At 48.9% G+C, this 70,104-nt stretch overlaps 1 protein-coding gene and 1 non-coding gene across 3 annotated transcripts; both read left to right on the top strand.

Moving 5' to 3' along the window:
• Window positions 1-7,778: 7,778 nt before the first annotated feature.
• On the top strand, window positions 7,779-7,885 carry LOC123930340. The gene has a single exon (XR_006816056.1). It is a non-coding gene; the product is annotated as a U6 spliceosomal RNA (small nuclear RNA).
• A 15,981-nt stretch (window positions 7,886-23,866) lies between these two features.
• Window positions 23,867-64,540, top strand: IGF2BP1 (insulin like growth factor 2 mRNA binding protein 1). Of its 2 annotated transcripts, XM_045985797.1 has the most exons (15): window positions 23,867-24,041; window positions 25,245-25,305; window positions 49,322-49,370; window positions 49,899-49,950; window positions 52,783-52,846; window positions 55,076-55,357; window positions 56,439-56,573; window positions 57,439-57,561; window positions 58,314-58,449; window positions 59,932-60,054; window positions 60,409-60,528; window positions 61,338-61,412; window positions 62,459-62,590; window positions 62,846-62,959; window positions 64,448-64,540. In XM_045985797.1, exons 1-15 carry the CDS (start codon window positions 23,867-23,869, stop codon window positions 64,538-64,540), a joined length of 1,734 nt encoding a protein of 577 aa, XP_045841753.1. The 2 variants fall into 2 exon arrangements, with proteins under 2 accessions (XP_045841753.1, XP_045841754.1); XM_045985798.1 differs by lacking the exons at window positions 55,076-55,357; window positions 56,439-56,573.
• The last annotated feature ends 5,564 nt before the right edge of the window (window positions 64,541-70,104 follow it).

The raw sequence follows: 70,104 nt of genomic DNA, 5'->3' as shown, positions 1-70,104 counted from the left end.
TGGTTCCTAACATTTTTGCCCACATCCAGCCTCGGCCTCAGGCAAGATAAACACTTTTCAGGGGGATCTCCGAGAAAGAATATATTTGGTCAAGAGGATTGTGCTAACTTTATATGGTGACGGATGGTAACTACACGTATGGTGGTCTGCATTTTGTAATGTATACAGTTGTCAAATCACAATGCTACATCCCCCCCCCCAGCAAATATAATACATCAACCACACTTCAATTAAAATAAAGAAATAAAATTCCCCATTAAAAACACGGAAGATACTATTTACAACTTCTCTTGGCCATGTGCTATATGGAATCAGTTTGGAAGTCCCCTCTCAGTTCTAACCCCAATCCCTCTTGCTGTTTTCAAAGGCCATATTTTGTCTGCTTTGGTTCATCAAGAAAAGAGCTCAGCCCTTAGGAATTGTGACCTAATCAATGGGAAGAGCACTGTGGGGCAGTGTTAGAACGGCGAGCAGTGGCCGCAGGGGCTCTCACTTCCAGAGAGGCAAGAGCAAGTGGTGCATTTAGGGTGAAAGGCCAAAGGGCAGGGCCTCCCAGGGAAAACAGCCTTCCTGACCCCTTCTCTGTCCCGTGGGAGTGCCTCCTAAGGGACAGAGGTGAGGAGTGACAAGGGAGGGCTTCCCCTTCATTTTCCCTGCAGGGGGACAGCTTCCTGGGTCCCTAGTGAGGCCCCCCACCACATACCCAAGCCTGCGGTGGGCAGGGGGAGGGTCTCCTGCAACCTCAGCAACCACACTTTTCTTGAAGGAGATTAGCCTGTGGGGCGGAAGAGGAGGATTCAAACCCCAGCTCCGCCCACCAGCCACTCCCGGGTGAGGTTTGGTCTTGGGCAAAGCCCTAATCCAGTCTGAGCTTTTAGTTTGCCCATCTCTGAATTGGAGGTAAGGAAATACAATCTGGGGGCAGCCCTGCCATGCTTGGTCTCAGGGTAGTGAGTTCAAGCCCCACACTGGTATGGAGTCTACCTAAAGAACAAAGAAAGAGCGTCCTCTTCCCCCTCCCACCCCCCACAAAAGAAAACCAGAATCAGTCCTCCCTACCTCATAGGGAAGTGTGGCATTAATATCTTGTTAACGTGAAGGCATCCTGCCAGTGTTGGCGGGTGGTTTTCTCTAGAATGATCTCCTCCTATCATATGATCTCCCTGATATGAGGACATGGAGAAGCAACATGGGGGGGTAGGGGGATAGGAGAAGAATAAATGAAACAAGATGGGATCGGGAGGGAGACAAACCATAAATGACTCTTAATCTCACAAAACAAACTGGGGGTTGCTGGGAGGAGGTGGGATTGGGAGAGGGGGAGCGGGCTATGGACATTGGGGAGGGGAGGCGAACCATAAGAGACTATGGACTCTGAAAAACAACCTGAGGGTTTTGAAGGGTCAGGGGTGGGAGGTTGGGGGAACAGGTGGTGGGTAATGGGGAGGGCACGTTTTGCATGGAGCACTGGGTGTTGTGCAAAAAGAATGAATACTGTTACGCTGAAAAAATAAATAAAATGGAAAAAAAAAAAAAAAAAAGAATGATCTCCTCCATCTCACTCTATGGCGAGCAGGCAGACGAAAAAACAAAGCCAGGCCAGGAGACTCGGTGGCTGTTAGTTAAGCCGCTAAGTGTCTGCCTTAGGTTCAGGTCCTGATCTCCGGGTCCTGGGACAGAACCCCAAGGGCCAAGCTACCTGCTTAGCGGTGAATCTGATTCTCCCTTGCCTCTGCCCCTCCCCCTACTCCTGTTTGGTTCAGGCCCACGCACTCTCTCAAATTAAAACCAAACAGACAAACAAAACAACAACCCAGGCTGACTCTGCCCCTCACCTAGCACGGGGAAGGCTTATGAAATTCCCTGTTGGGGTGAGCGCCGTGTAGACTGACCCGCTGGTGCTACTAGCCAAGTGGGTGATTTAGAGCAACCCGCTCTTCCTGTGCTGTGGTTCCCATTTCTGTAAAGTGGGAGTATAAAGTTCCTACCTCGAAGAACTGACTTGGGGGGGGGGGGGGCGCCTGGGTGGCTCAGTTGGTTAATCTGCTGCCTTTGGCTCAGGTTATGATCTCAGGATCCTGGGATTGAGCCCTGAATCAGGGTCCCTGGTCAGCACGGACTCTGCTTCCCCCTCTCCTTAATCCCTTTGCCCCTCCCCGTGTTCATGGTCATGCTTTCTCTCTCTCTCTCTTTCTCTCTGTCTCAGATAAAGACAGAATTGGTTTGGGGGCGCCTGGGTGGCTCAGTGGGTTGAGCCGCTGCCTTCGGCTCGGGTCATGATCTCAGGGTCCTGGGATCAAGTCCCGCATCGGGCTCTCTGCTCAGCGGAGAGCCTGCTTCCCTTCCTCTCTCTCTGCCTGCCTCTCTTGTGATTTCTCTCTGTCAAATAAATAAAATCTTTAAAAAAAAAAAAAAGACAGAATTGGTTTGGGAAACAAGTATACTGAGCAGATACATTGTGTTTCGTCGTGTCTTGATACAGTACTGATATGTGGCTGGGTAAGGAATCACTCGGAACTTCAGCAGTGCAAAGCAACAGAACATTCGCTATCTCACACCATTTTCTAGGACTGGGAACCTGGTAGGGGCTTAGCGGGGTGCTTCTAGCTCAGGGTCTTCAGGAAGCTGAAGTCAGCTGTCAGCTGAGTTGTAATCTCAGAAGCCGGGGCTGCAGATCACCGTCGGAGCTCGTTCCACCGACTGTAGGCTGAAGGCTTCAGTTCCTCACCACATGGACCTCTCCACGCTTCTTCCCTTGGAGCAAAGTCATGCACCTAAGATGAGAGTCTAAGGGAGGGGCGCGTGGGTGGCTCAGTCACTGGGCATCTGCCTTCAGCTCTGGGTCACGAGCTCAGAGTCCTAAAATGGAGCCCCTGCTCAGCGGGAAGCCTGCTTCTCCCTCTCCCGCTCCCTCCGCTTGTGTTGCCTCTGTCACTGTATCTCTCTCTGTCAAATAAATAAATAAATAGAAAAAGAAAAAAAAAGAAAAGAAAGTCTAAGTGAAATTCACAAATGACGTACAATCCTTCAGCTTTGTGCTGCTGGTCACATAGACCAGCCCTGATATGATGTGGGAGGGACTATGTAAGGCTGTGAATACCAGGAGGCAGTGATCATGGGGGTCCCCCTTAGAGGTTGGCTTGCATATATCTAATCCACCCTAAAAAATATTAACTATTATTGTTATTATTACAAAAGGCCCCAGATTCATGAAACATTTCTGTTCATCGCCATGAACTCTGGCCATTTAATACCTGCTTATATTTATCTCAGTCCCCTTCTCTCTGCAAGAGTGAGAACTGAGATGATTTTGTACACAGAACATATAAACAAGATATTTCTCTAATATTCCACAAAGAACAGCAGAATACAGATATCGAAATGAGTTGTATTCCAAGACAGACCTTGCCAGTCAGGCAGAAAATACTGCATGGGATATACTTATACTATAAAATGTTTTTAGGGGCATCTGGGTGGCTCAGTCAGTTAAGTGTCTGACTCAAGTCATGATCTGGACCCAGTCCCCCACTCCGGTGTCAGACTCCAAGCTCAGCAAAGTCCGCTTGTCCCCTCTAGCCCCTTGCCCCTCCCCTGCCTTGCCCCTCCCTCTCTCATTCTCTCTCATAAATAAAATCCTTTTATTTATTTATTTATTTGTCAGAGAGATCGAGAGCACACAAGCAGGCAGAGTGGCAGGTAGAGGCAGAGAGAGAAGCAGGCTCCCCGCTGAGCAGGGAGCCCCATGTGGGACATGATTCCAGGACACTGGGATCATGACCTGAGCCGAGCAGAAGGCAGCAGTTTAATCAACTGAGCCATCCAGGAGTCCCCATAAATAAAATCTTTAAAAAAATATATTTTTAACCTGTTTATCTGAAATTCAAATTTAACTGCACACATTGTACTGTTATTTGTCAAATCTAGCACCCTGGCCTGAAAAGCTTTGTAAAATCCCATGGCATGGGGCGCCTGGGTGGCTCAGTGGGTTAAAGTCTCTGCCTTAGGCTCAGGTCATGATCCCAGGGTCCTGGAATTGATCCCTGCATTTGGCTCCTTGCTCAGTGGGGAGTCTGCTTCTCTCTCTGCTTGCCAGCTCCTGCCGCTTGTGCTCTCTCTTTAAAAAAAAAAAAAAAATTAATTAATTTAAAAAATAAATAAATGAAATCCCATGGCTTGGGGTGCCTGGCTGGCTCAGTCAGTAGGGCATGCGACTCTTGATCTCAGGGCTGTGAGTTTGAGCCCCACTTTGGGTGTGGTACAAATAAAATCCCAGTGCCTCAGTGGTATTCCCAGAGACTCCGATGTCATTAGCCTGGAGATTTTTCAAAGCTTTCATTTAAAATAATTTTTTTAAAGATTTTATTTATTTATTTGACAGATGGAGATCACAAGTAGGCAGAGAAGCAGGCAGAGAGAGGAGGAAGCAGGCTCCCTGCTGAGCAGAGAGACAGCCTTGCCTCGGGGCTCCATCCCAGGATGCTGGGATCATGACCTGAGCCGAAGGCAGAGACTTTAACCACTGAGCCACCCAGGCGCCCTCATTTAAAATAATTTAAACTTACAGAGAACTTACAAAAGAATTCCAGTATACCCACAGAGACGCCAACTTTTAGCATTTTGCCACTTTGTTCTATCTTTCCATTACTTATCTTATAAACATATGAAAGTCAATTACATACATTATGTTCCTTTACCACTTCACATTTCCATGCATATTTCTGTGTGTGTGTGCAGAAAGGTGGTTTTATTAAAGCACAGGGACAGGACCAATGGGCAGAAAGAGCTGCTGCCCATTGTATATTTCCTAAGAACAGGGATATTCACACACATAACCACTATAAATACAATGATAAAATTCAAGAAGTTTAACATTGATATAAAGCATATAGTCCGTATTACAAGTATTTCAATTGTCCCAGTAATGTCTTTTGGGATATTTCCCTTTCTTTATCAGATTCAGTCCAGGATCATGTATTGTGTTTGTCATGTCTCCTATTGTCCTTTAACAGTTTCTCTCTTAGCCTTCCTTTGTCGTTCATGATACTGACATTTTTTAAAAAAAGAGATTTTGTGGGGCACCTGGGTGGCTCAGTGGGTTAAAGCCTCTGCCTTTGGCTCAGGTCATGATCTCAGGGTCCTGTGATCGAGCCCCGCATCAGGCTCTCTGCTCAGCAGGGAGCCTGCTTCCTCCTCTCTCTCTGCCTGCTCTCTGCCTACTTGTGATCTCTGTCTGTCAAATAAATAAATAAAATCTTAAAAAAAGAGAGATTTTGTTTATTTATTTGAGAGAGAGACAGAGAGGGCATGGGGGAGGTGGGGGGAGAACAGAGGGAGAGAAAGACGCAGACTCCCTCCTTAACAGGGAGCCCACCTACCAGGCTCAATCCCAGGACCCCGAGATCATGACCTGAGCCAAAGGCAGATGCTAAGCCGACCGAGTCACCCAAGTGCCCCTACACTGACATTTCTGAGGGTCCAGGCCAGTTAAGTTATCGAATGTTTCTTAATTTGGCTTTGTCTGCTTTTTCTCCCATCTTAAATCAGGTGATACATGGTGGCCAGAATACTATAAAAATTAGTCTGTCCTTTTCAAGGTATTGCATTTAGAGGAACAAGGTGTCTACCTGTCCATGACTGATGATAATTTTGACCACGCAAAATTTTGTTCAATTTCCCCACAGTATTGTTACTATTTTTCTCCTTATAATTAATAAGCAACTGACAGGGAGACACTTTAAGATAATGTAAATATGGGGCACCTGGGTGGCTCAGTGGGTTAAAGCCTCTCTACTTGTGATCTGTGTCTGTCAAATAAATAAATAAAATCTTTTAAAAAAAAGATAATGTAAATATCCCTTTCTGAATCAGACTTCCCCCACCCTCAGATTTATTTAACAACTATTGGTCCTTTTTTTTTTTTTAAGATTTTATTTATTTATTTGAGAGAGAGAGAGGGAGAGAAAGAATGAGCAGGAGAATGGGGGAGAGGCAGAGGGAGAGGGAGAAGCAGACTCCCGGCAGATCAGGGACCCCAATGTGGGGCTCAGTCCCAGGACCCCGAGATCACAACCTGAGCCACCCAGGTGCCTCACACCCATTGATTCTTGCTTGAACCCATCTTTACTACAGTGATGGAAAATGGTTATTTTCCGGTTCACCACTCCCTCCACAGTATTGGGGTTTCTAAAACAGCATTATCAAGGTATAACTGACACATAATTAATGGCACATATTGAATGTAAAGTGTACAGTTTCATGTTTAATATTCGTCTTCTCCCATTAAACCATCAATACTGTCAAAGGAGTGAATATTGGGGACCTGGCCGGCTCAGTTGATAGAGTATGCAACTCTTGATCTTGGGGCAGTGAGTTTGAGCCCCATGTTGGGCATAGAGCTTACTTTAAAAATACTGGGGCACCTGGGTGACTCAGTAGATTGAACAACTGACTTTTTTTTTTTAATAAAGATTTTAATTTATTTATTTGACAGACAGAAATTACAAAGAGGCAGAGAGACTGGCAGAGAGAGGGGAGGGAAGCAGGCTCCCTGCTGAGCAGAGAGCCGGATGCGGCAATCGATTCCAGGACCCTGGGATCATGACCTGAGCCGAAGGCAGAGGCTTTAACCCACTGAGCCACCCAGGTACCCCTGAACTACTGACTCTTTTTTTTTTTTTTAAGATTTTATTTATTTATTAGACACACAGAGAGAGATCACAAGTAGGCAGAGAGGCAGACAGAGAAAGAGGGGGAAGCAGGCCCCCCGCTGAGCAGAGAGCTGGATGCGGGGCTCAATCCTAGGACCCTGGGATCATGATCTGAGCCGAAAGCAGAGGCTTAACCCACTGAGCCACCCAGATGCCCCTGAATGACTGACTCTTGATCTCCACTCAAGTCTTGATCTCAAGGTCATCATTTCAAGCTCCATGCCTACTTAAAAATTTTTTTAAAAATAAAGTAAGTGAACATACCCACCATCGCCTGAAATTTCCTTGAGCCCTTTCTCTCCTACTCAACTCTTCCAGCTGCTGACTTGCTTTCTGTTACTATAGATTAGTTTGTATTTTCTAAACTTTTATATAAATAGAATCATATAATATGTATTCTGTTTTGTCTGGTTTCTTTCATTCAGCGTACTGATTTTTTTTTAAGATTTTATTTATTTATTTGACAGACAGAGAGAGATCACAAGTAGGCAGAGAGGCAGGCAGAGAGAGGAGGAAGCAGGCTCCCTGCCGAGCAGAGAGCCCGATGCGGGGCTCGATCCCAGGACTGTAGGATCATGACCTGAGCCGAAGGCAGAGGCTTTAACCCACTGAGCCACTCAGGCGCCCCTCAGCATACTGATTTTGAGTTTCAGTTGTAGCGTGATCAATAGTGTACTCTTTTTCATTGCTGAGTAATATTCTTCATCTTATGGCTATGTTACACTTGGGTTATCATCTACCTGTTGATGGACATTTAGGTCATTTCAGGTTTGGGGCTATTACAAATAAAGCCGCTGTGAACATTTGTGGAGAAGTTGTTTTATGGACATATGCTTTCCTTTTTCTTGAGTAAATACCGGGGATTGGGATATGTTTAATGTTTTTTTTTTTTTAAAGATTTTATTTATTTATTTATTTGACAGAGAGATTACAAGTTGGCAGAGAAGCAGGCAGAGACATGGGGAAGCAGGCTCCCTGCTGAGCAGAGAGCCCGATGTGCGCCCCCCAGGAGCCCCTAAACAGACATTTCACAGGTCAAATGTTACAACCACTTCAGAAAACGGCTTGGCAGTGCTTGCGTCAGCTGCACATGTATTAAAACTGGAATGATATAGAAGAGATTAGCAAGGTTCCGGAATGAAGGTGAGACACAAATTCCTGAAGCGTTCTGTATTTTTGATGTAATTGACATTTGATAAAGTGGACTCGTGAACACGAACAGCGGGCGTTCACTCTTGCACTGAACAAAGTCTCTGACATATAATTAAAAGTTTTTATTGAGCTCCAGGGTAAAAAAAAGAAAACAGTTTGGCAGCTTCTTAAAAAGTTAAACATAGGGGCGCCTGGGTGGCTCAGTGGGTTAAAGTCTCTGCCTTTAGCTCAGGTCTTGATTTCAGGGTCTTGGGATTGAGCCCCGCATCAGGCTCTCTGCTCATCTGGGAGCCTGCCTCCCCCCCTCTCTCTGCCTGCCTCTCTGCCTACTTGTGATCTCTGTCTGTCAAATAAATAAATAAAATCTTGAAATGTCTGTTTACATTTTTTTACCCATTTTGGGGGGAGAGGGTTATTTGTGCTCTTGATACTGAGTTTTGAGAGTTCTTTACCTATTTTGGATACAAGTCCTTATACAAAATGTTTTTCTCCCAGTTTGTGTGGCTCGTCTTTTCATTCCCTTAACGGTTACCTCCTAGAGGCAAGAGGAGTTTTTGTTTGTTTGTTTGGTTTTTAAAAAGTCCAATTTAGGGGCACCTGGGTGGCTCAGTGGATTAAGCCGCTACCTTCCGCTCAGGTCATGATCTCAGGGTCCTGGGATCGAGCCCCGCATCGGGCTCTCTGCTCCGCAGGGAGCCTGCTTCCTCCTCTCTCTCTGCCTGCCTCTCTGTCTACTTGTGATCTCTCTCTGTCAAATAAATAAATAAAATCTTTAAAAAAAAAAAAGTCCAATTTATCAATTTGGCTTTTTGAATTTTGCTTTTGGTAGCATATCTAGGATATCTTTGCATAACTCAGGGTCACAAAGGTTTTCTCCTAGGAGCCTTGTAGTTTTTGTCTTTACAGTTAGTTATATGACCTAAATGGTTCAAGTATATGATTGAGTTCATTTTTATATACAGGATGGGATGTGGAAGGAAATGTATTTTTGCATACAAATATCCAATTGTTCCAGCACTATTTGTTGGAAAGATTATCCTTTATCTGTTGAGTTGTCTTTACATCTCTGCATACAATAAATTGTGGTAGTGGTGCCTGGGTAGCTCAGTTCGTTGAACATCTAACTCTTGATTTTGGCTCAGATTATGATTTCAGGGTGCTGGGATTGAGCCCTGTGCTGGGCTCTGCGCTGAGCAAGGAGTCTGATTGAAGATTCTCTCACTCCCTCCCCCTCTGCCCGTCCCCCTGCTATCTCTCACTCAAGTAAATAAGTAAATAAATAAATCTTTTTTTTTTAAAGATTTATTTATTTGACAGAGAGAGATCATGAGTAAGCAGAGAGGCAGGCAGAGAGAGAAGAAGGGAAGCAGGCTCCCCGCTGAGCAGAGAGCCCGATGTGGGGCTCGATCCCAGGACCCTGAGATCATGACCTGAGCTGAAGGCAGAGGCTTAACCCACTGAGCCACCCAGGTGCCCCAGTAAATAAATAAATCTTAAAGAAAAAATTGTGGGGTGGCTCAGTGGGTTAAGCCTCTGCCTTCAGCTGGGGTCACGATCCTAAGGGTCCTGGGATTGAGCCCCATATCTGGCTACTTGCTCGGCGGGGGAGCCTGCTTCTTCCTCTCCCTCTGCCTGCCGCTCCCCCTGCTTGTGCTCTCTCTCTGTCAAATCATAAATAAATAAAATCTTTCTAAAAAAACTTTTAAAAAGTAAAAAAATAAATTGTGATATATGTGTGGGTTACACTAAGATTTTTATTTATTTTTTTAAGACGATTTTATTTATTTGACAGAGAGTGAGAACACATCAGGGGGAACAGCAGAGGGAGAGGGAGAGGCAGGCTCTCCACCAAGCAGGGAGCTCAACAAGCTCATCCAAGGATCCCAGGATCATGACTTAAGCCATAGGCAGATGCTTAAAAGACTGAGCCACCCTAGTGCCCCTAGGATTTGTATTTATTTATTTATTTATTTATTTTTAAAAGGTTTTATTTATTTGACAGAAAGAGATCACAAGCAGGCAGAGAGGCAGGCAGAGAGAGAGAAAAAGGAAGCAGGCTCCCTGCTGAGCGGAGAGCCCAATGCGGGGCTTGATCCCAGGATCCTGAGATCATGACCTGAGCCGAAGGCAGAGGCTTAACCCACTGAACCACCCAGGCACCCCTGTATTTATTTATTAAAAAAAAATTTTTTTAAAGATTTTATTGTAGGGGTGCCTGGGTAGCTCAGTTGTTAGGCATCTGCTTTTGGCTGGGCTCATGATCCCAATGGATTCCTGGGTTGGGCTCCCTGCTCAGCGGGGAGCCTGCTTCTCCCTCTCCCTCTGCTTGCTGCTTCCGCTGCTTGTGCTCTCTCTCTCTGTGTCAAATAAATACAATAAAATCTCTTTTAAAAAAGTAATTATTGGAGGGCGCCTGGGTGACTCAGTGGGTTAAAGCCTCTGCCTTTGGCTCCGGTCATGATCCCAGGATCCTAGGATAGAGCCCCGCATCAGACTCTCTGCTCAGTGGGGAGCCTGCTTTCTCCTTCCTCTCTGCCTACCTCTCCACCTACTTGAGATCTCTCCCTCTCTCTCTCAAATAAATAAATGAAATCTTAAAAAAAAAAAAAGTCAGAAATACTTAAAAAAAAAGTACTTATTGGGGCGTCTGGGTGGCTCAGTGAGTTAAGCCTCTGCCTTCGGCTCTGGTCATGATCTCAGGGTCCTGGGATCAAGCCCTGCATCTGGCTCTTTGCTCAGCAGGGAGCTTGCTTCCTTTTCTCTCTCTCTGCCTGACTCTCTGCCTACTTGTGATCTCTATCTGTCAAATAAATAAATAAAATCTTTAAAAAAAAAAATGCTCCCTTCAATTAAAAAAAAAAAAAAAGTACTTATTGGGTAACCTGGGTGGCTCAGATGGTTAAGCAACTGCTTTTGGCCCCGGTCATGATCCTGGAGTCCAGAGATCGAGCCCTGTGTTGGGCTCCCGGCTCAGTGGGAGGTCTGCTTCTCCCTCTGACCCTCTCTCCTCTCATACTCTCTCTCTCTCATTCTCTCTCTCAAATAAATAAATAAAATATTTTTTAAAAGTATTTTACTGTATTTATTTTTTTAGGATTTTTGTTTTTAAGTAATCTCTACACCTAATATGGGACTTACAACCCTGAGATCAAGAGTCAACATGCTCTGACTGAGTTAGCCAGGTGTTCCCAAAATATTTCATTTTATTATTTGTTTAAGATTTTTATTTATTTATTTATTTGATGGAGAGAGAGACAGTGAGAGAGGGAACAAAAGCAGGGGGAATGGGAGAGGGAAGAAGCAGGCTTCCCACTGAGCAGGGAGCCTGATGCTGGGCTGGATCCCAGGAACCTTGGGATCATGACCTGAGCTGAAGGCAGACGCTTAACAATTGAACTGCCCACGTGCCCCAATATTTCCTTTTATTTTTATTTTTTTAATATATATATATATATTTTAGATTTATTTATTTATTTATCTGACAGACAGAGATCACAAGTAGGCAGAGAGGCAGGCAGAGAGAGAGAGAGGGGGCGGGGGAAGCAGGCTCCCCGCGGAGCAGAGAGCCTGATGTGGGGCTCGATCCCAGAACCCTGGAATCATGACCCGAGCCGGAGGCAGAGGCTTTAAACCACTGAGCCACCCAGGTGCCCCTATTTTTATTTTTTAAAAGATCTTATTTATTTATTAGAGAGTGAGCAAGAGTGCAGGTGTGAGCCGGGGCAGGGGGTGGGGGAGGGGAGGAGAAGCAGAAGGAGAAGGATGTGAGCAGGACAAGTACACTTCCTGCTAAGCATGGAGCCTGACACGGGGCTCAATCCCACAACCCTGAGATCATCACCTGAGCCAAAACCAAGAGTCTGATGCCCAACTGACTGAGCCACCCGGGTGCCCCTAAAATATTTTATTTTATTTTTAAAGATTTTACTTATTTTTTTTTTGACAGACAGAGATCATAAGTAGGCAGAGAGGCAGGTAGAGAGAGAGAGGAGGAAGCAGGCTCCCAGCTGAGCAGATTGTCGGATGCAGGGCTCGATCCCAGGATCCTGGGATCATGACCTGGGCTGAAGGCAGAGGCTTTAACCCACTGAGCCACCCAGGCACCCCTAAAATATTTTATTTTTAAGTAATCTCTACACCTAACAAGGGACTCGAACTTACAACCCAAGATAAAGAGCTGGACGCTCTGGGACCAAGCCAGGCGCTCCATGCCCGAGGATTTTTAAATGCGCTCATATAAGGGCAAGAGCAAGGACACAGGATCCAGAACAACTAGGTTGGGATCCTGGTTTTGCTGCATGTCTGTAGCAGAGTTGACCTATAAAGTAGAAACCATGAAGCCACCCTGTTGGGAATTTACCACATTTTACAACATCCTCTCTCTCTTCTTTTCTCTTTAGCTCTTCTCCCGGGCACAGTGCAGGAACTGGGAAAGCTGGTCCTAAGGAATGTTTCTCAAACCCTAGGCTCGCCAGATCCAGGATCTAAGAAGGAAGGAAAGAAGGTGTAATGAGCACAGTGGTATCCTTAAACTGTTTTCAGTCAGTTAGGATATCTCATGCAAATCAGACATTTGCTCCAGGCAAGGCTGTATGGACAAATTCCAGTTCCAAGTCCCTTTACTTTCGGTGGAAATAGTTTAACTTCTTGCCACTTGTATAGAGAAGCTCTGATAACCACTCAGTCTATAAACAATTTATTACCTGGTCATTGGAATTTTTTGATAGACAATTTTCAAAACATTGGGCTCATGGAAAAATAATAAAGGAGATCTTAGTTGATGAACATAATGGAAACCGCTCACTTAGAGAAAGGAAACAACATGGGTCCTGCCCTGAGGTTTTCAGTATGCTGAGAGGCGTGATCTCACAAGAAACTCCCAGACCGATGAGGCAGAAATGGGCTTCAGCCTCAGAGGTTTCCAGTGAATGAAACAAACATGCTCGTGCATTGGGAGTTGAAAGGAACAGTGTATCTGCAAAAGATCCAGGACAGACTGGGCAGGTGTGAATCTGGGTGCTTGGTTCCTGTTTACCATGCCGGTCCTGAGTTTCAGTAGGCACCATCTCAGTTTATTATGAATACATGTATAATTAATCAGACCTTTAGCTAAAGTCAAGCCACATCCGTGATTGATCAGGGTGAGTTTCAGTTAACCCTCAACCTTGGCTGCTAATGGAAGGAGATTTCTGGCTGCATCAAGAAGACTGGATGATCCAAAACTATTCCCCGTTTGGTTTGTGAAAGTGTTCTGGGGGGATTCGTTTGAATATCCATTTGACTTTTTTTTTTAAGTGTGTTATAAAAACGTAATAGTCTTAGAAATCCTGAAAAAATACAGCAGAGTCAAGAGAGAGAAACAGGGAGAGAGAAAAGAGAGGGAGGGAGAAACAGACAGGAGTAGAGAGAAATCCACTAATCCTAAAACCAGAGTTACTATCAACAGTGTTTTCCAGACTTTTTAGTATTTCAATTAATTTTTATTATGAAATATTTATATTAACAAAGTAATGTAAACTGTACATGTACAGTTTCAAAGAATGATAAAGCACTTGTATAGCTACCACTCAGTTTGAGAACTAGAACATCCATCCCCAGTATCTTTGAAGTGCCCTGTGAGTTCCTCCTCGATCATCCCTATGCTACTTCCCAGAATTAACACATTCTGGAATTTTGTTTATCATGTTCATTCTTTTCTTTTCCTTTCTTTTCTTTTCTGTTCACTTTGCTTTTCTCTTTTTTCATTTCTTTTCTTTCTTTTTTTCTGCAAAAAGGTTTATCGTTTCCATTTGGTCCACAGCTTGGGAGAAGGCTCCAAAGTGGTTAAAAAGCTGCCCAGCAGTTAGTTGCAGAGCTCTTCATTTTCTTTAAAGTTCAACCTTTTCTGGATGCATCCCTAAACAACACAATGTTAGTTTTGGATATTCTAGAACTTCTGTAAATGGAACCATTATGTGCATATTCTTCAGTCTCTGGGTCTTTGTTTTTGTTTATTGATCAGAGTTGTGATTCACTCACATTGTTACACATCGCAGAAGTTCCTTTATTATGATTGCCCCCAAATTCCACTGTATGACTATACTCAGCTTTTTTATATATATAGTAACGACTTTATTTATTTATTTAACACAGAGATCACAAGGAGGCAAAGAGGCAGGAAGAGAGAGAGAGCGAGAAGCAGGCTCCCTGCTGAGCAGAGAGCCCGATTCGGGGCTCGATCCCAGAACTCTGGGATCATGACCCGACCTGAAGGAAGAGGCTTAACCCACTGAGCCACCCAGGTGTCCATATACTCAGCTTTGTTTATCCATTCTTGGAGATGTACATTTGTAGGGTTTCTAGGTTTTGTTAGTGTAAGCAATGCTGCTATGAAATGTTCTTGTACACATTCTAGGTATCCATATGCAAGAGTTTTTCTAAGGTAATTTCTAGTCTTTAATGTACACGTAGCTTCTGTCGTTGCTAAGATGGTTCCAATCATGCAGACTATATGAGCACAAATACTAAATTTTGTGTTGTGACATGCATTTTTAAAAAATAAACTTCCCCTAAATTTTTCTAAACCCCGTTCAGACTTAATTTTTTAAAAAGATCTTTACCTATTTACTTACTTTCGTGAGAGAGAGAGCATGCAGGTGCACACGAGAGCAAGCGCGCACATGCGCGCATGCACAAGCAGGGTGAGGATGCAGGGGGAGGGAGAAGTGGGGAGCCCGATGTGGGGCTCTTTCCCAGGACCCCGGGATCATGACCTGAGCCAAAGGCAGACACTTAACCAACTAAACCTTGGACATAATTTTTAATGGCTGCATAATATTTTACCAACTGGCTATGTTTGAAGTTATTTGAAGATTTCCCTATTGGTAAGCATTTCAATTGCTAACAGTTTTTTTTCCTTAACAGTGACCAATACTATGTTTGTTTGTTTGTTTTTTAAAAGATTTTATTTATTTATTTGACAGAGATCACAAGTAAGCAGAGAGGCAGGCAGAGAGAGAGGAGGAAGCAGGCTCCCTGCTGAGCAGAGAGCCCGATGTGGGGCTCCGTCCCAGGACCCTGGGATCATGACCTGAGCCGAAGGCAGAGGCTTAACCCACTGAGACACCCAGGCACCCCTTTCTGTTATTCTTGATACTTTGAAAAGGCTAAAATTTTTGTCTTTAAAAATCATGGTATTAAAAAAAAAATCTTGGTAAAGGTCAGGCTCCCTGCTCAGGGAGGAGTCCTGCTTCTCCCTCTGCCCCTCCCCCTCACTTGCCAGAGTGCTCGCTCTCTTTCTTTCTTTCTTTTTTTTTTTAAGATTTTATTTATTTATTTGACAGAGATCACAAGTAGGCAGAGAGGCAGGCAGAGAGAGGAGGAAGCAGGCTCCCCGCTGAGCAGAGAGCCCGATGTGGGGCTCCATCCCAGGACCCTGGGAACATGACCTGAGCTGAAGGCAGAGGCTTTAACCCACTGAGCCACCCAGGTGCCCCTCTCCCCTCTCTCTTTCTTTCTAATAAGTAAATAAGATCTTTCAAAAAAAAAAAAAAAAGATAAAATATACATAACATAGGTGTGCCTGGGTGGCTTGGTTGGTTGACCCACCAACTCTTGGATTTTGTTCTCTTTCTCCCTCTCCCTCTCCCCGTCCAGTTTGTTCTCTCTCTCTCAGATAAATAAATGTTTAAAAATACATACATAAAATTGTTAATTTTAGCCATTTTTAAGTGTCTTAAGATTCAGTAGCATTGAGTACATTTACACTGCTGTGTAACCATCCCAGTACCATCTCCAGAACTTTCCTCATCTCAAGTTGAAACTCCATACACTAACTCCCCACCTCACACATTCCTCCCAAGCCCTGGTAACCATTATTCTACTTTCTGCCTCTATGAATCTGACTATTTTAGGTATCTCATACATATTTATCCTTTGTGCCTGGCTTATTTTACTTAGCCTCGTGTTTTCAAGGTTCATCTATATTATAGCAGGTATTAGAGTTTCCTTCTTTTTTAAGGTTGAATAAAATGTTCTATATACAGGATTTTAGTTAGAAAAATTACTCAAAAGTACAACTTCTGAGTCAAACAATACCAATTTTTAAAGGGTTTTGTTGCCTTAAAATTGTTATCCCACACAGGCATATGGAATGTTTTATTTCACTATATTCTTGCTAGTAATGAGTATTATAAATTAAAAACAAAACGAAGCACTTTGCTATTTTCATGACCTGCTTAAATTTGGCTTTAATTTAGACTGCTATAAAAATTGGTTTGCCTTCTCTTTAGTGTTCACAGCTGTATTGATAGGTAGGTATTCAGTAAACATTTCTTATGGGAAGTGGCTGTAGCAGACATCCTGGGAGTCGCTGAGCTGGAGGGCTGTCTAGGGATGACACTTGCGCTTTGGATGACATGCAAAATAATAAATCTTTACATGGTTAATGAAGTGTTGGCTATATTCCCAGAGAGAAGACCCTAAGAGACCTGTTGGGAGGAAACGCTTGTGGACTGAACCTTGAGATGGTCTTCCTGGTTGGTTGGCATCAAGGGAGATAAGGATGGCAAAGGGTTATGCCAACTAACACTGATGGTTGACATTGACTGTCTGAAGCCTTGAGAACTCCAAGGCTACTTAACCAGACACAAGGTGAAGAGATTGCTCATCCACGGACATCTTTAATAGGACAGTCATGGATACAAGACTAGGGAGAGACAAGCTGAAAGATATCCTTTGGTTGCTGTTCTTGATGTAAGACCTATCAGCCTTCAGAATGACGGAATTTATGTGTATTTAATCTGATGATTGTAGAGTATTATATTTACAAAAATAGAAATGGGGAAAAAAGAAAGAAAGAGAAGGAAAAAGAAAGAGGAAGGAAGGAAGGAAAAAGGGAAAAAGAAAAAGCACCGCAGGCTGAACACAGCATTTTATTTGATCACACTGACCATGTCTTTCCAGATAGTATCAAAAGATACTTACTATATATTTTTGGACACCTGTCAGCACTGTGTTGGGACTCCTTGGGTGATAAACAGGCTGTGCCCTCAAGGATTTGATACACAAAATTCTAATAACACAATGTTATAAGCAGTGTAAGATACAGAAAAATGATACAAAGAAGTAAAAGTGTCTAGTGAATGTTTAGACAATAAATGCTGGGAGAACAGGGAGCTTTGTCCTCTGAATGACATGGATGTTCACCTAAAAAATGTAACAAGCTTTTTGTTTTGGTGTACAAAATTACTCAAGCATCTCTGTAGCCTTCCACTTCACCAGAAATAACAGTCTGAATGACAGCAAGGTAGTGATAGAGGGAGAGGAAAAAGGAAAAGGGAAGGAGTGAAGAAAAGTATAGAAAGTTGGGATAGGTTTATTGATTAAAAAGAGGAAAGACATGGGTTGAGGGGCAGAGGAGCCAGGGAATAATAAAAAGGGGAAGAGAAGTAACAAAGAAAAAAGAAAAATTAAAAAGAGGGTAAAGGTAAAGGGGGAGGAGGAGAGGAATTGACAGTGTCGGGAGTAGGAAGAAAAATGGAGGAACAAAGAGGGGGGAGAGAGGGGAGGGGCGGGGGGAGGGGCGGGGAGGAAGAGGAAGATAGGGAAGGACTTCATGACCCTCATTTCAAAGCAGTTTAGAGATAACTCTAATATTTGTTTTCTACACTCTTTGTAAACACATTTTAGAAGTGAAAAGAAAAACATAAAAATATATTCAACAGTTTAGCATATAAATGCTTACCAAATACTTTCAGGTTATGTTTAAGAATGGAAGTTAAGTTGTGTTGATAATTCTTAAAAAGTTGAGAGTGTTTCTGGGAGAGGTGTGTGGACCAAAAACTCTTTCTAGATCGTTAACCCATGAAAATCAGAAATCATTTAAAAACTATATCTCAATTTAGTCAAACAACCAAAATAACATACTGTTAGGCTGGGTCCCTTTTCTTTGTAAAACTTGTTTGTTTCACAAAGACAGAGGAAGTGTTTTTTAATGAGTATTTTGGTAATGAGATATTAGTGAAATAGTATGTGCATACAATTTTTAAAACTAAATATAAAAAATCATAGCAGCATTTCCTCTTAAGCACTTTGAAATATTTGAGAGAGCTCCTGGTTGGGGGTGGGGGGGGATCCTAACTAGCAACAGGAGTAACACCAATTAATCTTATTATCAGGAATAAAATTTTAAACAAGCAAACAAAAACAACTTGCTTTCTAGATAGAAACATTCTTTTAGTCTTAAAAAGCATAGATGTTTTGTAGTTAAAACTGAATAAATTCCCTGCAGTTTGCTATTGTAACTGATGCATTTTGAATTAAAATCATTTGCATACTTAGAAACTATGTGGATGTCAAGTATCAAATTGTCTTATTACTATTTCCACTTTAAATAATATTGAGGTGTGGGTTCTCTCTCTTTTGTTGATTTTTACAATTTGTTTTATTTTGAAAAATAACATTTCCTTTTCTTGAATTCTACACTCTTCCCCCAAATTAACCTGGGACTTATTTTGCATTTTGTGCCAAGTAGGGACTACACAAAATTGTTCATTATCTTTTAACCAAATGATTTTAGAGTCAAAAAAAAAATGCAAAAAGGCAGTAGTCATGTAGTGTGAGGAATGTTACTGACCATTTCTTGTACATGTGTCCATAGGGCTACTATGGTGTAGTTTAAATTACTCAAACTGAATTTGGAAACATCCATTTTTTAAAAGTTAACAAAATAAACGATTCCCTTCCTTATCTAAAGGTTTCTACATTGCCAACCTGAGCCCAAACAAAACACTGAGCAGTTTTGTCACACAAGCTGTGTGACCCATAGAAAAACAGATGATTGTTCTTAAAGTTCTTTTTTTCTCTTTGAATCTTTTCTATCTCTGGAATAAACACATTTCTTTTTTAAGGTCTTAAACATGGAACACTTTTCCATAATAATCTGAAGGAGGAAATTTTCCTTTTCTGCTTACAATTCCCTTACATTTTATGAGTTATCTTAAACACATAATTATCCTTATTTATTTGACAGGAGAAAATACTTCATGTGCTTTTAAATTGGGACTAATTTACACTTTTTCAAAGTTTATGGGCATTTAAAAGAACCACACCAAGGCTTCAAGTTGCTAGAAGAAACAAAATATCCCAAAGGCAGTAACAAGGGAAAAACAAGCAAACAACAGCAAAATAAATAAAACCCAAGCAAACAAAAAACAAATTCCTCCAAGAACTGGGAAGTCTCAGTAGTCCTATGTCAGTAAATGTGAAATCTTTCTTTTCCTATATTTCATAGAAACCGTAATTCTACTTCAAAAGTGATTATGATTCATTAGAAAATAAAACACAGAAATGTTCTATTTTAATATATTTCCCTCCTAAGTGCTTTCCAATTTTTTGTGTCCTCTCTTTTGTAAAATGTGCTGAACTTTTAAAATAGAAAGTCATGGATAAATCTAAGATTAAACAAGAAGAATATATTATGGGGATTTATTCAAATGAGCTAATTTAAGAGAAGAAAAAGTTATATGTCCCCAAATATCTATTCAGCATTACTTACAAAAGTTTAAAAGAATTTTGATGTAAATTCTACATCTAAAAATAATGATTAATGATTAACTCACATGTACTGGACTGAATGTTATATGTTGGTGAAAAATGATAGTTATGAAAATTTTGAGGCAGCAATGGGAACTACTTCTGGTAAACAACAAGTGAAAAATGGAGATTTACAAATAAGATGACAAAATCTCAAACTATTATCAATGGACAAATATTGGGAAGAAATATTTAAAAATAAAATTAAAATTGTATGATAAGGGAATTGCTGATTTTCTCATGTCATATTTCCTTTTTGCTAAAAAAAAAGTGGTTTTCTTGCCTTTTGGGTTTTTTTTTTCTCTCTAAATTTGTATGTCCACACTGAAGGAAAATAGATCAGAATCCCATCTTTAAAATGGAGTCAAGTTTCAGTGTTTCTAGATACAGAGAATTGAATCCTGTTAACTAGACCAAACACTTCTCCACAGGAAAAATGAAGAGGAAGGAGGGAGAGGAAGAGGAGAACAAACAAAACAAAACAAAACAACAACAACAAAATCCCACTGATAATAAATAAGTGGAATAAAATAATAAAAATAATGTTGTTAGAGAAAATAATTTATCCTGCAGCTGTTTTAAATTCTTACAAACTAAGCTTGATACTACACTGATGATTAATCTTTCTCAAAGAAGCTGTGTAGAAAAAAAAAAGGAAAACAAATACAATGTTTATTAGTTGTCTTATAACAAAAGAAAGAAAGGACAGAAAGGGGGAATGATAAATTGTGGCATTCCAAGTTGGCCCATTCCTATCCCTACCCTAGGAATGTGAGTCTTGACAAGAAATAACCCTACTCTCAGGTTAATTTTAGTGCTGGGCTCACTCAGAGGGGAGATGAAGCACCAGTCAGCATCATTCAGTGCCCCCAACCCCAGCCTAAAATAGCCAGATCAGTGAGGCAAAACTGATTTGGGGGCTAAAAAGGTCTGCATCTCACCCCAGCTGTCTCCGCTCTCTTGTGTTCTTGCAGCCTCTGACTATACACAGAAGCCCTCGGTGGGGGTAGGGGGGAGGATTAGAATTCACCAAAACATCTGATTTTTAAAAAGAACTAATCAGTTTCAATTTAGCAATAGTTGGTAAATTTTTATTTTCACAAATGTGTATTTTCTCCCCTGCTGTCATTGAAACTAGTTTCAACTAACATTTAGACTTCTATTGTATTTTTTAAATGGAAAACAAATCTAAAAGTGAACTGAATTCAATGATTACTTTTACAATTTTTGTTTCCCTTTGAATCTAGGATAGGAAAAGGTGGGCTGCATTTTACAGGAGTTTAGAGGTCTGCATGGAAGTTTTTGTGGGGTGTAACTTGCTTTTGTTTTAGGAATAAAGAGATAGAGTAGTGGGCATGCTCCCCAGGGAGAAACCCTGAGAGGTGCTTCTATTAATTCTTAGAGATTTAAATTAAATGAAGGAAACAACACTTAAAGTTTCTGGGAACTGTAGTGCCCTGCCTAGAACCCTCTTTCTTGTTCCCCAATATAAGAGAAAAGATTTCAGGAGATTGGGGCTCCTTTTTAAGGAAGAGGCCAAGGAATACAACAGCCTTTCTGAGACCATCTTTGAGCCCTTTCAAAAGTCCACACACATCACCAAGAAAAGTCCCCGGGCAACAGACACACATTCTGGCAAGATTTTTTTTTTTTCTTACCCCCGGACTCTCAATTTTTCTCTGAATTTTCTTTGCCCTGCAGTTTGTATTAGCTGGTTTTTCATTTTAAAAATGTTTATTGAATGCCTACTATGTGGCAGACAGCGTTTCCAGCTCGTTGGTTTGTGAGAAAATTATGGTCAAAGAGCTGACTAAATATTGAGTCAGAAAGGGGGGGGGGAGGGCCGAAGGAAATGTGGGGAGGGGGTAGGATACAGATGTCGCCCACTTTCTTGCCTAGAAAACATTCTTTTTCTACTCAGCTACTAACAGCTCTTGGTATTTTCTGTCGCCCCATGCAAAGAAAAAAAATCACAAACCCCAAATCCGACAAACACGTGGCTGGCTAGAACAAAACGCGGATTTGGAGAGTGGGTTTTGAAGGTGGTGGAGATGGAGAAACCGAGTTGGAAGCCCTCCCCCCACGCCCAAGCCCCGTTTCTTTGCAGCGCGCGGGGAAAACCGGGAGGGGGACAAAGGTGCGGCGTGTGGTCTTTTAACTCCCGACTTTTTGAACGGTAATAAAATCGTCTGGCAGAAGAGCGGGGCGCCCAAGTCGGGAGTCGCTCACTGACTCTGCAAACAAAAAATAATAACAAGAAAAAAAAAAAAAATCCAAGGCATTCGTATCAGTGCAGCCAACACGTGTTGCGGAGTCGGCCCGGGCCGCAGGCGACTGAGACAATGGGGTCGGGGACGGGGAAAGGGAGAGTGACCCCCTTCCTCACCTGCCCTCGCAGCACGCGTGCCCCCGACAGAATTTTCTCCCACCCGCAGAACCCGGTGGAAAACACGAGCTTCCGCCCAGTTCAGGGAGAGTCTGGCATTACTGGGGGTCCACCCCCTCTTTCCCCGGCCCCCGGGCCGGGGGGGGGGCCTCCGGGGTCCCCGGGCCGCCCTCCCCGCCACCACGCCCCGCCCCGGGCGCTATCCCAGCCCCCTCCGCTGGAAACTCGTTGCCCTCGCCCGCCACTCGGCGCGGGATCCCGGTTGCGCGTGGACCGCGCGTCCCGCTCTCCGCCGCCTATCCTGGACTCCGAAACGCGCGGCGAACTGCCCCCTCCCCCACCGCCGAGACGGGGGTGCGACCGCCCACGTGTCGCCCCTTGCCCAGTCGGGTCCGTCCCTCAGGCTCCCGGGGCCGGAGAATCCGCAGCGAGTTGGTCAAAGGCGAGGAAAAGGACCAGGGCGGATCCGCTTTCCCCCTCCCCAGGAACGGGCGGGGGAGGGGCCGCCGCCCCCTCCTCGAAGCTCCCGCCCCTCGCTTCCCCGAGCGCAGAGCGGAAATTACCCCCTCCCCCCGCGGGTCTGACCTGGGGACGTGGGCGGGGCTTCAGCACTCGGCCCCCCGCCCCCGGCCCCTCTCCCGCCTTCCCGCCCGGATCCGAACGCTGCACCCCAAAGTTCCGAGACCCGAACCCGGCGCTGGGAAAGCTGCGGTCGCGGGCCTGGGTGGGGCGGCCGGAGGGGACTCCACCTGTCCGCCCCCGCGTCAGGGAGGGAGAAGGGGAGCGTTCGGATCCCCACCCAGTCACTCCCTCCCTGAGACCTCCCCCTTCGGTTCGCTCGGGTCCGCTCACGCTACCACTCCTCTTCCTCCTCTCCACCCCTCCCTCTCTCCTGGGGTCAGCTTGGGCCGGAGCCGCGAGTTCCGCCCCCCCCCAACCTAGGACCCGGAGACGGTCTAGTTCGGCGGCCGAAGCCGGGTGCGAGCCACCCTTCTCCCGTGGGAATCCCGAAACATGATTTCCTGCGGATCTCTCGTTCCCAGCCACGGTCCCCCGTGTTCCTAGCTTCCCGGTCCCGCGCTCGCAGGGTCCCCGGGTCCTGGATTGCCGTAGGCGGGGGAGTCTCCTAGGACTGGGGCCGGGAAGGCCGAGACCCCTCACTTAAAAATCTAGAAGAAAAGCGCCTTTCTTTTAAAATCACCGGCTCGCGCGACCCCCGCCAGAAGACCCCAGAGTCCTCGGCTTCTCTTTGTCTATCTCGGCCGTCCCCCTCCTGTCAGTCGCTAGCAGTTAACCGGGGTAGGGTGGGCAAACTCTCCCCCCCAGACACCGCACGAATAAAAACCGTACGTTTTACCCATAAAGAGGTGGGAGATTCTGGGCCCGACCACCCTCCCCCAGCCGGGGCCGGGGTAGGGGGATGGGTGGGGGCGGGGCGCCTCCCTAGGGGCCAGATTCTTGCCAAGGGGGAGGGGGCAAGGAGAGCTTCGGGAACGCACCCCCCCACCGCCCTGTCCCCCCCGGGGGTGAGTTTTATGTCTTTTCCCCCCACACCCCCAGGCTGGAGACGGGTGGGCTGGGCCGGGCCGGAGGGCCGATGGGCCCAGAGGCGTCGGGGGTCTTCCCGAGCAGGGTGGGTGGGGGCTTTCACCACGTGGCTTCGCCTTTTTTTTTTTTTTTTTTTTTTCCGCTCCATTTTTTTTCAAGTCGATTTTATTTAGAGGCGGCGCCAGGGCGGCCGCGGAGAAACGTGACACACCAGCCCGCTCGGAGGGGTTTCGGACAGAAGGGAAGGAGCCGCGCCGCGTCGTCCGCCTCCCAACGCGCCGCGGGCACTTCTCCCGGGCCTCCCCGAACTCTCCCGCGACCTCTGCGCGCCCTCAGGCCGCCCTCCCCGCCGCGGGCTCCGGACAACTTCAGGGGTGGGGTGCGAAGAAAGTTTGCGGCTGCTGCCTCCGGCCTCCCGCCTCTCGGCCTAGGAGGCTCGCCGCCCGCGCCCGCCCGCTCGGCCTTGCCAGGGACCGCGTCCCGCCCCGAGACCGCCACCATGAACAAGCTGTACATCGGCAACCTCAACGAGAGCGTGACCCCCGCGGACTTGGAGAAAGTGTTTGCGGAGCACAAGATCTCCTACAGCGGCCAGTTCTTGGTCAAATCCGGCTACGCCTTCGTGGACTGCCCCGACGAGCACTGGGCGATGAAGGCCATCGAAACTTTCTCCGGTAAGAGTGCACCCACCTCCCCGGAAAAGCCACAACGAAATCCCCGAACAACGGAGACCCGCTCCTCTTCTCTCCTTGCCCGCCAACTCGTCGCGCCCCGGCCTGCGGGGCTTTTGGCCTCGGCATCGACCCTCCGCCCAGCTCCTTCGACGCCCCCTCCATTCCCCCCCACTCGCCCCTCGTGTGGAAATATCCCGGACCCCTCACCTCTTCCTCCCAGCCCCAGAGCAGAAGGTGGAGGCTTTAGTAAGGCCGCCCCTACCCCCCACCGACGGGGCGGGGGCCCCATTGGCAGTGTGTGGGGATCCCTACTCAGGCGGCCCCAGTCTGGGGCCTTATTTCCACGCCCGCCCCTCCCTATCGGAGGCTGGACCCCCTCCTCCTCGCCCCCCCCCCCCCAGCGCGAACACCCCCAGCTCCCCTTCCTCCGCCCTAGGCCTTTCCTGGCGGGGAAGAGGTCCCCGCTCCGTCCCCGATGTCCCGGGTGCCCAGGGGGGACTGCAGACTTCGGGCAGGGCTGGAGAGGAAGGGGGTCCCGCCTCCCGCCCAGGGCCTGGGCTTGAGCCATTTTGATTTGAAAGTGGGGCGTGAGCGGGGTGGCGCGGCGGCGGCGGCGGCGCCGGGTCGCCATGCTGCTTCCCGAGACGCCCAGGCTGGGCCGAGAGGCGCGCGCCGCGGCTGCCGGGGACCCTCCCCGCGGGGTCCGGCTCCGCTCCCCCAGGGCCTCTGCTCGCCACCCGCCCGACAGGTGAGCGCCCCGCCGCCCCGAGCCCTGCTGCGCGGCTAGGCGGAAAACTTAAGTTTCATCTTGCACCCCTCCCCCGCAACACACTTTGGGAGCAACGGGGAGCCCTTTCTCTCCCGGCCCCAGCTCCCCACCTCTGGGAGTCGAGTAGGCAGCCCACACACCAGACGCTCTGGTCGCCCCATTCCCAGATCGGGCTCCCGGAGCGATCCACTACCCCACTAGCCTCAGTGAGAGAACGGAACAAAACGAAAATTAACAAAACACAATAACGAATTTATAGATTCCACCATTCCCAGAGCGACCGTTTCGCGTCTGGCCACGGAACCCACTGCCTGGATTCCTAGGCAGATCTCCGATCCCACTAACTCCTGAATTGCCCTCTTCGCCCTCTTCCCACCCCACACTCGTTCCAGTTCTTACATTGCCTCTTTCTTTTCTTTTCTTTTAATCTTTAGGGAAAGTCGAATTGCAAGGAAAACGCCTAGAGATTGAACACTCGGTCCCCAAAAAACAAAGGTAGGAAAGGGCTCTTTGAGAAGGGAGGCAACCTGGGGGTGCTTAGAGGCTGTGTGAAGGGGTCCATAGTGTCTCCAGTGGAAGAAACCCATTACTGGCCTTCCCACCCCCAACTCCGGATGTTGGGGGCAGGGAGAGAAGATTGGCTAAGATCTTGTAATGGGTGGTTTACAGCTTGTAAAAAATAAGCCGGGACTGGGGTGGGCTGAGAGATGGTATTTGGAGAAGGAAGGGAAAAATCAATAGAAGAGAAACCTTGTGGAGTTTGTTCAAGGTGTGTGTGGGGCCATTTTTGTGGGGAAGCTAAAATCTTTGAAGAGTTCCAACTCCTGGACATTTCTGCAACTTCTAGCAGGGCTCCTTTTCTCCCCCCACCCATTCTTTAGCATAATTCTTAAGTGGATGTGGGGGGGGGGTGTCCCCTTCCACTTCCTTGGGGAAGTGGAATGAGTTCCTGCCTCCAAAAGAATTCTCTTAGGCTTGTGCTTTATGGATATTTCTGCAACAGGCAAGGGCATCCCCCCCCCCCCACCAGTCCCTCACAATACAGTCTTCTCTTCCCAACTGGATTTTGCAAAGAATATGCTTTGGCGGTGCTATCCTTTCCAGCCCCCCCACCCCCAGCCCTCACTCCTTCGGTCCATTGTTACAAGGGGACCATCTGGGGTGAGAGCTTTGTGTTCAGGCTGTGAGCTGGGGCTCTTTGGAGGGTCTAGAACTCCCTGGATGAATAGTGAGAGTGAGAGAGAGAGAGAGAGAGAGTGTGTGTGTGTGTGTGTCCCCCAATACCTTTCTATTCTTAATTAAGCAAAGTGGGGTACCTCTATCATGTTATCCCCAAATCTGATTCATGGTGGATTTCAGATCTTTCATTGAACTCTGGCTGGGAAGTATAGGGGCAGAGCTTTTCCGCTTTCTCAAATCTGACTTTAACCATATTGACAGTGTAGAATTTTCCCTCCTGTTGCAGCCCCCAGGAACTCTTTGATCTTCTTGTTCCTCCCTCCCCTCCCTAGGTGTGTTCTCCCCCTCATCTCTACTGGAAACTTGCTGCATTTAGAATAATCCTGGCCTTTTCTGGGTAGGAAGGTGGAGGTGGGTGGGTCTGTATGGTTATTTTATTTTATTTTGTTGAGCCTGTGAAGTTTAACTATAAAGTTTAAGTGAGATAAAAATCGGTTCAGTGAGTTCATCTTAAGATGTTTTAAGTAACTTAGAACTATTGTATCTGTAGATGATCGATATGGCTTGTAACTATGTTTATAGAGCCTATGATTTAACATCAAGTACTTCAAATACTCGTATTGGAAAGTCAATTAGAGTTAGGAGTAAAGAGGCAATAAAATCGGAAGGAAGAAAAAAAGTCTTATTTATTATTTGGAAACATTTCCTGGAGATGGGACTCAGGGAAACACACTGACACCAGTAGATTTATTGAGGAGATTGTGGATATTTGAATGGAAAGCTGAGTGTTTGAAACATGTTGATGAGAAATGTCCAGAATAACTGGAATTCTGACATCTGTGGGATTTTTTTTTTCCTTTTGCTCTTATGGATGGTTTAAATTTTAAAGGGAATGAAGTGAAAGCAAGAGAAATAGCAAAATGTGATGAAATGGGACCCAAAACATTTATATTTTAATTTCCATGGTGTTCTGTATTTATGGATCTTTCCCCCTAAGCCATCTGCTTGCTTTCAAGTCATTTTCAGGCTCCTTCTTGTTCCCTCCAAAATGCATTACTTAGGGCGCTTTTGAGTTGGGAAGGGGGTGGGATAGATGAGAAGAGGGGGGTACAAAATCCTCCTTTCCACATCCGTATTAAATTCCACCTTTTATGTGTGTTCCCCCTCCCTAAAACAATTTTTTTGCACACACTGAGTCAGTTGTGTGTGTTTGTGGGGTGGTTAAGAAGGCACTTCATTTTTCTAGACTGAATCAATTTTTGAAGTTTTAGGATTTAAAAAAAGTTTGTTTTCATGAAGTAAGCTTGCTCTATCATTTTGTGTTCTTTGAAGGAAGCATTTTGTGGTATGTGTTTTTTAGTCTGTCTGAAAACTATTTTTTCACTTGGTCTGTTACTGGCTTTTTTCAATCTCATGGATGTATAGAACAGGAACTAGTTAATTAACTATGACTGATATATTTTGAGCAAAATGAACGACTGTGCATATGTATTGTGTATGTATATACCCTTGTTTTCACTGTTTAAAAAAATAGAAAACAAGTAACTTCTTGATACACTCAGTTCCACATGAGTTATGACTTTAAACATTTCTAAGAGATTCTTAAAAATCTAACAACCTAAGTGTTCCTGTTTTTTTGTTTGGTTGTATTTTGGGGTGGGGGAGGCAAACAAAAGGTAATTTTAATAGCGGTTACCTTAGCATCCTCTGATTTTGAAGTATTCATTTATTTTGTTCTAACTTTGTATCTCTCTTTGATATAATTTGTACCTTTTTGGGAATCCAAGAGACTGAGCATTATGCATTTAAGCTGAAAACATTAATTTGAAATTTTAAAATGTATGATACTAAATTTCTCCCACCTTCCCAAACCCTCTCTTAGACAGTGTTGGAATTTGGGCCAGCAGTTTCAGCTTTTTGTTGAGAACTTGTATATATTCACTGTCAATATTAGGACAATGGAGAAAAGCCAAAAGCATTTTTAAAAACAGTTGTGGAAGGGGTTTGTACATGTGTTTTATTTTGAGAGGCACAAGAGTAGTTAAGGTAAGGGGGGGGTCCCATTTTAGACTTGTTTGTTTTAAGAATTGACTTGCTTTTTAAAGGAATTAAACTTTTGTTTCATTCGCCACTGTGTGTACCTTTTTCTAGAGGAATGTGACCTAAAGATAGCATACTTACTGTCAACTGCTGTCATCAAAGTAAAAGGTGTTGCTGTTAAGGAAAAAATGCAAGAGAATGTACTGCATTTCTGTGCATGAAATGTGTTCGACTTAAAAGACTAATTTTCTTAGGCAGGTTAATGGTTGTTCTTTTCTCTAAGCTGACTTAAACTGAGGTGGGCTAAACACTTTACCTTAAGTTTTCCAGGTTTAAAAAAAAAAAAAGAAAATTGGTGTCAGAGCCATAGAAGAGTGAGAACTCTCAGAAAGTGCTTAAAGTTTATTCTGATTTTACAGTTTAATTTCCTAAAGTTAACAGCTTTGAAAATTGGTGTGAAGGGATGTCTTGTAAGTGGCAAAAAGACTATTTTTAAATTTGAGTGATTTGCTCTGAAGTAATTGGATCACTAAATGTTTTCAAAACAAGCAAAAAGATTCTGCCTTCAAAAATGGACTTGTCTTTAATGAAAACTGTTCTTAGGGACTGAAAATGAATTATAAGAAGGAGAGTTAAGAAGCAAGGGAATGTCTTAAAAAAACAACAAAGGAGTAAAAAGTACTAGAGTGGGAGAATTTTTAGGCACCTTTCTTTAGTGGTTGTAGTTGAAAGATACATCTGACCTGTATTCAACCAGTAAGAGTAAAGTAGAAACAATTTAAGACACTTTGAGTAAAAGTTTTCCTATTAGGTTAGGGTTTTTTTGCCTTTAAATAAATTTAAAAATAGTTGATTCTTACATTATTCTGCACTGTTTGGAAGGAAGGTGGAAATCAGTTCACTCATCTTCATTTCCACCTAGAAAGTAGACCTTACAAATTCATAAATTGTTTTCTTCACTGCTAGCAAATCCCTTAACTTGTTGTCATTTAGTGCACAATATTTCAAGATGCTTTCCTAAAGGACAGTGGTATCTGTCCATTGGAAGAGTGGTAGGTTTCTAGAACCCTTTATTTTCTGACCAAAGTAGAAAGATGAAAATTTTACCCTAATGCTTTCTCAGTTGGAAAACTTTGGGGGAGAAAGGGGAAGAAATTCATCCATCACTAATTCATTCAAAGTATAATTAACTGTTCCAAATGTAAAGTTTTAATGGTACAGCTTTTGGTGGAAAAGGAGCAAAACATAATTATGTTTTAGAGATGAAACACATGACATTAGCCATTGGAAGAATCTTGATTCAAGGGTTCTGAAGCTTCTAATCTTTTTAAATTACCTTAATGTATGTCATTTGAAACTATTCTATGGGTTTGGCTACTTTTAAGGCTTTTTTTTTTTTTTTAAGGGTTTTGTCTAAACTTCAGTGTGTAATAGCGAGTTGATACCACTGGGATAGGCGAGTAAATATACGACTTTAAAATATTTTTTGATTTCAGATCTGGTTTAGTTGAGTGAAAAGGGGGAAGACCAGCAAGTGCTGTGTGAGACTTGGGGATGTTTTTGCTGAAGATAGACATTGGTTATCTCTCTGTTGGTGGTGACGGCGGTGGTGGTGGTGTTGTCATTAGAGTAAATGTATGAACCAAAGGCGTTTGAAGAACAGACATTTTGCCAGCTGTTAGGGTTTGAATTCCGTCTTGTTCGCTCCCTAACTTCTTGAAAGATTCTTAAAATGTAGCTTTTAATGCCTTCCAGAAAATGCAGCTTAGAATTTAGGATGGGAGTGTTAGGGAGAGAAAAGAGGAGGAAAAAAGCAGCAGGGGAGACGGGAGAGATCAGACGAGTTAGTCCTGGGTTGGAAATTCCAGACGGGGGAGAAAAGAGAGAGATGGGGGTTGGGGTGGAATTCCCGCTTCGCTTTTAAAGAGAAGCGGCTGGAGGCGCACTGCGACCCGCGGGAGAGGGGGTCGCAGACAGCAGCTTTGGAAGACGGGTGGGAGACTGCGCGTAGGGCAAGGCTCCTTCTGCTGTCGGAGTTGCCCGCCTTGCCTTCCCCTTTTCAAAAAGCAGAGAAAGTCGCGGCGGCCCTGGAGGCGCTTCCTGCAGAGCCCGCGCCCGCCCGGCTGCCCTGCCCCTTCCCGGCCCGGAGTCTCGGCCGGCTCCGCGCGCGCCCCCGCGCCCCCGGGGCTCCCCGCAGGGCTGCCTTTCCCGGGGTCCCCGGGACCCCCGGCCGCGGCGCGCCGGCAGATAGCCTCGCCCCGGTCCCGAGAGCCCCAGATTTCCGACTTTGCGCAGGGACCCCCAGATTCCCGACCTCGCCCACGTGGAGCGTTCCCCGGCCCCCTTGCAGCGCTCTGGCTGCCTAAAGACCTTTGCATTCGAAGGCAAAAGCTAAAGGCCAAGGCGGAGTGGAGAGGGCTGGGGGGAAAGGAAGGGGTAAGGAGAAAAGAGGGCGAGAGGTGGAGAGAAAATGGAGGTGGCATAGTGGTCGCCCTCTCTCTCCCCGGATCCGAGGCCCCTTGGCAACGGGGCACAGAGCTGCAAGAGTTAACAGGGTCCAGTAATCTTTAGAGAATGGCCTCTCTCCGCGTCCCAAAGGCGGATTGAAACAATAACAGGGGGACTCATAGCCAGAGGTTCTAGGGTGGGTTTCATTGGTGTTGTAAAAGAGACACAACAGGCCCTCCGGTGGGCCACTGACTGGGCTTGGAAGACTTTTCTCTGGGTCCCAGCCAGTGTTTGACTCCGTGTGAACATTAGATTTGCACACTAGTTACACCTGTCCGGAGCACATTTCCTCTCCTCGCCCACACCTTTTAAAATGCCTGTCAAAACAAAAGAAAAGGTCTCAAAAAACAGGCACTGGAGAGAGTGCATGCTCTTTTGGTTACTGATAAGTTTGATACGGTTAGCAAAAGATCCTGGGGCGGGGGTCTGTGATAAGGTGCCATTGCAGGGAAGGCACTGGGGGCAGGAAGCAGCTCAGCCCCCCAGTGTGCTAACTCCATTCCTGTAGAAGAGCTCGGATGTCTTCTCCAATTTTGTTCGGAGGGGGCTGTGGGGTTTCTTTTTTTTTTTTTTTTTAGTGAGTGGGAGGGGTCATCCTGGTATGAAACAGGCTGAGCCAGCTTTGTAAGGCCTGTTTGCAGCTAGTAGGTTTGCAATAAATAGTGGAAGAGTGAAGGCAGAACAGGCTGGAACAAGCTTTTACCCTAATCACAGACCACTGAAATACAGTGTACGCGGATTACAGGAGAAAAGTGGGTCTGCACCTCATTGGAATACAGTTGGAGAAACCCTGATTGGAAAACACTGAAATATGACAGTATACAGAACATTGCCTGTGGCCCCCCCCCCCAGGAATGCAGTCCTATCACAGAAGTCGGGTCTTCCAGGATTTGAGGTTGGGGTTGTACGGCAGGGAGCACAGGGCATGGTGAACCATTGGTAAACTGCTTTTGAATGAAATACAGAGCAAACACCTGGCTGATGAGATGAATTTTTGACTGGTATGTCAGGGTGTTTGGAGGACCTTTCCAGACAAGTGTGATTATCAGACGAGTGGCATTTTGGTGGCTAAAGGCACATGAGAGACCTGTCAGGATGGATGGATGTGAATTTTGCTCATAAGGGGAGGGGTGTGGAAACGTCTCTCTTTGAGATGAGATGGGAGAAGTGGAGGATCTCGTTCCCACACTGTGTCTGTTCCGTGGATTCTCATCAACCCCCTCGAGAGTTCTGTAGGAAAAGAGGGTAAGGGAAACCTTCAGTTTTCATTCTTTTTTTTTTTTTTAAGATTTTATTTATTTATTTGACAGAGAGAGATTACAAATAGGCAGAGAGGCAGGCAGAGAGAGAGAGGAAGGGAAGCAGGCTCCCCGCCGAGCAGAGAGCCCAATGTGGGGCTCGATCCCAAGACCCTGGGATCATGACCTGAGCCGAAGGCAGAGGCTTTTACCCGCTGAGCCACCCAGGCACCCCAGTTTTCATTCATTTTGAGTTAGTTTCAGTTGAAAAATTAGTCCTTCATCCAGATGTTTTGACCATTTGCAGTGGAAAATGTTAAGTCTGAGGGAGATTTGATTGGGTAGTTGAGTTGATTGGATGTAGTTAGAATCTCCAAGAGGAGAAATCAGGATTCAGGGAAAAACTGTTCAGTGTAAAGGTCGTTTGTGGGGTCTGAGTTCTTTGGCAGCAGGAGCTGGGTGGACAGGAATCATTCCGAACTCCTGAGGCTCAAGGAGAGAGGAAGCCCCATGCGGTCATGGTCTTCTGACCTACCCTCGGTGCCTCCTCCTACCCTCTTCAGGACTGTGGAGGAAGGGGCTCTCAGGATAGCTCAGTATTTAAAAACAAGAGCTTTGGATCCAGGCAGTGACTGAACCTGTAGAAGTTAATCTTTTTTTTTTTTTTTTTTTTTTTTTTAAGATTTTATTTATTTGACAGACAGAGATCACAAGTAGGCAGAGAGGCAGGCAGAGAGAGAGGGGGAAGCAGGCTCCCTGCAGAGCAGAGAGGCCCATATGGGGCTCGATCCCAGGACCCTGAGATCATGACCTGAGCTGAAGGCAGAGGCTTTAACCCGCTGAGCCACCCAGGTGCCCAGAAGTTAATCTTCTTGAGCCTCCATTTCGGTAACTGTGAACTGGTGTTATTACACATTAACTATTATCATTGCTATTATTTGTTGTAGATACGGACCTCCCTGCCTCCTGTCTTTGGACTGTGGCAGCTTGGGGCATGTATCTAAGGCAGTCGGCAGGCCGTTGATCTGTCTGTGCTGCTGGCATGTGTCTGACATGGAACAGTGATGGACAGACATACTGAAAGGGACTTATGTGTAGGGTCCTCGGGTAACCTGCATGCTGAAAGGAAGAGCCACCTTTTGGGAGAGGGAGATGAAGCTCACCAGGGCAGTGTCCTCAGGCCCCCTGCGCTATGGACCCCATCCGGTGAGACAGGAGACTGCAAGCGTGCTGGAGAATGCTACTCCTGTTTCCTCGGGGAGGGGGCCGTGTACTCGTTGTCGCTGCCGTGAACCCAGGCCAGAGGAGATTTCGTAACTGGGGGCTACTGTCAAAGGTGCATGTAGGGTAGGGACATTGGTGAGAGAGGAACCATCTTAATTCTGCAGATGAGGTAAGTATGAGAAGGATTCGGGATGAAGGGGACTGTGAGTCCTTGCGGGTCAGAGGAAGGAAGAAATGAGAGCAGTTTCCCCCACCTGGTGGGAGATGGACATGTTTGCCTTGATGTTCAGCTCTTGGTAAGCTCACAAAGAAGCCTTTCAGGAGTTGGGGCTCCCTGGATGCCCAGGAAGCGACCGCATACATTGTTCCTTTTCCTGTGCCCTTCTAGAGGGCACAGCCCCAGTGGCGTGCATCACTTTCCCTGGCCCCCTGGACTGGAAAGAGAGCCCATGTGGCCGTCCACTTCTTCTCTTTGGGCCTCTCTGCTGAAAGGGTGTGCACACCCCCACTCGCACAGACCGATTGCCCCCTTCGAAATCTGTCTAGGGGACTGCGAATTGAATCTTCTCTCCATGGGGTGGGGAGAGGAAGGGCTTCCAATCCGGATGTGGCTTTGGGCCATTTAACAGGCTTGTGACTTTAATCAGCTACTATAAAGGGTTTTACAATTAGTTTATGGGGAATGATGTGTGTTGCCTCTCTTCTGGAGTGGCATCTGGGATTGCTTGGGGCTCCTCAGCTTCCCATGAGGTATTCTGGAGATGAAGAGGACAAAATGAGGGGCGACAGGAACTAACGTGGGGGCTGGCGGGTGGAGTAATCTTGGTGAGGATGTCTGTTCCAGGCTAGAAATATTTATTCTCTATTTCCTCCTCCAGGTCTCTAAGTTTCTTGGGAGGAGAAGTCCGACTGTAATAGAGCAGTTGGCTTGGGCAGGATTTGGAGACAACCCTAAATTAAAGAGTAGAGATGATCCTTCGCAGACCCGGCTGTTGGTGGCTGCAGCCAGTGTGCTCTGAGCAGGGACTAGACAGAGGATGTTGACTTGGAGCGGGGACAGCCATGTTCAGAAGATACTCCCTTGACTCCTTATGTCGAGTGTCCACACCAGCAACTTTCTGTTGATGTAAAAGAAGGGAAAACCTGGCTCACTGGGGTTATTTTATCTCGAGGGTTGTCCTGCCTGTGGTCATTACCATTTGATTCAAAGCTGCTGCTGCTGCTGGCTTTTTAGAATCGGGTAGAGGGATACCTGTCCAGAATAAGCCGGGGGATAGGCAGGTGGGATATGATGGCCTTCACAAACCTCCTAGGTCTCTGTGAGATAATCTTCCTTTCGCTTTCCTCCGCTTGCCCCTTGCTGACTATCTTGAATGAGTAGTTTGCTAAATTTAAACTTCTAACTAGAGGAAGAGTGGAGCCTGAGCCGAGACAGGCTTTCTTCAAAACATCCCATGGTCAGCAACTTTAGTGTGTGTGGGGGGGGTGTTTGCCAGTCAGACATTAGCCATTTTTGCGGAGGGGGGAGATTTTAAAAATAACATATTTACAACCAGTTTCCACGTAAAATATTTAACAAGATGGTACAGATCGGTACAGTCGCTAGCATTTTGCTGTAAAGTTTGGTATCTCGCCGAGTGTGTCCACTCAGTTATGCACGTGGGCATTCATTCACCCGGTTGAACATGTCCAGAGTCTACGGCCTCTGCCAGGGTCAGAAACACAATGAGGGACAAGGGAAAGACTCGTCTTAGAGTGGAGATGGGAGGAACTACAACTTCTTGGTTCATTTTCCTCTAGGAGCTTTTAGATTTTTCACTTGCTCCTTAGTTTTAAGAGAATTTTAAATTAAAAAAAGCTATTTGTTTATCTGTCTGCTTATTTATAAGATTTTCAAATTTTTATATCTTAAAAAAGATATTCATTTATTTGACAGACAGAGATCAAGTAGGCAGAGAGGCAGGCAGAGAGAGAGAGAGAGAGAGAAAGGGAAGCAGGCTCCCCGCTGAGCAGGGAGCCCAATGTGGAGCTCGATCCCAGGACCCCAGGATCATGACCTGAGCTGAAGGCAGAGGCTTAACCCACTGAGCCCCCCAGGCACCCCTATAAGATTTTATTTTTAAGTAATCGCTATGCCCAACCTGGGGCTCATATGGACCCCCAAGATAGAGCTGCATGCTCTTCCTAGTAAGCCAGCCAGGCGCCCCTAAGTTAAAAATTTTAAGGATTTTAGAATTTCAGTTAATCAACGACCTCTTAAATATCTAAATAATTTTACATGGTGAGGCGTACATACCGTGACATTGACTGCAGTAAGCATGAAACGCTCTGCTCCATTATGGAGAATGTTCATGCTGTCGCCCAGTCAGGACCTGCCTTCTTCTCTAGAACTCTCTCCATCCTGCGGGACTGGAACTGTACCCAGTAAACTCGCCATCTCAAACCATTGCCAGTTTTGCTTTTTCCTCCATGGTGGTCACCTCTTCAACCTTCCATAAATACGGGAGTTTTTGCCTGACCGCTCTCTTGCCATTAACACTAATTATTTGCACTGTTGGGTCTTTTTCATAGTGGGGGAGAGAGACAAGGGTTGAGAGAGGGAGCTGCACCAGAGAGGTGCGAGATAAAAATCTGTGCCCTCGGGCATTTTCACTTGAGATCCAGGAAGAGCTCTGTGGGACAGCAGAGGCCAAAAGACCATGTATTAAAATGGAGGCGCACAGCCTCAGGGACTAAAATAGAGGAGGGAGGCTTTGAGGGAGCTAGCTAAGCTGTGTTTTGGAGGATGGGCAGACAAAATAGGGGTGGATTAAGGAGAGCGTGATGGATTGACTGGGAGAGATGTTCATGTAGAAGAGCGGGGTGGCATTGTAGTGAGGCGGTCGGGCAGGTGGGGAGGATACCCCTGTTTATTTCCCTTATAGAGCAGCATCTTGGCTCCAGAGCTCTGTTGGAGGTGACTCAGGTCAAAAAAGATGGACACTTACTGAGCATCTCGTCTCATCTAAAGCACTGTTCCCCCAGTCCTCATAGAGAGTCCTGTGCAAGGGACTTCTTCTGCAGAAGGAGCTGAAGCTGAGAGGGTCAAGTGACTTAGCCAGGGTCCGCACGTGACTCGGTGGTGGTGCTGGGATTCAAACCCACGCCTTTCCACTTCTAAGGCTGAGCGCTCTTCGGAGGTGGGAACAGGTGATCCTCTAACGTTCAAAGGAATTGAATCTTATCTTGAGCTTTTCTGGGGGGGAGAGCATAAGTCAGGTTAGCAAATAAAAACACGCCCAACATGAATTTCAACCTGTTCTGAGCCTCCTCCTTTCCCAGGTATTTCATTCCTGCTTTAGCATTTTATTTTCCTCACACTGTTGGGATTTTCAGGCAACTTTCAGAGGTTAAGAAAAAACCCAGAAAATTCTCCTCTTGTCTGGGCAGCTAAGGTGGGAAATGGGGACGCTGCTTTTAGAACGAAAAAGACCTACAGAGAGCTGAGTGAAGTGGAGAAGGACTTGAGTGGGGTTAAAGTTCGGGTATCAGCCTCAGCTTGCTGTTTCCCCGGATGGGAAAACTGTGGGATCCAGGGTCCCTATCTTTTCCTGGGCCTCGTTTCCTCATCTGCAACATCCCCTTCTCCAGAAACCCCATGAAACGAGCTAGGTATTTTGAGTTATAAGGGCCTCCTTCCTTTGGCATTCTGGTAGGCACCAGGGCTAGAGCCTTTGGCTGGTATTCCCCCCACTCTGTTTAGGTCAACCCCATGAAACATGGGAGTCTAGGGGGAGAGGGTGAGATGCTTCTCTCCCCCCCACCTCCCAGCAGGAAGGGACAGAGAATTCACCTATGTTGCAAGCCTACAGAATCATAAATCATAGCTTAGTTATGTTTTTGAGGATCAAGAGCCCAGGTACCTTCTCCCCCCCCCCCCCACCCCCCCCAAGCAGGAGGAGCAGGCAGGCTTCATGGTGTGGCCACGCTTGCTGGCCAGTGTCACCTTGGGTTAGTCACTTAACTTCTCTGAGCCAGTTTTTTTTTTGTTTGTTGGCTTGTTTTTTTTGAACTGCAGAATGGAAATAAATATTCTCATTCTTTGGCGGTTCAGAGGCTCAAATCAACCTCTTGTCGCTGTTTTAGGCTCATGGAAGGGGGTGTAAAGAAGGACTTTGTAAACTCTAAAGTCTGTGCAAAATAAGATTATCATTAACTGATGACACCCCGAGAGGGCAGACAAAGAAGGTCCTTCTCGCCCCCAGACAAATGCCCTACTGCGCAAGGGGAGTGGAGATGAGTCTTCGATTGTAACTTTTCTGCGGAGGCTCCCAGGACGCCCCGGGAAGAGGGTGTTTTTTCTTCAGGCCCGGAAGGCCTTCGCGATCCGTGCCCCCAGCCCACTCCCGGGCCTCAGTTCCTGCCTTCTCAGTGGGAGGCCTCCCTGGCCCGGTCCTGCCTCCTCCCCGCAGCCCGGCCGAGGTCTCTAAGGAATGCCGCCTCCCGGGCCATTTTCTCCCCTCCAGCTTCTGCGGCCCCACTTCCAGCCCTCTCCTGGCCCCCTACCCCCAACCGGTTCCCACTTAAATGCTTGCAGGCCTGTTTGCAGGCGGGAAGCCCCCTCCCCCACAGGACCACCTCAGTCACAGCCCTGACCACAGGGAGGTCGGGTCTGGATTTACTAAAGGACCCCGGAGGGGGAGCCTGCCCCTCGCTGGCTGCCTGGCTCACTCATGGGGTCGGGTTTCGGCCGGTGGCTCTGGAGAGAGAGACAAAGGGCAAAGTCCTGTCCCCACCCCCACCCGGCAGCCCGGGGGCGCTTCTCCCCTCCCCCTCTGGGCCCCGCGGGGGAGCCGAGGGCCCCCTGGGCCGGGCGGGACCGGCTCTCACCGAGCTGGGTACCGAGGGGGTTCTGGCGGCAGAACATTCTAGACTGCGGCGGGGGGGGGGGGGGCGAGGGGCATCGCCTGCCCCCTCTCTGAGCTCAGCCGACGCGGCCCACCCAGCCGCTGGGGTGGGAGGCCGCGCGCTCAGCTTTCCCTGGGCGAGGTGAGGGGCTGGGGGAAGGGGCCGCCCGCGTGGGGCGCAGGCCCGGCGACGCCAGCGCGGCCGCTCAGCTGCTCAGGCCTTCTCAATTGCCCGTTCATGAGGGCTCCCCTCCTCCCCCCAGCTGCTGCCAGCCCTCCCCCACCCTCAGCTGCTGCCGCCCTTCCCAGGCACCTCTTTCTCCTCGGTTGCCCTGCCTGCCCCTGCTTTGGCGGCCCTCCGGGGCAGGGCCTGCCACCCTGGGGCTCCTGGTGGGTCTGAGACCTTGCTGGCTGCACCATCTTGGAAGGTGCCTCTGCAACTCCTGGTGCCGCCATCCCTGAGCTGGGGAGAAAGACCTCCCATAGGGCATCTGCGCCTGCCTCAAGGCTGGGCACAACTCGGGGTGGGTGTTCACCTAGGAGGAGAGTTGTTCTGGTAACTGCCCACCCCAGTAGGAAGAGACAAACAGCAGCCTCCCGAAGTTTCTGACCCCCAGCAGGTCTCTGCCGGCAACTCACGGGGAGACCTGCCTTGAGGAGGTTTAGCCTCATGCCGGAGGGACACGGCCAGCACTCCTTCCTACTAGTAGGATGAGCAGTTACTGTTTTTAATGTACACTGGGATCCATTGGCGGCCCTTCACAGGGAACACTGTCGATTCCAAGAATTATGCTAAGTCCCATAGGGGCTTTTTCTCTGTGGGGAATGGAGTTGCTGAAGCCTGATTTCTCTTGAGGCTGGTCTAGTTTCCTTATTCTTGCTTCTGAGAGCTCCACCGTAGAATCCTGTCTTGCACTGGGCTCTCCAAGCTTGCCATTCGCTCCTGAGGGAGAGACTCAGCCTTTCTCTGTTTCTGAGGTGTGCCCACCATGCTTTCCACGGAGCACCAGCTCTGTCTTTGAGCCAGGTCTGCGGGTCCCAAAGGGCCAGACCTTTTGGTTCTCAGCCTTTCTGGAGAAACGCTAACATCTCTCTTGTGGTGGGGGGTGGTGGTGGTGGTGAGAGTTCAGCCAACATCTCTGAAGAGCTTTGGACAGGAATACTCCTTCTACCTTCTGCTTTTTCCTCTGAGTATTTTACCCCCCTCCCCCACAAGTGAAGATGCTGGAAAGGCTTCTCACTGCCAGTCTGAGAAGGATGGCAAATCATGTCTGCAACGGTTCATTTCTGATCCCACACGGTCGCCGCCTCCACCGGGAAGGCTCCGCTGCTCACGCTGGGTTACCTCTTTATCATTTGTCTCCACAAATTAGGTTTATTCTGAAGGCTTTTCCACACGTCCCCATACTCAAATTCTCCTTCCTTCCACTTCACCCTACAGAGTTCCCATGGCCAGGTCCCACTCTGAGGAGCCACTCGGGTGAAAGCACAGGTCGAGGGAGAGAGCAAGGTGGAGGTGGGGAGAGACCGTTGGCCCAGGCCAACTTGAGATTTGTCTGGAAAGAGCTGCACTGTCTCGGAGCTTCTGTTTTGGCTTCCTCTCTGGCGCTCCCCACATGGGCAAGAAAAAAAAAGCGTGGGCTGTCTTGTCAATCCGTTCATTTCCGAGATGAGTGAGCAGAACGAAGTATATACATCCTCGAGGTTTGCTTGCTCACAGCGGTGAGAGCCTTCCTGCTCCATGTCCCTCCTTCCCCTCCTCGCCTCTCCCAAAACTTACACGAAATCTTGCAAGAGTTGTTGGTGACTATCTTCTTATGCTAACAGTTCTGACAATCATCCAGCCGTATTATAGTCTAGTTAGCTCTTGTGTGAGTTAAACCCTGTGCCCAAATTAGAGCCGCATGCAGTAAAAGCCAGTTGGCGCGCACTTAGCCGTACAGAATATGGGCATTTTTCCTGCTGCTGACATCGGGGCTCTACAAGCTTCTGCTGTGTTAACGCTTCTTGTTAGAGGGAAAGCAGGGTTTGGTGGAGAGATGAGCATACACCGTCCTGGGAGGAGAGCTGGGTTCTGGTTGTACGTTAGCGTCTCCAAGGCTCTTTTTTCCTCTTCTCGGAGCCCTGTGTTTCTCCAGCCGTCAGACGAAGGTGACTGTTGAGGGACCTCTCAGGCTCGGGGGGGCATACCCCTTGCCAGCCTCAGTGTAGGAATCTGATTTCCTGCAACTGGAACTTGCTGGTGCTGGGTTCATGTGTGTGGGTGCGCGCATGCGCGCGCACATCCTTAGTCATGTAAGAAGCCGAGCGACTCCCCCCTCCCCGCCCCCCACCTGCTTCCCTGCTTCTAGGTAGGCTGGGAGCATATTAAATATGATACAAAGCCTTCCAAAGTGTGTGTGTCCGGGGGGTGGGGTGGGTATATGCTTCATCCCGGAGTCTTTCCTGGAGATTTGATTTTCCTTTCTGCTTGTCCCCAGCATTAGCACAGGAGTCCGAGCAAACGTGGGACAGTGCACGGGTGCTACATGCATTTAAAAGACCGTGTTCCCGGGACCGCAGATGTTTCGCAGCGGCGTCGCTGCCTTCCAGTCGCCCCTACTAACACCCTAGCGTTCACCTGGGCGGCGGCGTCTGCGCTGCCTACTCCCGTACCTTTCAGTAGGTTCATGTTTTCCTTTCCAGCCCCTGCCCTGCCCATCAGCCCACCCGACAGCCCGCCTGTCTGGCTGCCCTGCCTCTGGATCAGCCTGGCACAGAGCCCTGGGCATTGGGCCAGCTCCTCCTCCCCTCTCCGGCCCCGCCTCCTTTCTCAGCTCCTGCCATGCCCGGAGCGTGCCAGGTCCGCCCTCTTCGGAGGCTTCCCTGGACAGTTACTTTTTTTCATCCTCTCCACCCTATAAGGGATAAGGAGGCAGGATGGGAAGGGGGGGGCGGGGACTGGATCAGTGGTACTCTTAGGGAAAAGGCTGACGTTGATACTTCAGGGCATGTTAGATGTGTGACTTCCAGCTGGAAAAAACTGGGAGGAGGGCCAGGCTCTGGAGGGTGCTTCTCCTGTATCAGCAGCGGGGGACTCTCTTGTTGAAGAGTCAACAGGATCACCCACTTGTAAAGGGATGCAGTGGACAGCCCCCTTCTACCCCCCAGTTAACCTTGTCCAGTCCCTTCTCTCATCTCCAATCAAATGGGGTCCCCTACTGGACTGTCAGCTCCTTGAGAGCAGGAGGCACACCTGTCTCCATCACAATGCTCTGCATTGTAGCACAGTGGGCAGCCCTGTCCAGTTCAAGTACATTGACAGCCACATATGTAAGTTTCTTTTTTTTTCTTCCTTAGATTCTTTAAAAAAATTTTTGAAATTTCCTAATAGCCATGTCAGAAAAGAGGGAAAATAATGTAAAAGATTAATTCTAAAATTAACTTGGAAATTCAGAGTATTATTTAAAAAAATTTTTTTTTGAAGATTTTATTTATGACAGAGAGAGAGATCACAAGTAGGCAGAGAGGCAGGCAGAGAGAGAGAGAGAGTGCGCGCGCGCCCGCAGGCTCCCTGCTGAGCAGACAGCCAGATGCGGGACTCTATCTCAGGACCCTGAGATCATAACCTGAGCTGAAGGCAGAGGCTTAACCCACTGAACCACCACCCAGGCACCCTTACTTTTTTTTTTTTTTTTTAAAGATTTTTATTTTATTTATTTGACAGACAGAGATCACAAGTAGGCAGAAAGGGAGGCAGAGAGAGAGGAAGGGAAGCAGGCTCCCCGCCGAGCAGAAAGCCTGATGCCAGTCTCCATCCCAGGACCCTGGGATCATGACCTGAGCTGAAAGCAGAGGCTTAACCCACTGAGCCACGTAGGCGCCCCAATTCAGAGTATTACTAATTCAACATGGTTATATTTTTGGGGGAGGGGGTACAAAGTCATAAGGAATCCGGTGTTCAGTATTTTATACTTAGAGCCTATTCCAGTTCACATGCTAAGTTTTCATGGGAAACATTCAACCAGCATTTTATAATTTATTTATTTATAAAGATTTTGTTTATTTGAGAGAGAGTGTGCAAGTGCGCGTGCTGGAGCTGGGGAGGGGGTTGCAAAGGGAGAGGGAGAAAGAATCCCAAGCAGACTGCGCTGAGCATGGAGCCCAATCCCAAGACCCTGAGACTGTGACGTGAGCTGAGATGTAGAGTGAGACGCTCCGCTGACTGAGCCAGCAGGGGCCCGCGAACAGCATTTAGATTTCACAAATTTTGCAGAAACCTTGATGCAAGTTAACGGTCGTGAGTTTGTGGATGAGAAAGGAAAGCAACCTTTGTGGCTCGCTCTTGCCGGACGTGCCGGTAACCACTCTGGCTGCCTCCCCAGCCAGGTTGTGTTCTCATCGTCTTGGCTTAGTTTCTAACCAGCTTTTTGAGGAGCTGTCTGCAGGCTTGAGCCAGGACTGGGGCATCCTTGGGATGAAGTTCCATGAGAAGATGTGCGGGAGGACGTCTTCGCTGTGGACTTATGGATGGAGTCCAAAGTCTCCATGAACTCCTGAGATCCTGACACTGTGTGGAATGTTGGCACTTTTCTGGTGTAGAGTGTTCTTAGCTTTTATCACATTCCTGGGGGGATGGAGTATCGACAAAGGTGTATGTGTGTGAGAGGGTGTTAATTACCACTTATTTAAGGGGCACCTGGGTGGCTCCATTGGTTAAGCGTCTGCCTTTGGCTCAGATCATGGTCCCAGGGTCCTGGGATTGAGCCCCACGTGGTGCTCCCTGCTCAGCAGAGAGCCTGCTTCTCCCTCTCTCTCTGTCTGCTGCTCCCCCTGCTTGTGTACTCTCTCTGTCCAATAAATAAATAAAATCTTAAAAAAAAAAAAGAACCACTTATTAAGACCATTAGGCCATAGAAAATTCCTCAGATTAAGAAAGCCTTTCCCTTTTTTTTTTTTTTTTTTAGATTTTATTTATTTTGACAGACAGAGATCACAGGTAGGCAGAGAGGCAGGCAGAGAGAGAGGAAGGGAAGCAGGCTCCCTGCTGAGCAGAGAGCCCGATGTGGGGCTCGATCCCAGGACCCTGGGACCATGACCTGAGCCGAAGGCAGAGGCTTTAACCCACTGAGCCACCCAGGCGCCCCAAGAAAGCCTTTTCCTATAGGTAGACAGGGTTGATCCCTGCTGGGAAACCAAGCCCTTGTAAAACAGACCAGTCCTGGTCCTTGTTTCCTACATGTGAGAAACTGAGGTCCAGAGGGTTGAAGGTTGGACTTGTCCAAGGCCACACAGCCTGCTAGGCAGAAAATCACAGCCTGGGGGAGGGCTGGAGGTGAGGGATCTCATCTGGAAATCCCAGTTTAATCCTGGTTCTCTGCTGAGACGAAAGTCCAGGTTTGACTCTTGATCAGGGGCCCCAAGCTTGACAAGATTTCCAAAACTTGTTGCTGCTTCCCTCCCACTCCCCCGGCCTTCTGCTAGTTTAGGCCACCTGGGTTTAAAGGAACTTATCCTTTTAGAGGGGGGTGAGATCCCTTCCTCTGGGCCTGTGGGGATGGAAAGAGGAATAGAACCCTCCCTGGGGCAAATTTCAGCCCTTTTCCAGGAGACCTGGGGTCCTTGTACCTCCTGTGCCTTCTGCCTTCTGGGGAGGCCCCCTTCTGAAGGCTGTCATTTGTGTATCCGCTCCTCTCAGCCCTGGACCCCAGGCCCCTGCCCCCTCCAGTCCCCAGCATGCACATCACGGAGGCTTGCATTCTTGGTCATACAACCCCAACCGGAAAACCTCGTTAGATCGATTAATTTGGAACCTGCTATGACTTTAAAACTGGCTAACCTGGAGTAATTTGAAAAAAAGTTTTCGGGGCCCCTGGGTGGCTCAGTTGCTTAAGCATCTGACTCTTGGTCTCAGCCCAGGTACTGGTCTCACGCCCTGGGTTTGCGCCCCACTTAGAACAACTTTAATGATGGGAAAAAAGTATACAAGCGAAGAAGTATAAAGGATAATGTAGTAAGTCTCCGATGTACCCATCACCTAGCTTTAGAAATACCAACTCATATCGAGCCAGTGTTTATTTTTTCTTCACCCTCTGATTATTTTGCTGCAAATCCTGGGTACCTTGTTATTATTATTTTTTAAAAAGATTTAATTAATTAATTTATTTGACAGATCACAAGTAGGCAGAGAGGCAGGCAGAGAGAGAGGAGGAAGCAGGCTCCCCGCTGATTAGAGAGCCCTGGGCACCTTATTTTTCTGTAGTTGTTTGTCTCTCTTAAGTTTTTGTTTATTTGTCAGGGGGAGAGAGAGAGTGAGCAAGTGCACAAGCAGGTGGAGCGAGGGAGCCTGATGCGGGATTCGATCCCAGGATCCTGGGATCGTGGCCTGAGCTGAAGGCAGACACTTAACTGACTGAGCCACCCAGGCTCCCTATCTCTCTCTCTGTTTTTTTTTTTTTTTTTTAATTTTTAAAAATTTTTTTTAAAGATTTTATTTATTTATTTGACAGAGAGAGAGATCACAAGTAGGCAGAGAGGCAGGCAGAGAGAGGAGGAAGCAGACTCCCCGCTGAGCAGAGAGCCCATTGCGGGGCTCGATCCCAGGACCCTGGGACCATGACCTGAGCCGAAGGCAGAGGCTTTAACCCACTGAGCCACCCAGGCGCCCCCTTTTTTTTTTTAAATATAAGAACTTGAGGGGCGCCTGGGTGGCTCAATCAGTTAGGCATCCGACTCTTGATCTCAGCTGAGCTCCTGATCTCAGGGTCTAGGGTTCAAGACCTGTGTTGGGCTCCACACTGGGCATGGATCCTACTTAAAAAAATAAGAACTTACAAAATCACGGATTTTAAGTAACAGTGTTATCCAGTACCTAATCAATGTTCAGTATGCCATAGAATCACTTCACCCACTTATGGGAGAAGTTACGAGCTTATGGAATTACAGGTGGGACATTTTGATTTATTGGAGAATAGTACCCGCTTAGCCAGGCCCCCACTGTTCACTATGTTGTATGAACTTTTTTTTTTTTTAAGATGTTATTTATTTGACAGACAGAGATCACAGAGAAGCAGGCAGAGAGAGAGGGAGAAGCAGGCTCCCTGCTGAGCAGAGAGCCTGATGCGGGGTTCAATCCCAGGACCCCGGGACCATGACCTGAGCCTAGGGCAGAGGCTTTAACCCGCTGAGCCACCCAGGCGCCCCATATGAAAATTTTTTTAAGATCTTATTTATTTATTGACAGGGAGCAGGAAGGGAGAAGCAGGCTTCCTGGTGAGCAGAGGTCATGACCCGAGCCAACGGCAAATGCTCAATGACTGAGCCACCCAGGCACCGCTGTTGTATGAATTCTGAATATTTTTTTCTTTAAAGATTTTTAAAATTATTTTATTTAAGAGAAAGAGTTTGTAAGTGAGAGAGCACAAGCAGGGGGAGCAGCAGAGAGAAAGGGAGAAGCAGACTCCCCACTGAGCAGGGAGCCCAACTTGGGGTTCGATCCCAGCATCCTGAGATCATGACCTGAGCCGAAGGCAACCGCTTGACCAGGTGAGCCACCCAGGCGCCCCAAATTCTGAATATTCTTGGTTGTCCTTTGGCCAGACTTGGCTGAGTTTTGGCAAAGGCTTTTTTTGTCTCCTTTCTTGCATCAAAATAGCAGCATGGGGATAGCACACGGAGTCTGGAATCAGACAAGTTTTGAGTCCCAAGCCTGACTAGGCTTTTAGTAGCTGCGTGCTTGGCAGAAATACTCAATCTCCATTCTCAGGGTCCTGGTCTGTAAAATGGAGCCGCGGACCCCACCCTCACGGGTAATGAGGGTCTTCTAGCAAGTGCTGAATTTCAGCGTGGTGTCTGTTAAGCATTCCTCAAATGCTGGCTCTTCCCTAATTGACTTGTTTTCCTTCCCAGTCTAAGTCAGTGACACTTCTCTGAAAAGGGGAAAAGGATGAGAATTTCCTTCCCAGCGAGAACTCCCAACCACCTCCTTTTCCGGGTGTCCAATTCCTGTGTTTCCTGAAATTCTTGGTTTGCTCCTTAACTCCTTATGCGGTTGCATGGGTGCTCTCTCCCTCTGTTCTCTGCGGAAATCTCCCCAGGGCTTGAGAAAAATGGTCACTTGGTCTCTGTGGCCTTCATGGCCCCCCACCTCACCCCACCCCCACTTCTTCCTCCCCCAGCATTGGAAGGTGGGTGCCCTGTGGTTCCTCTGTTCTGGAGCTGCCGCAGGGCTTGGTAACTGCCCTTCGGGTCAAGGCAGGCAAAGAAGTCAGAAGCCACAGGGCGTTGGCACCCAGGGAAGGAATTAGGTTGGTGAAACCATTGCCTTCGGTGCCAGGGGCTATCACTCAACAGGTTTATCAGCTCCTGGGTGCTTAGGTGTGCTTCGTGAACCTTTAGGGATTCTCTTGCTTTATCTGAACGAGGGGTGTTGGGGTTTGGGCCCTCCAGGCTCCGCTCAGAGTAGAGGGCCCTATTTATTACCTGTAGGGCAGAGGTACCGCTCAGCCCTAGTGGAAGCTGGTGCACTGGAGTGTGGAGTGGGGCCCTGGGCCGTACCAGGACCATTTAGTTGTAGGGGGAGGCAGGGGATTGGAGCTGCTGGTATTTCCCACTGTTGCCCCAGCAATGACGTCTAAATATTGTAACGACTGCGTTACCATCGCCCAGCGAGAGTGCTCCTGGCCAGCCCTTCCTCCCTGTCTCCCTCCATGCTTGTCTGGATGCCTGTGGGCTCCTGAGGACCGGGCTAGGGATTGAGCGCCCACTCCCATGAAAGGCACCCGCATTCGCACAGCTTATCTCTGGAAGTCCTCACAGAAGCCCTGTCCGATTCCACAGGAGGAAACGATGGTACGAGCCATCAAATGCCATGGCTTCTCTCTGGACCCCCAAGCCCTCCGCATACCACTCTGGTGCAGCTTGCCCCTGGCCTTCCATAGTTTGTGGGGCAGAGGAGTTCACCGGGGGTCCTGGGAGGGGAGGACTGGGTACAGTTCCCAACATCGCCCCACGTGCTTTGGGCCTGAAAGAAATTAGGTAGCACCATCAGTAATAGAAACCAGGCCAAGGACTTAAAAGACAAAGGGTCTTCCGTGGCTTCTGTAGTGTGTGTCAGGGTTGGGTGCTTGCGGGAAGGAGGTTTGGGGGCCTGAAGGGGTTCCCAGGATTGGGTATGTGTGTCCTAGAGAGGTGGGTGAGTCTCTGCTTCTTGGGGGTGGGAGAGGGCTGCTGGGAGGTCTTTTCTTTCATTGGTTTTGTGGCCCTGCCCTCCCCCTCCTTCTGGAACATTCCATACATTCCAGACTGCCATTGCTTTCAGGATATGGATTAAAACCCCAAACCATGATTTGATTTCCTCACCCCATCCCCTCCCCAACTCTTCCCTGCCTTGAAAAGAAAGGTCCCTAAACCTAGGAGTTTGAAGGAGGAGGAGGAGGAGGGTATATCTGACCTTCGACCTGAGATTACACTAAGGGACCATCTTGAAAGAGCCATCTTCACACTGAGCTCCCGCACAGTGGTTGCTATAGGCCCTTACTGGTCTGAGCTCCCAGGCAGGCAGCCCCAGCCTTTTCACATGCAGGAGTTTGCTAGAGGGAAGGACTCCTGGCGTGGGGCATCAAGCTAGACCCCTGTCTTCTTCAGTCTTCCATGCTGTAACCATCTCTTCCGTAATTCTCCCTACAGTGGGACTTGGATTGTGAGGGTTTCTGCATTTTCTCCACCTGTTTGGGCACAAAATGAGAGTTCTATGGGACGTCATCCCTCACAAGGCCATATGTCAGGCCCCCTCTTTTGCCTATGAATGGAATCAAAGAAGGTGGCCTGGTATGGGATCTGAGGACCCGGAACTGGACACACGGTTCTTATCCTTGCTGTCTTGTTCTGCAGTGTAGTCTGACGACTTTAGATCGGGTTCATGAACCAGCCAAGGTAAAGAGCCTTAAACGTGTAGACTCCCTTCAACACGGATCCTCCTTTTCCCTGCAGTCATTTTGTCCCAGGAAGAGATTTCCTTTGTGTATTTCATCAATAAAGACTTTTCCATGCTCCTAGCTGCACAGCCTAGAAGGGATCTTAGAGACCCTTCAGTTTCCATTTGACCCTTTAAGGTCCCAGGGGTGGAGTGAGTGAGGGGACCTAGGAGAGCCAAGAGGGAAACTTTTACGGTGAGAGCTTAGCTTCCCTTCGTCCTGTGTTTTCAACACTTGTCTCCTCTAGCTTGGCAGGAGCTGACAAGGACCTGTAGGAACAATGAGGCCTGAAGCTTACTTGGCTTAGTCAGATGAAGACCCAGTCGGGTAGTTTAAGAGCTAGAACTGGATTTTCTGCTTCCCAGGTCCGTTTTCCCTCATGCCGTTAGGATTTCATTGGCCCATGTCCCTGAACTAAGTTTGTGATCAAGGATATGCCGAGACATAAATGACAGTTGACCAGTGAAGATCAAGTCAATTGAAATGTTAGTAAGCCCAGGGATTAGGGCATCGATTTGGGTAGTGAGCAGTTAATTGCCCTGGGAATCAACCTTGAACTTGAAAGCCTTCCTGGGGAAGATTACACTTTTAAGAGGTATTTGAAACATGGGAAGGAGACAAGAGAAGGCATCTGGAAGGAGGGAAGGTGGCGGTCCTGATGCCGTGTCAGTGTGTTTCCGCCTTAGTATTTCAGGAGCGGCTGTTACTACACTTTAAGTACTTGAAGCCCTTTGCTAAGCTCCGATATTATCTAACATCACCTGAAACCACCCTGTGAATAGGTATTATCCCTGTTTTACAAAGAAGGGAAAGTGAGCCTCATAGAAGTGAAATAATTTTAAGATCGGTGCTCTTAAGTGGAACAGAGATATAAATCCATACCTGTATCGGAAACACTGAGCTCTTCCGTACTACCGGCCTGCTGTCATTTGTTTGCATGTGTGTCTCTCCCAATAAATTGTGAGCACCTTGAGGCCAGGTACCTTGTCTCTCTTGTTTGTCACCATGTTGCCAGTATCTAGAACAAAGTACAGCTTGAACTAGGCAACCGTTAAATGGGTATCAGATTAATGAACGATGTCTCTGCAGCAGCTTCGGGTTCCTAGTCCCTGAAACGTTGACACCTCCGTGGAGGTAAGAGGTGAGAATAGGTGGTTAGTGAAGGTAAGAGAGGTAGAGACCTGGGCAGAGGGACAAACAAAGCAGGTTCGGTTTTTATGGGGATTATGGTACCCTGGTACCTTGGGCCTCTGATCTCAGTCTTCCGGTCAGTGGCTGCACTGATCATTTATCCTGGGAAGCGAGGTGCCCTTCTCCCAGATCTTCATTCCCAAAGGTTATCATCGTTGTTGGATTCTCAGACTTTGGTGTTGAACAGGAAGTAGGGAGATAAAGACCCACACAGGGGTTAACACTGCCAGGTCGTAGGTCCCTAAAGCATTCAGAGCTTCATGACCATTAATCCTGTTCCCTCTGATTTCAGGAGTCGGAAAATTCAGATTCGAAATATCCCACCCCAGCTCCGTTGGGAAGTAAGTGATTGGGGGCAACGCAAGACATGGGGAAGTGGAGACTGGAAAGGAAGTCCAAGCCAGTCTGAGTTGGCAGAGAGGACTGGGGAATCTCCCGCCCCTGCCGCGCCCCGGGTGGTGTGGGAGTCTGCCAGGGATGCTAGTGCTGAGGGAGGTTGGTTGGGTCTCCTCCGCAGCCTGGGACTGCCCAGGTTAGCCCTTTGTCCCTATGATGAGAGGCATTGGGGAGGTGGGTAGGGTGTTCCCTGAGCCCCAGACTTAGACCCCAGAGGCCCAAGTCTCCCTCCAGAAAGGCCCTTGGATGCCTTTTGGTTGTGCTCAAGTGCATTTCTGCAAAGATACCTCGACAATTACCAGCAGTATTAGGACCCTACAGAGTACGTCCGGCAGGTCATACTGCTCAGTCCCCTCCTGAGGCTCTACCTCTGCCCCCGTGCTTTGGGGTGATGGTGGCCGGTGGCCGGCTTGGTGAACAGTTCCTGGGATGCTCAGAGTAGCCTTCCTCTCCTCTCTCCTCCGTGCCCCTAGGTGCTGGACAGCCTGCTTGCTCAGTACGGTACAGTGGAGAACTGCGAGCAAGGTAAGGGTACAGAGGCCATGGGCAGTGGGGAGGCGGGGGGTGCATCCTGGAGCAGTTTGGGGGATCTGCTCTGCTTCGCTTTCCATGACCACAACCACCTGGCATACCAAAAACAGACAGACAGACAGAACATGGCATGAAGGGAGATACACACATTGGGGAGGTAGGCACGTTGGCCTGGCTTTGGCTGTGCTGCTCCTCTCTGGAGCAGGTTTCCCTGTTTAATGAGCAAAAGTCACCCATTTCCTGCATAGGGTCCCAGGCTCTTAGGGGTCAGTCACGGTCGAAAGAGAGGTCTGAAGAGATGAGCAGTAGTATGAGCATGGAAATTGGCACTCAGCCCGAGGAAGTCTGCAGCTCCTGCATTTTAAAAGCTTCATGATTCTTAATACTTGGCTGGAATAATAATCGGTTATCTCTTTGCAGAAGCTCTGACGGTCTGCTACATGTCTGTCAATTAAAAAAAGATTTTACTACTGGGTGCATGGCGATGGGCAGGGCGCGGTGTGTCAAGAGTGAGTTTAGTATTTCAGGAGAAATACTAAGAAGTGTGGTCATACAATATTTGCTAAGATTTCGGAGGTTTCTCCATTGCTTCAAGTTATAAATAATTTTAAGAGGAAATGACCGAAAATGAGGATGATTTTGGTTGGATACAAGGTAGAGCTTGGCCATTCTGAGAAGATACAGGTGGAGTTTGTAGTTCTCCAAGAAATGTAAAGAATCACCCCGTCAAGATTTAAATGCTTATCTCCATTTTCTGTGGAAAGGTGCAATCTAGAAATCACTATAGATTAAAATACCAGCCTGCACAGAGGTAAAGTGCTGAGTCCATCAAGCGGGTTCTCCTGCTCTGACCCTGTAGGTTGCTTTTTTTTTTTTTTTTATAAGTATAGCCAGTTGGTTTTTTTTTTTAATATTTTATTTATTTATTTGACAGACAGAGATCACAAACAAGCAGAGAGGCAGGCAGAGAGAGAGAAAGGAAGCAGGCTTCCTGCTGAGCAGAGAGCCCGATGCGGGGCTCGATCCCAGGACCCTGGGATCATGACCTGAGCCGAAGGCAGAGGCTTTAACCCACTGAGCCACCCAGGCGCCCCTGTAGGTTGCTTTTTTTATCATAAATGCCGGGACACAGCTGGACACACGGATAACCATTGCCCCGTACGGCTCGCGTGTTAAACTAATGACTGAGTTACTCCTGGACAAACAGCCAGAATGAGCGCTGGCTGGGGACCGTAGGGTGAGCCGCCCTGGGAGGGAGGTCCCGAGGCCACACTAGTTTACATCTGTCCGGGGCTCACTGGGGAGCTCTAACACATCATATCAGGAGGGGAGACCCGCTCCCTGGAGAAAACAGAATGGGAAATGTTCGATTTTGCTGGACAACAGAGGAAGTCTTCTGGTGGCACTTTCTAAGTGAGGTCCTTTCTGTCCACTTTGTTTGTTTATTTTATTTATTTATTTGACGGACAGAGATCACAAGTAGGCAGAGAGAGAAGGGGAAGCAGGCTCCCTGCTGAGCAGAGAGCCCGAAGCAGGGTCTGGATCCCAGGCCCCTGAGACTATGACCTGAGCCTAAGGCAGAGGCTTAACTCACTGAGCCACCCAGGTGCCCCCTGTCCACTCTATATAAAATGCACCTCTTCCCACCACTTCCTTTAACCTTGATTGACATTTCTCCATGGCGTTCATCAACTTCTGATAGGCTAGAGAATTTGCTTATTGTGCTTTGTGTTGTCTGCTCCCACTAGAATGTAAGCTCCAGGAAGGCAGGGCCTTTGTCGGTCTCATTCATTATGGGGTTTCAGTTTAATGGGCAATGATTGTTCTTGCGGACTTTCCCTCACTCACTGCTGAGCTGGGGGACTCTACAGATGAAGGCCAGAGAGGCTTAGAATGGTCTGGCTGAGCATTTATTATCCTTAGGGTGAGGGGGGCGGAGGCTTGGTTTTTGTCACTGTCCTCCACCCCAGGGCTGAGCTGGCCCAGGGAACCCCGAATCAGAAGAAGACAGACACAAGACAGGTTAATTTGACTAATTTAAAATAAGAAGCGTGCCCTCAGACTGCCTGGAATTCTATCGTCCAGCCCAGTCTCTCCCTGTAGGAAAGAGTATATGGCAGAATCAAATGAATGAAGACCAAGAGGTTTCATGGTAAGACCAGAGGACTTGGATGGGATTCATGGCAGGCGCCATGAATTTATGATGGATAGAATGTGCATTTTCACTGCCAAGAGGTGTGGAAGACCGAGTCAGGAAATTGCGACCCCTCGGTTCCCCGGTAGCTGCGCCTCTGAGCCTGTTGAGCTTGGGTTATGATAGCTCACTTGTGGTCCATCTGTCCTTGAGGATGGTCTGCAGCAGAAGTGGGTCTCTTTGCCGTATGCTTAACAGACCATCTTTGGGATGTTTGCTTCCGTAAATTGCTGATCTTACTGTGTGTGGATTTTTGACAAAGTCTAACTTCCCAAGAATAAACGGGAAATCCCAGACCATGTGTGTGTGCTCTCCCTGCTGCCTAACTGCTGTTCTGACCCGCACCGTCCGTCTGGTTGCCCAATGTGGGGTCGGGGGTTGGGAGGTGCTGGCCAGAGGGAAATTTAGAGGAAGACACGGATGGGAAAATGCAAAAAGGTTAATTTGAATTTTCTAGTTCTGGAGAGACTGGCCTCAAGGGTGGGTAGTTTGCCTTGTCATTCAGGTCTTTCCTTCTTCCAACACATTCGTCATCTTCTAACCTGGAAGAATGAGCTTTTGACACTTGGGGTTCATTGGTGGCATCTCCAGATTGCGTTGCTCTAACCTTGGCCTCTGTTTTGCTCCCCCAGTGAACACCGAGAGTGAGACGGCGGTGGTGAATGTCACCTATTCCAACCGGGAACAGACCAGGCAGTGAGTGGGCTGGAAAGTGGGTGGGGAGGGTCTTTGTGGGACACGTGGAGGCAGGCAAGAGTGCCTGCTTGGGTTCTGTTACAGTGACAGCCGGTCGCAGACTTTTTTTGGTTCAGGGGTCTCAAGGGTTCAGAAACTCATCAGGATTGATAGCAAATCATGGACAGGAAGGGACCCAGCGAGACCTTCCCAGGAAAGGTGGGAAATCCTCTAGGAGAAAAGGTGGGCTTTCTCTGGGATGTCTAGTTGCCCTGGCAGGGTCCTTTGCCGTGTTGACGGCGCCATCTAGTGTTAGTGAGGAGGAACTGCGAGATTCACAGAAAGGATTTGTTCATGTTCTGATGTGGCGGGGGCAGACATTTTCTTGCGGGTGATGCTGCGAGCCCAGTTTCTGCTCTTGTAGGGTCCTGTTCGTCCTATTGCATGCATGCTTTCTAGCTCCTTAAGCCCTTTGGTTGAGCAGTTACACTTTCCACCTGCTGGTACTGACAGACTTTTTACAGTCTGTGCATTTACTCATTCATATCTGACCTGTTACGGGCTTTTTGCCACATTGGGCTTTTTTTTTTTTTTAAAGATTTTATTTATTTATTTGACAGAGAGAGAGAGATCACAAGTAGGCAGAGAGGCAGGCAGAGAGAGAGGAGGAAGCAGGCTCCCTGCAGAGCAGAGAGCCCGATGCGGGGCTCGATCCCAGGACCCTGAGCCCATGACCTGAGCCGAAGGCAGCGGCTTAATCCACTGAGCCACCCAGGCGCCCCCACATTGGGCTTTTGACAGCTTTCTTGTTCCTTCAGCATGCTGCCTCTAGCCTGCTGATGGTACATGGATCCCACTGCTTCCTCAAATCCTGTTTTCTTTATTTTGTTTTAAAGTTTATTTATTTTATTTTTTATTTTTTTTAAGGTTTTATTTATTTGACACAGAGATAGAGATCACAAGTAGGCAGAGAGGCAAGCAGAGAGAGAGAGGGGGAAGCGGGCTCCCCACTGAGCAGAGAGCCTGATTTGGGGCTCGATCCCAAGACCCTGAGATCATGACCCTAGCCAAAGGCAGAGGCTTAACCCACTGAGACACCCAGGCGCCCTTTAAAGTTTATTTTTAAGTTACTTCTACACCCAACGTGGTGCTCAAATGCAGGATCCCGAGATGAAAAGATAGCACACTCTACTGACTGAACCTGCCAGGCGCCCTGCCCGTAATTTTTTTTTTTTTTAATATTTTATTTATTTGACAGAGAGAAATTACAACTAGGCAGAGAGGCAGGCAGAGAGAGAGGAGGAAGCAGGCTCCCTGCGGAGCAGAGAACCCGATGCGGGGCTCGATCCCAGGACTCTGGGATCATGACCTGAGCCGAAGGCAGAGGCTTTAACCCACTGAGCCACCCAGGCGCCCCAATTTTTTTTTTTTTTTTTTAAATGGAACAGACAGCAATCACAAGTAGGCAGAGAGAGAGGGGGAAGCAGGCTCCCTGCTGAGCAGAGAGCCCGACACGGAGCTCGATCTCAGGACCCTGGGATCATGACCTGAGCTGAAGGCAGAGGCTTTAACCCCCTGAGCCACCCAGGCGCCCCATGCCCGCATTTTTTAAAATGACTCTTGGGCTCAGGATTTGTGGACGTCCCTGCTGCCCCTTCCTTAGCCTGGCTCTAAAGATCATGTCAACACTCGGCTTACTTCTCACGGCCTGTTGCTGCCTTGTTAACATTTCTGACCTGCATCGGCTGCTGTGGGATGGGAGGAAGCTTGCTTTTTCAGACATTCCAGATAGACTTAAACTCTAGTTTCCAAACTGTAAGCAGGACATTCTGTCTCCAGCCCCCCTTCCCCCCCCCCCCCCCCAACAGTTTCCTGAAACATGGAAGGTGCCAGGCTCAGATTTAGCAGGTGTAAAAACAAGTTTCTTCATTCATCATGTGTTTATTATATTTATTTACTTACCACGAATCACATGTGGTTTTCAAAGTAACCTGTGATACATAGATCTGGCTGGAACTAATAAGCCAGTTCGAAATTCACTGAGAATAACTTACTTAGGTTTCCCTTTGATGTTTTCAGCCATTTAGACTGGAAAATTCTCTGAGGTGGAGGTGGGAGTGGTTGGTAGGTGGTCATCTCCCTTGCTTTCAGTATGTTCCAAGTTGTAACCTGGAGTGCTTCACACACGGAGGGCCTTTGGTGTGATTGGCGTGGATTGGAGGGACCAGTAGATTCTCCCTCTGTCCTCAGAGCCATCATGAAGCTGAATGGCCACCAGCTGGAGAACCACGCCTTGAAGGTCTCCTACATTCCTGATGAGCAGATCGCACAGGGTCCTGAGAACGGGCGTCGAGGCGGCTTTGGCTCTCGGGGTCAGCCCCGCCAGGGCTCCCCTGTGGCAGCGGGGGCCCCAGCCAAGCAGCAGCAAGTGGATATCCCCCTGCGGCTCCTGGTGCCCACCCAGTATGTGGGTGCCATCATCGGCAAGGAGGGGGCCACCATACGAAACATCACGAAACAGACCCAGTCCAAGTGAGTCTTGGCTGTGGGGCTGTGGGAGCTGGGGTGCCTCCTGGTTGCACACCGGGCATGTCTCAGTATATACTTTCCAGGAAATGTTTCTGCAATGTGTTCCCTTTTCTCTTCATTGGGGGAGGGGGATGGTCACTGCTCCAATTTCAGCCTTCTGGAAAGGTGCTGTTGGGGAGGTTGAATGGACCTCGGGCATGCCATTTGCTGGCAGTGGCTGGGCTGCACCGTTATTAGTAGGGAGGCATTCTAGAATTTCTTGTAGGACGTGTCCTCAGGCAGACCGAGTCTGGGTGAGTCAGCCACAGAGTCTGCTGGTGGCCTCTTGGCGGGGCAGCCTGGCCAAAGCCAGCCTTCAGGGATAGGTCACCATCCTGCCCCATCTCCTGTACCACCACTGCTACCCCCCTAATCTCTGTTTTAAAATTTGACTTTTTCTTAAAAAAGATTTTATTTATTTATTTGTCAGAGAGAGAGAGCACACATAGGCACAGAAGGAGGCAGAGGCAGAGAGAGAAGCAGGCTCCCCGCTGAGCAAGGAGCCGGATGTAGGACTTGATCCTAGGACCCTGGGCTCAGGACCCGAGCCCAAGGAAGCTGCTCAACTGACTGAGCCACCAAGGCATCCCAGACTTTCTTTTTTTTTAATTTGCATATAGTTGACCTCTCTTTAATCTTTATAGCTGGTCAGGGTACTCTGGAAAAGAACAGGTCACGTCATGTCCTTATTCCAAATGCATCCTTAATTATTTACTTTTAATTTGGGACAGTGTGCCTTCCCTTTATAGTTGCTTCATGGGGGGGCTCCCAGTGTTGAAGGGGAAATGCAGCTTCAGAGCTGTGGGCTGCTGATTGCCAGCCCTGTGTTCCCACACCAGATGCCACTGTCGTCCCCCACCACCTCCTCATTCAGAGGGCCGGCCCGGGTTCCCCTGGACCTTTCTCTGCCCTTCCCACTTCTGCACTTGAACTTGTTCTAAGAGCCATTTCTGGACGTTGGGTTGAGGAGAGGTGGCCAGGAGGGTGAAGAAGACTCCGGGTTTCACCGGGGACCCCTAACCATCCTTGACCTTGTGGTCTTCAGGATAGATGTGCACAGGAAGGAGAACGCAGGTGCTGCGGAGAAGGCCATCAGCGTCCACTCGACCCCGGAGGGCTGCTCGTCTGCGTGTAAGATGATCTTAGAGATCATGCACAAGGAAGCCAAGGACACCAAAACGTAAGGCTTTTATTTAGCGTTTCTCAGGAGGAGGGGGTGGTTGCCTCTCCTACTCTGACACGCTTTATTCGCTAGAATGTGGAGATAGAGGGGAGACAGGACATAAACTGAAACACGAGGTCCTTTTCCCCACAAGTTACACCCATGTACCCGCTTAGCGATTCTGTGCGTTTACAGGCGTGTGTCTGCATGCGTTGGTCCACGGACGTGCGTATGCACAGGTGTGCGTGGGCCCTTGTGCGCGTTCCAGCACAAGTAGGACCACAGTGAACGTGTTCTGTAGTTCGATTTTTTTCCCATTAATGGATCAGCAATTAATGACCCGCCTCATTGTTTCTAACACTGCACGGAATTCTGTGGTGTGGCTGTTCTAAAGTAAACAGTTGAACGAGTATTAATATGTACTTGCCTGTGAAACAGTCACCCCAGTTAGGATAATGAGCACGGCCGTCACTCTGGTAGTCTCTGTGCCCCTTGGTGGCCCATCCCTGCTTCCCCATTTCTCTAGCACTAAGCAACCACCAATTTGTTGATTTTCATAATTGCTTCAAAAGTAGTTTTTTCTTTTAAAGATTTTATTTATTTATTTGACAGAGATAACAAGTAGGCAGAGAGGCAGGCAGAGAGAGAGGGGGAAGCAGGCTCCCCGCTGAGCAGAGAGCCCGATGCGGGGCTTGATCCCAGGACCCTGAGATCAGGACCTGAGCCAAAGGCAGAGGCTTAACCCACTGAGCCACCCAGGCACCCCTCAAAAGTAGTTTTGTGCCATGGTTGGTCCCGGAAACCCCACGTCTGCGGTGGTGGGCTGACCGAGTCTCTGCGTGGCCCCCCATCTAACAGCTCTTGTCTCTCCCTCCTTCCCAAGGGCTGACGAGGTTCCCCTGAAGATCCTGGCCCATAATAACTTTGTGGGGCGTCTCATTGGCAAGGAAGGGCGCAATCTGAAGAAAGTAGAGCAGGACACAGAGACGAAGATCACCATCTCCTCGTAAGGCTCTCAGTTACCTCTCTGTGAGGGGGCTGCCCGGGGGCGGCGGTGTGTCAGTAGTGAGCCTAAATCCTGGGGCCGTGAGTTGGATGCAGTTTCTGCCCTAGGGAAGCATGATCAGTGAAGTGGCAAAGACTGGTCATCTCCGTGAGGGCCGGGGTTGCTGGAGCACATCCTTCCGTCCTCTGGGCTGCCCATCATGCCTGTCCCCTGCATCCCGGAGAGCCTGCAGCAGGGGTGGGGGTAGGGCAGGGAGGGGGATGGCAGTCTCAGGCGTGTTTGCTAGGCTGCAAGAAGCAGACCGACCCAGGCCCTGGTCCAAGGATGGAGTGTGTGCTCCCCTGTGTCGTGCCCTGCCCCTCCCGGGAGAACCGGAGCCAAGCAGACCAGTTACCTCTTCTGTGAGCACTGTGCCTCGGCATTTCATCCCAGACTCGCTCCGTTCTGAAAGCACAGGAGATGGGTTGCCTAGAACCACTGGAGAAACCTCCAGTCCTGGGCGTCCTCTTTGCTTTACCGGTGCTGAAAAGCGGTCTGTGATTGGATTCCTCGCAAATCGAGGGGTTTCAGTCGGGTGTTCTCCTCTCCCTGTACCTGGCTCCCCCCGTCCTGCCCCAGTGACATACTGAAGGCCAGAGACGGGGAGCTGTTTGCCGACAGGGACGCAGCCTCCAGGAGCTGTGTCTGTGGCTGGTGCCCAGCCGGGGGCCTCTCTCTGGTGGGAGGGTGACACAGCCCTGCTGTCCCGCCAGGTTGCAGGACCTCACCCTCTATAATCCTGAGAGGACTATCACCGTGAAGGGGGCCATCGAGAACTGCTGCAGGGCCGAGCAGGAGATCATGAAGAAGGTTCGGGAGGCCTACGAGAACGACGTGGCCGCCATGAGTGTGAGTGCCCGGTGCCGCTGCTTCCCCTGATGCTCTGGGCCTGGGGCAGCGCGGAAAGGGTCCTCCATGTGGGGTGTATTTCCAGTCCTCCAGGCCTTTGGATTTCCAGTCCTCCAGATCTTTGAGGTTTAATGAATAGAGATTCTTTATCTGATTCCTGAGGTGTGGGTCGGGTTTCATCAGAGGCTTTGAGGTCTGTGATCTTCCTATAAAATTGGTGTTGTGGGTCCTTCAGTGAGAAGAGGGGCCATAATTTTATCTGATTTGTTTTTTAAGATCTTATTTATTTATTTCAGAGATAAAAGAGAGCACAAGAGCCAGGGCAAGCAGGGGGAGAAGCAGAGGGAGAGGGGCGGGGACTAAGAAGATTCTGCATTAGGTGTGGAGCCCAGTGTGGGGCTTGTTCCCACAACCCTGAGATCACGACCTGAGCCAAAGTCAAGAGTCAGACGCCTAACGTCTGAGCCAGCCAGGCACCCCTCATCTGATTTGAACTTTTTTTTTTTTTAAAGGATTTTATTTATTTTTTTGACAGAGACACAGCGAGAGAGAGGGAACACAAGCAGGGGAGGTGGGAGAGGGAGAACAGGCCTCCTGCTGAGCAGAGAGCCCGATGTGGGGCTCGATCCCAGGACCCTGGGATCATGACCCAAGCCGAAGGCACCCCTGATTTTTCAAAAATTATGTTTTCATTCATTCGCTCATTTTTATTAATAACTTTTTTTTTTTAAGATTTTATTTATTTATTTGACAGAGAGAAATCACAAGAGAGGCAGGCAGAGAGAGAGGAAGGGAAGCAGGCTCTCCGCTGAGCAGAGAGCCGGATGTGGGACTTGATCCCAGGACCCTGAGATCGTGACCTGAGCTGAAGGCAGTGGCTTAACCCACTGAGCCACCCAGGCGCCCCATTCGTTCATTTTTAAAGACTTTATCTTTGAGAATGAGGATGAGTGGCAGAGGGAGAGGGAGAAGCATGCTCCCTGCTGAGCAGAGAGCCTGATGTGGGACTTGATCCCAGGATCATGACCTGAGCCAAAGGCAGATACTCAACCGACTGAGCCACCCAGGTGTCCCTCAGCTGATTTTTTTAAAAGGAGAGTGAGAATGTGGGGCACAGGAAAACAGGTGAGCCCTGGAGGTCTAACAGAGATCTGTCCTTGTGCCTTCTCATGGGAATTTTCCAGTGCAGGCAGAGTTACTGGAATAAGCCTCTGGGGAGATGGGACATCTGAGGCTCTGGTTGACCCTTCTGGTTGGCGTTGCTGGTTCTTGATCCAGCGGTCATGTCCCATCGCTCCCGGCCCTATGCTCCATTTGTGTGTGTGCGTGTGTGCGTTTGAGAGCCAGAAGGGCAGGAAGGCTTTGTGCAAAAGCACCCAGTTCTGCTGTGTTTGCACCCCCCCAACCCCAGCACTGCCCTGTGGGTTCAGCCAGGCCCTGCAGCACGAGCTGACCTCTTCCCTCCTCACCTTCCTTCCCCAGCTGCAGTCACATCTCATACCCGGCCTGAACCTGGCGGCTGTAGGTCTTTTTCCAGCTTCGTCTAGCGCGGTCCCACCACCTCCCAGCAGCGTCACTGGGGCCGCGCCCTACAGCTCCTTTATGGTAGGTGCGGGATCTCCTGACGGGGGCCCCTGGGCCCTTCCACGGCCTCTCTTAGGGTCCAGTCCCCTGCAGGAGCCTGACGCTTAGGAATTTGCAGAGAGGGAGGAGGGAAGGGAGGTCTGGGATGCCCCTCTTGTGTGGTGCTCCCAGCTGTGTGCACGGTGCCACAGAGGCCGCCTGGGCAGCTGGCAGCACTGTCCCTTGTCCCTTTTGGCCCCGGGGAGAGCCCCGGAGCGGATCGCCCATGTTGGCCGCCCAGCGTCTGGCTCCTTCTCTTTGAGGACGCTTGCCTGGGGGGTGGAAGGGTTCCAGGCCGTGCCCTGTCCCCGGTGATAACACGCCCTGCCCCGGCAGCAGGCCCCGGAGCAGGAGACCGTGCAGGTGTTCATCCCAGCGCAGGCGGTGGGGGCCATCATCGGGAAGAAGGGACAGCACATCAAACAGCTCTCGCGCTTCGCCAGCGCCTCCATTAAGGTGACCTGCTCTGCCTCCTTCCAGGTCCTGGGAAGAGGGGAGCACTCTGCTGCCTTCCTGGATGCCCCATGGGGCTGCTCTTGGGTGGCTTCTTTCTCTGCTAGTCCCTGAACCCTTTGCATTTGACCTTGCCCAGGGCCTTGGGGGCTCCTGGGCTTTGGGGGGAGGGAGCAGGCGGAGTTGCAGCCTAAGAAGGAGAGCTTAGGTTCTGGCACGGACTGACGTGGGTTCAGCCCCCAGCCCCGAAGCCTCAGTCCCTGATCCCTTGTGACTGCAATCCCAGCCCGAGCACCACAAAGTGAGGTAGTCGGGGGCCCCCCGCTCAGCCAGTGCCCGGCGCTCAGTGGTTACGGCAGGTGCCAGCTGTCTTTTCGCCTTCCTTGGCCGGGGTCTGGTGCAGAGAGAAGAGACAGGAGCTAAACAGAGTTACGTTTCACAAGCCTAAATCCAGTAGTGTTGGCAGTCCTGAAGGAGTTGGTCAGATGCAGGGATTCTTTTCTGCCGGTGTGGTCTCTGCCCTCCTCACCGTGGGCGGTTTGTCTGTGCCCCACTCCGAGCAGGACTCCACGGAAGCGTCCCCAGGAAGTTGGGAGGGTGGGTGGTGGGGAGGCCCTGCTTAGGAACTGTCCCTAGCACACACGCAACCTGCACACGTCCTCATCACATTTTTGGTGCAGGGGCAGTGCCCTTGGGGCTCAGGGTCTTTGTTGTCGCCTCTCCTGGCCCTCGGAAGTAGGTGGTGGAATTGGGGGTGGGGGGGGCTCGGTGGGGGTAGGGGGCACCTCTTTGACCAGTTCTTTTCTTTCTAGATTGCTCCTCCTGAAACTCCTGACTCCAAAGTTCGTATGGTCATCATCACTGGACCCCCAGAAGCCCAGTTTAAGGTTCTCATCTTTGTTTTTCCAAAGGAAGGAATTGAGGCTGGGTGGGAGTGGAAATCTGCAGAACACCTTCGTCTTTTAATTTTAATTTTATTTATTTAGTTTTTAAAGATTTTATTTATTTATTTGATGGGTAGAGATCACAAGTAGGCAGAGCAGAGCGGGGGTGGGGGGGGGAAGCAGGCTCCCTGCTGAGCAGAGAGCCTGATACAGGGCTCTGTCCTAGGACCCTGGGATCATGACTTGAGCTGAAGGCAAAGGCTTAACCCACTGAGCCACCCATGTGCCCCTACGTAACACTTTCATTTAAAAAGTTTTTATTTATTTAAGTAATTCCTACACCCAGCGTGGGGCTTGCAGCTACGACCCTACGACCCTGAGATGGAGAGTCTCATGCCCTGCTGACTGCGCCAGCTGGGGCTGCCCGAGGGCAGCACTGTAGTGCTGACTGTCACTTTGGCATCGGACTCCATTTCTGTTGACTTCCTCGCTCTTCTGAAGATGAACAGAAATCTGGGACAGAAGGAAGGCTGAGGGCTTCTTTCTTGTGTCCTGCTTCCCTTAGTAAGGAAGATCTTTGATGCCCAATTCCCTCCTCTCCTTTCTTTATGTCCTGCTGCATTGCTGGGTCCCTGAACTGGTGGTCACAGAGTCAGAGAGCTAACCGTTGGCTCCTCCTGACCTAGGCAGGGCTAGAGAACGGGGACACTCTAGAGGCTGTGGGGACTGTCCAGCAGCCCGTCCTCTGGCTGACTCGATCATCTGCCTTGTTCACGATCATCCCAGAGCCTGCAGGGGTTTGTAGCTTCTGAATTGTCCCTGGAAGTATGTGTTCAGTTACTCTACCCGGGCTCTCCAGTATTACAGGAAGCAGAAGGAACAGGTCACTGCTCGTGGGCCGTTTTCGCATCCCCTGGTGTAAATGGTTGAGCTGGGCCTGTGGGGCAAAAGGGGATCGGGTGCACCTTGGGGGCTCTGGTCGTGGGGTTCCCTTGCTTCCCTTAATGTCGTGTGTGGCCCGCTGATCAACAAGGATCTCCTCCTCTCAGGCTCAGGGAAGAATTTATGGAAAACTCAAGGAGGAGAACTTCTTTGGTCCCAAGGAGGAAGTGAAGCTGGAGACCCACATCCGGGTGCCAGCGTCCGCTGCTGGCAGAGTCATTGGCAAAGGCGGCAAAACGGTGAGCCTGGAGGGCCAGGGATGGACGTGCTGGGTCGTAGTGCTCACACCGCACAGCTCTGCCCTGGCCTCCTACTCCCCTACCCCGTAGGGCCTGAGGACTCCCCACTTGCTCCTTTACCCAATTCTCCTCCCTGGCCCGGCCCCCGGGTCCTCCAGTTACCTGCTAGGGACTCGCCTCCTCCCCCTCCCTCCAGCCCCTTCTGTGCTTTCCGGGTAGCATCCTAAGCTGCTCTCTGCCCCCCACCCCGCCCAGGTAAATGAGTTGCAGAATTTGACAGCGGCCGAGGTGGTGGTGCCAAGAGATCAGACTCCAGATGAGAATGACCAGGTCATCGTCAAGATCATTGGGCATTTTTATGCCAGCCAGGTACATAGGGCACTCCCCTGCCTCGTGCCAGTGCAGGCCCTTTGGCTTTCTTACAGTGACTACCTCCATCCCTGCTTCCGGTTCCGCTGTCCCATTCCAGAACTCACCATCCCCACACCACTTCTGTGGGCCAGTCAGCACTGCCCGGCATTGGGACTGACCCCGGAGTCTGGAAAGAGGGTGGATATTAGGTTCAAATGCTCTGAATCTCAAGAAGGCAGAAAAAGGTTGATTGGAAGGTAGTGGGGTTGCCCTGAAATCCTCTGGTGGTGGAACGGGAAGGGATATGGGGACTCATGGACATCAGCCCTTCTGTTGAGAGGATAGGCAGCTTCCTAAGCTAGATGCTGCCTAAGCGGTCAAGGGCAGGACAGGAACCCAGAACCCCAGTTCCCGGCTCTCAGTTCCCAGTGTGGTGTGGCCATGCAGCACCAGGAGCGGGGGTTTGGAGGCAGAGAGCTTGGAGCTCAGACCCCATGTGGCCTTTCTGCTGTATGGCCTGGGCCGAGAAACTTCCCGTGACGGTCCTCGGAGAACAAGAGCCACGATAGTATCCTAGATTTCTGCGTGCGTCTGATACACCGAGCACCATTCCATGTGGCTCACATATATGAGCTCACTTAATCCCCGTGACAGCCTCATTGTACAAGCGTGGTAGTGTGAAGGATAGATCCAAGGACGCACTGGGCCAGGATGTTCCCAGTGCCGACGTGGGTGGTGGGGGTGCGGGGGTGTGTGTGCTTTTCATGGGTTAGAATGAGAATCAGGGAAACCTTCTGTAAATCATCCACGTGCGGCCAACTGCGTGGGAAGTACGAGAATCCCGAGTCCATAGCCTTTCCCCCACCTCCACCACCTTTCTCTTGAACCAGGAAACCGAGCACTCCGTTGATGGAAGCGATTCTGGTCAGTGGTTAGGGACGCCCCCTGTTCCAGTTCGCTTCCCTGGCAGAGCTCTGTTCTTAGCGCAGCGCCTTTGAGAAGGAAAGACTCTTAAGAGACAGATCCTTGGGTCTTTTGTCCATTGCTTAGGTTTCACCGTTTTATTTGTAAATCCGTGTCTGGACATGACTTCATCCCCTTGGCTGGTGATGTTTGCACGCGTAGCGGGGACTCTGATTTGTGAGGAGGTCTCCCGCGTGATGACCTTCTGACCAGACATCCTCCTGGAAACCCCGGGAGTTCTGTTTGGGGTTCAGTAGCGTGTGTGGCAGCTATGGTCAGTTTTTCAATTCTGGTGAACGAGTCTGTATTCCGGGTCCCCCTCCCCCTCCCTCTCCCTCAGGCCTCCCCTCCCCCACGGGGGTGCTCAGGGCCCACGGGAGGCAGAGAAAGTTCGGGTCCCGCTCACCCTCGCTCTTCCTGTTGTGCTTGTTGCCGGTGTCTAGGTCCTGGTGGCCTCTTTCCCCCGGGGTCAGGCTCTCTCCTTGCCTTTGGGGGACCCTCAAGGGGGTCTTCACTCTGGCCTCTTCTCTGGTTTTCCTGCAGATGGCACAGCGGAAGATACGAGACATCCTGGCCCAAGTTAAACAGCTGCACCAAAAGGGACAGAGTAACCAGGCCCAGGCACGGAGGAAGTGACCAGCCCCTCCCTGTCACATCGACTCAAGGACAACGGGCTGAAGTCGAGAGCGCGTTCTCCCCAGCAGGCCTGAGAATGAGTGGGAATCAGGGACACTTGGGCTGGGATGTAGATCAGGTTTGCCCACTTGCTTGAGAAAAGACGTTCCAGTGAGGAACCCTGATCCCTCGGCCCCACACGCCCAACCAATTGGCCCGACACTGCTCGCCCCTCAGGGTGTCACCATGGCGATTCTAGCTCAGGGTGCTTTTAAACGTGGATTGTTGAAGTCAGTTCTCCGGGTCCCACCGAGAGGGTGGGTCAGACCCCAGTGGGAAGAGAAATAAAATTTCCTTCAGGTTTTTCAATCACTCAGAGGGGTGTTTCAATCAGCCTCAAAGGATGGTTTGCTTCTTGACCCTAAAATCCTTCCAGCCTTCTCCTACTTGGTCCGTTGATTAAAATACCTCTATTCTCATGCCCTGACATAGCCTGTTCCTGTAGAGCCTTTTTCTATAGTCACACGATTGTTTTATCTGTACTGCTACCAGAAAAAGTGGAAACCAGTGCACTGCTTTGCTTACGTTACTGATTCAAAGGAGAAGACACACCAGCATCTATAGTCTAATTCTGCTCCTTCCCTAACCAACCGATAGGAACAGCGAGGAATAAAGAGTGGGGGGGAAATATGATTAAAATATATAGTAATCCACGTTTAAAAGGAGTGCCCTTACGGCTGGTCTAGTCCAGATCACCGGGGTGAAAAATTGGCGTGATTAAAATTTTCTCCACTTGGTCGGGACCACCAAGATTCCCTGCCCCATTCGTGTCCTTCTCCCCATCGAGGCACACATGGGTGGTACTGAATGCTCAGCGGGATAGGGGCTGACCACTGTACTGTCCCTGATTCCCATCATTCTCAGGCAGATTTTATATTTTTTTAAAGTCTATTTTAATGATTGGATATGAGCACTGGGAAGGGGACATGACTCCCCTTGATAAAGTCTCAGTTCCATGGAGGACTTGAGTGGCCCCAAAGGCTGCCACTGTGCCCTCACTCCAGCCCATGTGCTCCTATAAGGGCTGGTTTCCAGAGGTGTAGGGGTTGTGGGGCACTCCCCCTCCACGGCACTGTTCCCTTGGTGGTGGTGGGATGTGGAACCCAACCCTGAGCTCCCAGTAAAGCTAAAGCCCATCATCTGGCATGTATTATGAATATTCAGTACTTTGGAGAGTATTTGCTTCTGTTTTTATCCTAGAGGCCTATTTAACCGATGGCTTCTGCCTCTGTGAATCATTGGCACGACAAGAGTTGTGCCTGAGAACAGAATTCAAAATACCAGCAGCGTTATGCACAAAGGGGTAAATAAGCTTAATTTATTAATTTACCAGGCTCAATAAGATCCCGTTGGAAGTTCAGCGCTTGTGGAAGACGGCAGCCATCAGTTAAATGAGGTTAGGCCTCCCCTCCGAATATACTGATTGTCAATGCATATTAGCCAGGTGGTGCACTTTAGCTACCTTGGACAATGCTATCAAGTGTGCTGGGAAGGGAGGAAGGCCTCTCTGCATGTGGAAAAGCCCATGCATGGCCTCCCCTCCTTCCAACACTGCAACCACGACAGTAGTAATCACGAGACAACCATGACACGTGGGCGGAGTCAGTCAGGTAATGCTGTGCGCGAAGTAAACTACCTCAAGGTATGAAGTTACCTCAGCAATTACTTTCCTTTTTGTTCCCCCGCCTTTTTTTTTTTTTTAAACCTTTTTTTTTTCTTTGCGGCTTGCTGATATTTTATATAAAAAAAGAAGAGCAAAGCAAAAGAGAAGCTGATAGTCTTGAATATTTTATTTTTTTAATGAAAAGAAAAAAACGAGAAAGTTATGTTTCATAATTTCTTACAACATGAGCCAGTGTAAGCCTTTACGATCTCAATGTGGAGAACAGGCCCTGTAGGAAAGGCAGCGGGGGCTGGCTCTTGGGGAAGAGGCTGGGGCTGAGCGAGCCCGGCGGGGAGGCCCTGATCTAGGACTCCCAGATTCCTAAAAACCACTGTCCTCTCTCCTGGAGACTCCTTGCTTGCCAGGATCCAGAGACCTGGCCGAGCTGTGGGCCTCCAGGGGCAGACAACAAACCCAGCAGCCGGCCCCTGGCGTCCGCCCCCCCACCCCTTTCCCTTTTTGGTTCAAGGGCATCCCAGCCAATTTTCCCCACCAGTGGTGCTGTTGAGATATTTTTTAAAATACTGCCTCTGTTTTATCGAGGAGTGAAATAATAACTAAAAAAATATACCCGTTTAAAAAAAACAAACTAATTCTCTGTCTAGAAATATGGGAGCCAAGATTCCGTTGGTAGAAGAGACATAGCTGCTCTCACACTGTCAAGAGAGGTCCCCCTGGTCTGTCATTACCATCTTTTTCTTTTTCCTTCTTTCTTTTTCCCCATTATTTTCATTTCAGTCCTATCTTGCTGTTCTCTTTGATCTATGTCAACAGACCAAGGAGCAGACTGACTCTTGGATGATGCCCCCCGCCCCCCCCCCCCCCGGTCTCCTCTGTCTTCTTTAGATTGATCTGATTGATTTTAATAGTGGACCCAAACTAAAGGACTTCTTAATTTAGGGTGGTAGGTCGCCAGGAGGGGTAGGAGGTATGGAAATGTGACTGGGGACAGGTTCTTGCCTCGCTCATGTCTTAACCCTTTGTCCCCCTGACATACAACCTCCGGAATGGTCTGTTCCAAAGAGAGGAGGACACAGGAGAGCATTTAGGGGTAATATCAGGCCAATGTAATCCGAGCTTCCCACCTGTCCTAACCACAAAAAAAAAAAAAAAAAAGGGTCTCCCAACTTCCATCTCTGGCTCTCTATGCTTTATCCCAAAATGAAAGCAGATAACATTCAGACATCGGCCATTTGGTGATTTAAGGCAAATTTCCAGCAGCAAGCATGCTTTAACATCTGGTTCAAACTACCAGCAGGAAAAGCAAAAACAAAAACCACCCACAGTACCTGAAATGTGATTGTTGCAGTGTTCAGTTTCCTTGGGATCCTGCTCCCTTCACACCGTAAGGCCACATCCTTTTCCTTTGGCTGATTCAGCTCCCCGAAGAGGTCAGGAAGTGTGGCGAGGGACTGTCCAACAGGGGTTGAATTAGGCACAGCTCCGCTCATCGCTGACGTTTGCCCAGCAGGAAGGTTGTGAAAGTTACCCTACCAGAAGCAGAAGGAATATGGTTTGGTGGTTAAAGTTTAGGGGAGATAAAGGACCTGTCTTGGTAGGCCTGCCTTTGACCCCTAGGCTAGGTCTTGGGACGTTCCTTGTCCTCTCCCACATCACCTCCATTTCCCCATCCTTGGCGAGATAAGTCAGTGTGAAAAGCACTTGGGAGATTTGGATGATTTGAGAAAAGCGACTTTTAAAAAACCACTCCTTATACTCGAAGATTATATATATATATATGTATGTGTGTGTGTGTGTGCGCTACATATATATTTTTAAGAAAGGACCATCTCTTGAGGATATATTTTTTAATTCTGTGGAACACACAAAAAAAACCAAACTGGTCTGATTCACTAACTTCAAACCTGCATCTGACAGTTAAACCCCGATGGCTTTAATCCCCTCTAGGGTCTGGTTGCCTTTTGGGGTTTGGGTTTTGGACTCGGCTCCTTGGAGGGGCCTGGGTAGGAGAGAGCTGCACGGAGGGACAGGGAATTTTCTCCCCTGCTGCCCTCTCCTGCCCGCTCCCCACCCCCGGTCCCAGGTCCTTGTCAGTCTATTCCTTTTCCGTGAGCTCTCCACTTGGGGGGGGGGTGGCGGTTGGGAGCTGTTCTTAGGTATGCCTCACTCTTGGCAGCAAAGACCCCGTGTAAAACCCAGAGAACACTGCGGGGAACACTCCAGGTGGCTCTGTGTCCGTTTTCCTCTGTGCCAAAGACAGACAGACAGACAGGCTGAGAGAGGCCGCTTTTGAATCAAAGCAGTAGCCATCTTTCAATGTAGACTTGGGCTGTCTGGGAGGGGCTCCTGGAGACAGTGTGAGCTAAAGATGCGTCCCTTCCCTTCCGAGGCTCCTGGGGGACTTGGGGCCAGGACTTGCCAAGGGGTAGGGAGCTGAGAAAGGGGTCCATGGGCTCCTGGTTGCACTTTGGGGCAGGAGGGGAAGTTTGAGGCTCCTCTGTGTGGGACTGCTCTCCGTCCCCTGCCCCCGCTGCAGAGATGGCACGACGAGTTCCCTTCAGGCCTGGCAGACTGGCAGCGAGGAGGGGCCTCAGTTAGCTCTCAAGGGTGCCTTCCCCTCCTCCCAACCCAGACATACCCTCTGCCAAACTGGGAACCAGCAGTGCGCTGTTAACTACCTCACAGAGCCCCAGAGGGACCGTCCGAGCTTCCGCTTCGCGGAGAAGCTGGCACCTCTCGTCCCCCCTTCCGTCCCATCTCCCAGCCAGGGGTCGGGGGAGAGCCTAGTGGCTTTGACATTCAAACCATGCAGCTGTTTTGCCTGTTGAAAACTGGTAAAAGGAAGACAGCACAGCCTAAGAAAAAGTAATCGCAGGAAGATGGAAGACAAATCCTCAGTGCCAGGGGCATAAAGCCATTTCCCTTCCGAACATTCGATGACTTAGATGCAGAACGTTTCTCTTGTATTCAGACTTAGAGTAACACCAGCTGAAAGCTTCCGTTTCTTTCCTTTGGATACATAAGGCTTCTCTATCGGGGTCCAGGGCAGGGAGGAGGCCTCGTGACCGAAGGTGGAGGTAGAGGGTGAGGGCCAGATCCCAACCTTGACCCTTGGGCCCAGTGCACCTCTGTGGGGCACAGCCTGATGATGGCACCGTTAGTAGGGTGCCTTAGTATGGTTGAATCCGGACTGACAAGACATGAAAGAATTGTGGTTTTGTTTTGTTTTGTTTTGTTTTGTTTTCTGAAATGAACTAGCAGGAAGCTCCTCCGGAGCACGAGTTTTGAGTAACCACAGGTGATGGACGCTACGAGTAGAAATGGATTAACTACCTCAATCCTTACAGTAAGATTGGAACCAAGGGCGGGGACTCGTGCATGGGGGTATGAATCCCAGCCAGGAGAAGTGAGTTGAGAGGCTTGTGCCACGAAAGGTTTGTTCTGGAGGGACAGGCAGGCCTGCCAGGATTCCCCTCCCCCCGCCCCGTTCCTGTCGACGGGGCTGGGAGGTCTGGCAATGAGGTGCCCCCCTTTCTGCCTTACTCGCTCTGTCTTGTTGGACCAGAGAGGCCGGCTGGACGTGATGTGGGGGCTTAGGCCTGGAACCCATCACTCAGCCCTCAAGTCAGGAGGCCTGGGAAAGCAGAGCTCAGACCTCTTCAGGCTTTTTCTGAGAGGTTCTGCCTCCACTGTACCCCCTTCTCCGTCGTCACGGGGATGGTTGGCTCTGGAAGAGGCGGTGCAGGATCCTTTGTCCTGAGAGAGTCCAAGGCCCGCCCGTCCTCTGGTCGCTCAGGCGTCTTTGTAGTTGGGGAGCCCACCGGGCAGTCCCAGCCCCTCCCCACCCTCTAATGGACCTCCTCATAGAAGCCCCGTTTCACTTTTGTTTTATCTACCTCTT

This window comes from Meles meles, chromosome 18 (genome assembly GCF_922984935.1).
Source record: "Meles meles chromosome 18, mMelMel3.1 paternal haplotype, whole genome shotgun sequence".
Classification (NCBI taxonomy): domain Eukaryota; kingdom Metazoa; phylum Chordata; class Mammalia; order Carnivora; family Mustelidae; genus Meles; species Meles meles.
Note: the sequence above shows the minus strand (reverse complement) of the source record. Positions and strands in the feature narration are given on the sequence as shown.

What these genes read in the sequence shown, in the direction of transcription:
- IGF2BP1 (XM_045985797.1), top strand. Translation starts at nt 23,867, where the DNA reads ATGAACAAGCTGTACATCGGCAACCTCAACGAGAGCGTGACCCCCGCG. An exon ending in AACCGGGAACAGACCAGGCA is followed by an intron (nt 52,847 to 55,075) that starts GTGAGTGGGCTG and finishes CTCTGTCCTCAG; the next exon opens with AGCCATCATGAAGCTGAATG. An exon ending in CCCCAGAAGCCCAGTTTAAG is followed by an intron (nt 61,413 to 62,458) that starts GTTCTCATCTTT and finishes TCCTCCTCTCAG; the next exon opens with GCTCAGGGAAGAATTTATGG.